General features: G+C 38.4%; 7 protein-coding genes and 2 long non-coding RNA genes across 12 annotated transcripts; 5 read left to right on the forward strand and 4 right to left on the reverse strand.

The window, feature by feature from the left end:
- Positions 1–2,719: 2,719 nt before the first annotated feature.
- LOC133714425 (probable aquaporin PIP-type 7a) lies at positions 2,720–4,267 on the reverse strand. Its single transcript, XM_062140540.1, has 4 exons — positions 3,848–4,267; positions 3,461–3,762; positions 3,225–3,365; positions 2,720–3,124 (listed from the first exon to the last, which is right to left on the reverse strand). The coding sequence occupies exons 1-4, from the start codon at positions 4,182–4,184 to the stop codon at positions 3,032–3,034; spliced, it is 873 nt and encodes a 290-aa protein (XP_061996524.1). The 5' UTR covers positions 4,185–4,267; the 3' UTR covers positions 2,720–3,031.
- An 8,244-nt stretch (positions 4,268–12,511) lies between these two features.
- LOC133715785 (glycosylinositol phosphorylceramide mannosyl transferase 1) lies at positions 12,512–15,905 on the forward strand. Its single transcript, XM_062142429.1, has 5 exons — positions 12,512–13,169; positions 13,750–14,146; positions 14,386–14,549; positions 14,668–14,738; positions 15,430–15,905. The coding sequence occupies exons 1-5, from the start codon at positions 12,973–12,975 to the stop codon at positions 15,588–15,590; spliced, it is 990 nt and encodes a 329-aa protein (XP_061998413.1). The 5' UTR covers positions 12,512–12,972; the 3' UTR covers positions 15,591–15,905.
- A 1,942-nt stretch (positions 15,906–17,847) lies between these two features.
- LOC133717101 (uncharacterized) lies at positions 17,848–21,046 on the reverse strand. Of its 3 annotated transcripts, none has more exons than XM_062143751.1 (3): positions 20,693–21,046; positions 18,888–20,518; positions 17,848–18,366 (listed from the first exon to the last, which is right to left on the reverse strand). In XM_062143751.1, exons 2-3 carry the CDS (start codon positions 20,231–20,233, stop codon positions 18,123–18,125), a joined length of 1,590 nt encoding a protein of 529 aa, XP_061999735.1. In that variant the 5' UTR covers positions 20,234–20,518; positions 20,693–21,046; the 3' UTR covers positions 17,848–18,122. The 3 variants fall into 3 exon arrangements, with proteins under 3 accessions (XP_061999735.1, XP_061999737.1, XP_061999736.1); XM_062143753.1 differs by having other exon boundaries at positions 20,689–21,046; XM_062143752.1 differs by having other exon boundaries at positions 20,685–21,046.
- Positions 21,047–22,932: 1,886 nt separating this feature from the next.
- On the forward strand, positions 22,933–24,258 carry LOC133716890 (putative disease resistance RPP13-like protein 1). The gene is made up of 3 exons (XM_062143535.1): positions 22,933–22,937; positions 23,132–23,346; positions 23,465–24,258. Exons 1-3 carry the CDS (start codon positions 22,933–22,935, stop codon positions 24,256–24,258), a joined length of 1,014 nt encoding a protein of 337 aa, XP_061999519.1.
- LOC133717791 (U-box domain-containing protein 62-like) lies at positions 24,131–36,071 on the forward strand. The gene is made up of 9 exons (XM_062144535.1): positions 24,131–24,269; positions 24,347–24,449; positions 24,707–24,764; positions 34,225–34,313; positions 34,411–34,506; positions 34,589–34,650; positions 35,281–35,482; positions 35,649–35,766; positions 35,994–36,071. Exons 2-8 carry the CDS (start codon positions 24,390–24,392, stop codon positions 35,721–35,723), a joined length of 642 nt encoding a protein of 213 aa, XP_062000519.1. The 5' UTR covers positions 24,131–24,269; positions 24,347–24,389; the 3' UTR covers positions 35,724–35,766; positions 35,994–36,071.
- A 258-nt stretch (positions 36,072–36,329) lies between these two features.
- On the reverse strand, positions 36,330–43,904 carry LOC133717794 (uncharacterized). Its single transcript, XR_009849950.1, has 2 exons — positions 43,664–43,904; positions 36,330–36,564 (listed from the first exon to the last, which is right to left on the reverse strand). It is a non-coding gene; the product is annotated as an uncharacterized LOC133717794 (long non-coding RNA).
- On the reverse strand, positions 36,656–43,673 carry LOC133717790 (uncharacterized). Of its 2 annotated transcripts, none has more exons than XM_062144534.1 (2): positions 43,207–43,673; positions 36,656–42,502 (listed from the first exon to the last, which is right to left on the reverse strand). In XM_062144534.1, exon 2 carries the CDS (start codon positions 40,154–40,156, stop codon positions 38,972–38,974), a length of 1,185 nt encoding a protein of 394 aa, XP_062000518.1. In that variant the 5' UTR covers positions 40,157–42,502; positions 43,207–43,673; the 3' UTR covers positions 36,656–38,971. The 2 variants fall into 2 exon arrangements, with proteins under 2 accessions (XP_062000518.1, XP_062000517.1); XM_062144533.1 differs by having other exon boundaries at positions 36,656–42,663.
- Positions 43,905–44,177: 273 nt separating the features above from the next.
- Positions 44,178–46,574, forward strand: LOC133717792 (uncharacterized). The gene is made up of 3 exons (XR_009849949.1): positions 44,178–44,457; positions 44,694–44,820; positions 46,517–46,574. It is a non-coding gene; the product is annotated as an uncharacterized LOC133717792 (long non-coding RNA).
- Positions 46,575–53,630: 7,056 nt separating this feature from the next.
- LOC133718646 (cucumisin-like) lies at positions 53,631–58,216 on the forward strand. The gene is given in 10 exon segments (XM_062145514.1): positions 53,631–53,798; positions 53,946–54,141; positions 55,393–55,636; positions 55,742–56,258; positions 56,357–56,460; positions 56,713–56,851; positions 56,853–56,941; positions 57,016–57,127; positions 57,247–57,439; positions 57,581–58,216. Coding segments are annotated over 10 exon segments (2,217 nt in total). The 5' UTR covers positions 53,631–53,705; the 3' UTR covers positions 58,111–58,216.
- Positions 58,217–60,727: the final 2,511 nt, after the last annotated feature.

Below are 60,727 nucleotides of genomic sequence, written 5' to 3' on the forward strand. Positions count from 1 at the left end.
CCACCTAGTCAAACACGATCTTAACTTAGAAATCATTCATAGACCACACATATACAGAAATCCAACGGTCGGATTCTAATCTAATGATGATCCAACGGTCAGATCAAATTTATATGATGATCCAACGGTCGGATCCTCACGGATCGCCCTTAGGATCATCCTCCAAAATTATCACGAAGATCCAACGGTCAGATCTTCCTGAATCGCCCTTACTAACATCTCCACAAAATTATATGAAAATCCGACGGTCGGATTCTCACGAATCGCCTTCCGAATCACTATTTCTCAAATATACGAAGATCCAACGGTCGGATCTTCGCCCGTGACCTCACAAAGTCACCGGGACAGTCATACGATCAACATATTAAAATTTGAAGTAAAACCGATGGTCTGATCTTCGTAGATCGTAATACCGAAGATAAAACGTAAAAACCGTAAATAGTAACGTAAAAACGTAAATCCACTATTTACCAACTTTTTCTAACATAACCTTGTAATATATCAAAACGCTCGTATGGATGCATAGATCATCGCCCAGATAATATAAACTCAAAATATGGTCCGACGCACCGCCACATGCGGAGGACAGACGGCGGTCAACGCGGCGGTCAACGCCGGCTAACCACTTCAGATGCTAAAGTTGTCAACTACAAACTTCTTCAAAATACAGAATTGAACCACTTTAATACCTGACTTTTTCTGAGACAAGGTCTAGATCGTCCTAGATCAAGCGTTGAAGTTGGATTAATCTCGGTCGCACGATCAGATCCTAGATTGAATCAGAGGCGTCCAAAAAGTCAAACCTTGATCTAGCGGTCTACACTCAAAATCGTGATGAAAGACTTACATAGGGATGATCAGGGGGAGGAGGAGATCACGAAACTGGGGACGATCGGCCCATGCAACGCCGGAAAAGTGGTTTTCCGGCCGGGTCAGAATCATGCGTCTGGGTGGCTTCGATCCATCTTTTGGAGCAGCGGCGGAGCAAGGCGAGGCTGGGGAGCTGCTCAGCGTGCGGCGGCGACCTCGAAAAGCTCCGGGTCCGAGGCCGGAGGAAGTCGGAGGGCCGTCGTTTGGCCGGGTCGGGTCGGTCGGGACCCGAGGGTTCTGAAGAGAGACAGAGAGAAAACGCGGGGACTGTTCCGCAAATTCAACATGTTTTCGTCCTTAATGAAAAAGTCAACATTTTTTTTTGATATTTATAGAAAATTCCCAATTTTCAAATATTCATAACTTATTCATACGAACTCCGAATATTGCGTTCCACATATGCACGAGATCGTATCGACAAGCTCTACAACTTCCATGAAGGAAGTTTTCCCAAATTTTGAACGTATAAAAAGACAACTTTCGCGAGCCCCTAAATAACGTTCGTTTTCGAAATAAAATCGTTCGAACTAATTCCACAATTTTTCCAAGCTTCGTACTCGCTCCTATTATCGTGAAATCATTTCTAAAAATCCACGGAATTTAATTTGGATTTTTCGGGGTATTACATCTGGTATCTCGATTAATCCCCTCATTGGTCACATCATCAGAAAATGATAGTCTTCTAAGGGTCCCAAGCTTGGAGGAAATTAAGCTTGCAATATTCTCAATGGACCCGATAGTGCTCCCGATCCTGATGGGTTTGGAGGTCATTTCTTTCGTGCTGGCTGGGATTTGGTGGGTTTTGATGTGACTCGTGCAATTTGTTCATTTTTTGAGTTTGGCTACATCCTACCCAATTTAAACTCAAGCTTTATTGCCTTAATACCTAAGGTTCAGGAAGCAGACTGTATCTCGAAGTTTAGACCAATTTCCATGGCAAAATTTTACTTTTAAGATTATAACAAAAATTTTGGCAGATCGTATTTCTCCTATTGCTGCACGCATCATCCTTCCTAATCAGTATGCCTTTATCATGGGGCGTCAAATATCAGATTGCATTTTCTTGACTTCTGAGTGCATCAATTTACTTGATACTCCTTGCAAAGATGGAAATGTAGCCATCAAGTTGGATGTCAATAAGGCTTTTGATACATTAAATTGGAATTTTCTCCGCCGAGTTCTTTTGGAATTTGGGTTCCATGATACATTATATCATTTTTAACCTTTTTTCATTTAAAAATAATATAAGAAGCTGCCTACTCTTTGTTTTTATGTGTAAAATGTTAATCCTTATCAATTTTAGAATCGAACTTCTTCACACAAAAAAAAATATATGAATATCACATAAATCATGTGATATCACATACAAAACAAGCGTGTAACGCAGTTATTACATAAAATTCTCATATACCGCATCAAATGAAAGTCAAATAAATAAAACCACTAGATAATGTAACATATTTTGAGGTAAAGAGCTGTGATTTTATTAATATCATGGAATGGGGTTACATTACCACTAGATAATGTAACATATTAAACAAAGTCCAATAAATAAAACCACTAGATAATGTAACATATTAAATAAATTAGCAGGTGGTTAGTTAAAATTTACATTTTCAATTCACAAGTGATGCAAGGCCTATGGTTAAGGCGTCCTTAATCGTAAAAGTTCAACTCCTAACCAAACCATCTAGTTAATTAAACCCAACTTGGCCATGCTTATCCTCAATTATGCACACACTTGCACAGTAGAGGACGACCAAAGAACCAAGCCCATGGCCCTCATTGGCTAGGTTGCCACCTAACTTCAACAACTCGCAGCTGTGATACTGCTTTGCACATGATGAGATATTGGAAAATGGTGGGTGTTAATTATTTCTGAATTGACATTACACAAATTCACAGCCAATACATACAATGATCACTCGCATAAAGCCAGGCCCCTTCGCCTAAAAAAGAAAGTGAAAAAGAGGGCCTTGATCTTGAAGAAGAACCAAATATTACAATTCTTGCTGAATAAACTTTAAGGAAAAAAAAAAATCCATACAGATAGAAAAACAAACAAGCACGATCGGCCTGAGCTTCATTTGAGCTTGACATGTTCAAAGGCCACAGGTACAAAGCTGTTGATTGTTGAAACCCTCATTCACTACTTTCGCATTTACTTGGATTTGAAAGGAATGGCTCTGATCACAACCACATGGTATAAAGCTGCAAGTGCTGCCCCAATGAATGGTCCAACCCAGAAAATCCACTGTAACAATAACAAAAAGTCGGTTCACATCAATATCAAATTATCCTCAAAATTAATTGATGAGAGAATTGGACCAATTAGTCATAAATTGAAGGCTTACTTGGTCATCCCAGGCTCTGTCCTTGTTGAAGATGATGGCTGCACCAAGACTCCTAGCTGGGTTAATACCGGTTCCGGTAATGGGGATGGTAGCCAAGTGCACCAAGAACACGGCGAACCCAATTGGCAACGGGGCCAAAATCTGTTGATCACCGAAAAATTAGTGTCAAATTAAAAATCTCAAAACTAGTAGATTTGACCAAAGACATGAACAACTTATATAAAGTGGTAACATACCGGAACATGAGAGTCTCTGGCGCTACGCTTGGCGTCAGTGGCAGAGAAGACGGTGTAGACAAGGACAAAGGTGCCAATAATTTCAGCACCAAGACCACTGCCCTTGGTGTAGCCATGGGCTACAAAGTTGGCGCCACCGTTGTTGATCTCGAAGAAATGACCCTTGTTCGTAAAAGCTTTCACCACAGCGGCTCCGGCTATAGCCCCAAGGCACTGCATGATGATGTAGAACACCGCCCTTGTCAAGGACAGCTTCCGGGCCAAGAAAAGCCCAAAAGTCACAGCCGGGTTTATGTGACCCCCTGCATACCATAATACCAAACTAATTTAGAAACCTGAATATTAGCATAACTGAAAAAATGATGATGTAGTTAGGGCAAATGTTACCTGAGATTCCGGCGGTGCAGTAAACCAAGGCGAAGATCATACCACCAAAAGCCCAAGCGATGCCTTGAATACCTACGGTTTTGCACTTGGTTTCACCTTTCAAGACGCCCATCACCGTCAAGATGGTGATGTAGAGAAACAGAAACGTGGCGACGAACTCGGCGATCCCGGCCCTGTAAAACGACCATGACGTCAGCTCGCCGGGCTCGAAGAGCGGCGCAGGCGGTGGCTCCTTGTAGTCCTTGCCCTCGTCATGGGTTTGAGCGGCGATACCGATCGGCTGCCTCTCCGGGAACTTGTTGGCTCCCACACTCACATCTTCCTCCTTGGCCTGCATGATTGTAGTAGAAGATAAAAGCTCTAAAACGACTGCGTTTGATGTGATTTGAGGACTGTGAGAGCAGTGGGTTTGAGTGGGGAGTGGTGGCTCTGGTGTTGGGTTATATATAGCAGGTGTGGGTTTGGAAAGGGAAGGGAGGAAAGTGGCGGGGCCCACCGGGGTAAATTGGGTAGTTTGGTTTTATTTATCTATTTTATTTTTTTTCTTATTATTATCATGTGGCCGACCAATCGTTTTCCGGGTTTTTCATCAAGTGTTTTTGGAAAGGGACGTAAATGTCTTTTTAACGGGAAGAAAATGAAGAATGGTGGACACGTGGCGGAATTGTATCCACGACTGGGTTTTACCGCAGGAGGAGATGAATAGTGCACCGGCCAATCCATGTTCAGCAGTTCGAGGACGATGAGGATGAGACACTTGAGAGTTGAGACAGAAGGATACTACAGTATTGGTTCCAGTGAGCTACGATCGTGTAAGGACCGTGATCGGTCACGATCTCTCCTGCATGCAATTATATTTAGCTCGTGCATGCTGTTCAATAATCAAAGTTTATGCTAATTAATAGGTGGCAACGGAAACTCTGTGCCTTTTCTTCCTTTAATTCTGTATTAGAAGGAATATACAAGGGAAAACTAGTTTTTAATTTATTTTTTTATGCCACGCCTTTGATTCTTAATCGAGCATTACCAATTGAAACATTGCCGTTCCATGATAGTCAGTTTCTCACTCTCTCTCCTCTCTTTTCCCCCTTTATTCTCATGCAGCTCTCAAGTCTCTATGGCCTTCATTTTTAGAGGAGTCGAAATTGCACGAACATTTTTGAGATTACGGTGCAATGTCCGCAATGTCACTGATACACTAGGTACATGGGATAATGCATGAAAGAGAGCATTATATTTAAATTTGTTGGCGCTTGTCGCATAAGGTTTATATCAGACAAAAACGAGCAAATGCATTTGAAATTGCTAGATCTCTTTTGTTGAAGTTTTTAGCAAAAACTTTCATATCACTTGAGCAATATATAAGTAGATATTTACCCAAAAAAAAAACACATGTTAGATGGAAACTTTTCCGATTTTAGCGAAAGTTCACCAAAGTAAAAAGTGATTTCAACAGAAATCAATCATTTCAAATAGACCTAAAAAGATTATCTTTGCTGAGCTGCTTTGCTTAGACAACAATTAACAATTGAGCGAACTAAAAACAATTAACAAGGTTGGGAATCATCATGGAATTATGTTTAATCTATTAATCAAACTTTATAATATAAATCATACAGACTAGCTAGCTAAGTAGCCTGTATAGTTTAATTCATGCAGTGACATTTGCAGATAAGGAAAAATAATGGTACCCGTCGTTGTTGCATTTGCAATCATCTCCCAATACTCTATGACTTCTTTGTGCGATTTAATATAGTTCACAATTTTGTTGTGGCGCAGAATTATAAGCCAATATTTTTAAGAAATTTGAAACATCACATGGGTGGAATTTGAATGTCCTATCTGTCCCCTGGTATATGTTATACGTTTCAAACTTAAACACTGCTGGATTTGAAGTGAGCCAGATATCATGGAATTTCATCATCGACCTACTATGGGGTCGGGCGGGGGTCTCATCCATCTGGACCACATGTGCACCATAGTGACAACCTTTTTCAAAGCTTTACTTTGCCCTAGCTTAGCTAGTGTTTCACTAGTTTGATGCTACAATTAGCTAAAATGATTCATGAATTTCTTTGGATATAAAGGATGAATAGTTTATGCAGGAAGATAGATCGAATTAGGGTTGGTCTTGAGGCATAGGGTTCAGTGTTTTGGTCAGAATAAACTATCAAATGAGTCTTGATTTTAACATTTCTTGGATACTAATGATTTCGATTTAGTGTCCAAGAAATGTTAAAATCAATACTCGTTTGATAGTTAGTTAATACTGAGGCACAAGTAGACTGAAATGGCACATTTCAAACATAATTGAGGTAGGATCCATCCACATTGGAACAACATTTGGCCTAAATCCAACCAAATTTAGCTAAACTTATCCATGTTTGATTGAATTCAGCGTTATTTAGCATACTTGAATGTTTTATTTTTTCATTAGTATTTTACGAAACTTAAACTCCAACTAATTCAAACATATACTAACAGTAAGATTTGAGTCGTTTTCAGTTTTTAATGTCACAACATTCGGTTATCATGCTGCAATGCTTAACCCTAAATCTAATGCCTTATCATAACCTATTTTTGCGCCCTCTCGTTTTTATTCACGATCTGGCCATGTATGTTTATATGATTAATGACACCGTGGATATTCACTCGCGGAATGGACAACTATTCCAAGCCAAAACCATAATGTTGTACTTTTTTTAATTGATCATTAAATGGTGACAAAAATCTCCTAGAAATATTTGATTCTAATAATTTGGTAGCTACCCGCCGCCCATTTGATTAGGGCCATTGCTTCTTTGCTGATTTGGCAGCACATGCAACGTTTCTGGAGGAGGCCTTGACCGGCTAGGGTTACCGTTTCACTGCTTAGAATTAAGTTAAATATGGAATATAAGAATAATCTAGATGGATTAAACCATGGAGACAAAGATAATTATAGAATTGCAACCAAAAAGTGAGATGTTCTGTCATATTCACAAAAAATTAAGACGAAGGAGCAGGTGATTAGGTAATTTGATTCCATCACCATACATTATAAAAAAACGATGATGATAAGGATTAAGGAGAGCAAAGGATAATTTAGTATATGACCCTACTCTAGTCGGAATTTTGCAAATAATTATTCCGATCATAAATGGCTTGGATCCTCTCTCTGATTCTTCATTTAGGACCACTAACATTTGTCATTTATTATTTTTCATTACCTCATAATTGGAGAATTTGAACTTGAAATTTCATCTACACAAATGATGATAGAAAATATAAAATTAACTTAGACTCGGTATTTATCTGTCAGCTGAAAGTTAATAATATATCTATAAGTTTGTATTTTAAAGAATGGCGCGCGCATTAGTTGTTTTCCACTTCAACAGCAGGTTGAGACATTGTAACGAATAATTTTCACCTCTAAAATTTCATCTTCATACGATCGAGAAATTGCTTAAATCCAGTATAGAATACTAAAGTCAATAACATAATTGAATGGAAGAAAGAATTTACTTGTTGGGATGGATCAAAAATAGATGACTGAATATTGTAGTTAGGGTTGTGGGGGAAAGACAAAAAGGAAAAATATTTCTTTAAAGGAATTTCTGACCATGTAATTCATCAAAGCGTAGATTGCAAGAAACAAACTGATTAAACTGTCCGTTCATTCCGTTGTGGCAGACATCATCATGAAAAATGCTCCAATAGCACTATAAGATCATGTAATGCAAACTGAGATAAACTCCCCGTTGCTCATAATGACTAGATCGAGTCAAAAACAAATCAAGCAAAAAAAAAAAATCTCCATAGATTTTTACCTGGCCTCAATATATTTTGATCGAGTGACGTGGAGCATAGGTGGCGAAATCCTAACCTAACACGTGTAAGCTCGGTTGTGGAGATCGTTCACGCGAGGTCAAAACAAGAACAGAGATTGTTCATGTACCTACTACCCAGTCCTACCATGTAACTTGGATTTTTCTCATAGATCCCTGTATATACAGAAAAGTCTATGAAATAGTTATCAGCCGACTGTTTTTAAAAGATTAATATTTTTGTAATTGGTTTACTTTTGGCTCTTTGTAGTTTGTGATGTCCGTATCAGCAACGTCCATAAGAAGAAGAGAAAAAACTGATTAATTTCCCAGAGGCAGCAATAATGCGAATAAAGTAACACCGACTTTCACCGCCCAGCTATGTCATCAACTCTTCTACTTCTTCTCCTTCTATTGCGATGTGCATGGTTTTCGTGTTTGAAAACTCAAATGAGTGAGTGGTGATACTGTTCCCAGTGGTCTGTGTATGATGAGAATTGCTCGGGCATGCTAGAGGAAAAGGACACTCAAATTTGTGTACTATGTATGTACTGCGTAAATCATTTTGCTTCTTATTAAATGATGGATACGGAGAACAATTCGAGTCGAGATTGTTGACTAAACTCGTGCTTTGTTGTTGTTGTTGTGAACTTGTGAGGCATTCCGAAATAGAAAGCAAGGTATTACCGAATATAGCATTGGAAATTTTTTTGTTTTAAATCTTGCAAATAGAGGGTTGTTCCATCCAAGTGTCCAACTATGTTGCACTGTTAATGGTGATATGATACTCCAGGATATGGCGATACGGCAAATATTAAAAAATTAGGACATAACATGTTAGTTAAATACAAATTAGATAGTGCTAACTAGTCACAGATTCTTTGTGATTTCACTAAGCTAATTGCTACGAGGCCCAATTAATAATTCAGACCATCTAGCCTCACATTTCTCTTCTCTGAGAGCGAAAACAATTGCTTGAGCATTAGATTCACAATGAGATTAATGTCTACAAGATTGTAAAGATCTATACAGATTAGGAAAGAGGTAGCTATAGGTGTTGGAACTATGATAACAATAGACACATAGTGATGGACTCGTTGGGAATTCTAGTGGGCTAGTTTATACAAGGCCCAATTAATGCTTTGGACCAAGGTCTATGGGCAATTACCTTAGTGATTTGGGGATTATCTATCAGTCTGACAATCACTATGTGGACTTTCATCCAATCACGATTAAACCGGAAGTTTAATGCCATAAGTCTGATGTAGTTACGCAGCTTGCGCCACGTGTGTCCCTATAAGCAACTAGTGGTGATTAGTGAACTAAACTAATAGAAGGCTTCTTTTTTTTATTTATTTTTTTTATTTTTTTTTATGACATAAACTAACAGAAGGTTGATCTCGTAATGGAATGTTGAAGATAATCAGGTACCCTCAAATTCGATTTAGCACCACTTTTAAATTATCTATGGTTTTATTGTTTATGGTTTTAAATTACAATCTCGTAAACTTTTAACTACTAATATAATTTTTTTTTTAACTAAAAATTGATAGCATTAGATCAACAGCTAGAAACTGACTATCTTATCAAAAAAATAAAAAAAAGCTAGAAATTGACTAAAGACTACAAACATAAAGAGATTGATGGGGAAACAATTAATTTTCTATTCAAGCTCCAAAAAGAGAAGCCGCAAACTCTCTCCTAGGGTTAGGGTCTGCGTTTGTGAGAGAAAAAAAATTTCAACAAAGAATGGCCTCTGTTGATGCAATGGCAGCAAACTTGCCTCCTCCCTCGCTATTGTACGTAGATGGGAAGCGGCCTGTTGATCTGCGTCCATCTAAGGGACTGCGACAACCGAAAGTTTTCATGCTTGGAAAACTATTAACTGCAAGGGACTATACACGCAGGTCATTCATGGGAATGTTCAGGTATGCGTGAAGGATTAATGGTACTCTCTGTGTCGAAGAGGCTGGGGAAGATGATCGCGTTCTGATTTCCTTTCGGATCCGATCGATAGGGCTAGGGTTTGGAAGGGCGGCCCCTAGCGATTCAATCGAGTCCCGATCGCTTTGGCGGAGTATGATGGGGTGAGCCCGGTGATGTCAGTGCCACTGCAGAAGTCATCGTACTAGATGACGTTGATGGGTGTTCCACCGACGTTTAGATCTGAAAGGATCATGCGCCCTTATAGACAGCACAATCGGGGAGTTTATGGAGTTTGACCAGACGACTTTTCAGACTAGAGTGTTGCGAATCTGGGTGGAAATCGCATATGTGACGCCATTGCTGCTCAGGCGTCGTTTCTAGGTTGAGGACGAGGTCCAATTTGTGGTACAATTCAAATATGACAAGTTGTTTGGCCGGTGTAATAGGTGTGGGCTCGTTACTCATGTGGGATTAACATGCTTCGAGCCGGAGTTGATGGAGGACGAACAGGGACTAGTAGGGATGGCGGAGCAGCCATCAGCCTTGGCGGTGCTGCGTGGTGGGCCGGAAACAAGTGCGGCTACAACTAGGGTTTTGGCAAATGCATGGCCAAACCCTAGTTTTCCAGGCCCAGGTTTCCCAAGCTATTCCAGAAGTCTTTCTACCGCATAATGTTGTTAACACGCGCCGAACTAGAAGGCAGGTGCAGATTAGGGAGCTTGAGGAGCCTTGGCAGGAGGTACCAACCATTACGGGTGCGCATCGTCATAGAGAAGGAGAGGAGGTAATCATCTCTCCTAAAAAGCTTCGTCTTAGTTTGGCTGTAGATAAGAAAAACCTAGATGCAATGACTATGGGTCTTGTTGAATCACCTACTAGTGCTATGGAGCAGCCAAAGAGAAAGCGTGGTCGTCCTATAGGTAGTCTCAATAAGATGCCATATGGTACTGCAGGAAAGAGCAAAATGGTCGAGAAGGATGAGGACCAAGGTAAGAAGACTAAGAGGAACAACAAGAAGACCAACCTGATGCCGAGGTTGTTAGTTGCTGAAGATTGAGCTAATTCCGACCCTAAGGGGAAGGAGTTGACCCTTGTCTAGCTAGGTTCTCTTATGATTAGACATTTTGAATGCAGGGGCGGAGGGAGGCAGGGGCCCAGTGGGTCCCGTGCCCCACTCAACTTTTCAGAAAAAAATTAATATGTATATATATAATATTAATATTATATTAATATGAGGTTTATATTATGTATTTTTATATTTTTTTCTCAATTTATCTCTATCCATCATCTTCAGTTCTTCACGTGCTCTTCTTTCTTTCTGTTTTTTTTTATGGGATTGTTTGAGGTCCCACGCTTGACTTTCTATTGATATATATAATGTATATATATATATATTTTTTTTTTTTTTATCCGAATCATGCTCTTCTTTCTTTTCTAAATCTGTTTGACATCAATATATAATAAAACTTTGTTACGGTTAATGATTTCTATTTCCTAGTTACTTACAGATTTCTAAGTCCAATAGAAAAACAATTAAAAAAAATATTTTATTACATTACTAACATGTATATATATATATATATATATATATATCTCATCAAGTAATGATTCTAAATCAATTCTTTTGTAAAGAGTATTATTGTAGTCGCTTCTTTTGGTTCTCACTACTTCTCTATTCTTCATTTAAATATGTTAAGATACTTTAAAAGAAAAGAAAATCCTGATGCAGAGGAGTCGTCGGGTATAAATACCTCATTGGAGTCATCCCCTACAAAAAAAAAATAAAGACTATCATTCCAGAGAAGTCTTGTCCCGAAGTTAATGATTGCTTAATTTCATATATTGAGAAAGACATTTTTACTAGTATAGATGATGAGACTATCATGCAACGATTTCAAAATATGAAATCTCGTCGAGGACAATTACCATTGTAATAGATAGAAATCATATTTGAAGATTTTATATGTTTTTTCATTTAAATATATATATATATATATATATATATATATATATATATATATTTTGGTGCCCCAGTAAGCCTAAATTCCTGGCTCCGCCACTGTTTGAATGCAAGTCTTGTTTATAGTAGGGTTAAATCTCTATAGGCTCTTCTAAGATGTTTCTAGTTTGTTTTTGTACCACAATTGCGTGTAGGCAAAGTAGACTAGATGATTGATTTTGCCTTAGAAAGCGAGGTTTGTCTTGCTTACTTAGGCTTGCTTTCAGCGAGCGTCCCTTAGCTCTTAATGAGTTTTGCTAGGCTTAGATAGGTTTTCTTGGTTATCGACCGATTTACTTGTGCAAGTTCTGTGAACTCTGGCCTGTTTCTATGGCTTGATAATTCCTATTCAAAAACATTAATTCTCTATTCAAACATTGCTTGTTAATTTAAATAATTATCTATGCCATATGCCTAATTGCTTTACATATATTTCCTTTTCGGACGGATTTTACAATTCCCATAAACTAAAGTCTCCACACGTAGTTGACTAACATACCCCTTGTCAACAAAGTAAAGCCGTTGTTAAAACAAACAACAAAATATACCTCAAAACTAATTACAAAATTAACAGCTTTCATATCCAGATTAATTCTGATCAATAGCAGAGATGATTAATACCATTTTTGAAATATAAAATCAAAAAATATTTTAATTTTAATATTTAGAAAAAAAAACTATATCATCCCCCATGGAATGATCAAACCACCTGAATTTTATGGTTTTACCAAAAGTTAATTCTTTAACCCACTAAAGGAAAAACATCACATAGTTTACCCTTTTTTTTTTTTTTGGCAAAATCAAATAATTACCCCAAATGGTAAATGAGATAACTATTACATCCGATAGATTCGGCACAGACTCGTATGGTAAACAAGAAACGACATCGTCAAGAGCATTTCAAGTAAAACAAAATTCTGCCCCCTCCTCCTTCTACTCCTTCCGGTCCAAACCCAGAAAGGTCAAAAATATCAACACCCCAGCCGAAAAGAATCATAATTTTTCCCGTCAGAAATGGTGGGCTTTCACTTTTCATACATCATCACATCATAAAACCGTTGCGCAATTAACATCAATCTTCGCGTCTTCCGTTCAAACACTCTAAAACTCTTACCCTCGTCGTTAACCCCGCTCTGATTCTCAGCCCCTCCTCCGATCTGAGAACCAAAGCCCGACGACGTTGGACGGCGAGATCAAAGGTCATTAGCTCCCCCCCCCCCCAATCTCATCTCAGCCGTCCATCTCTACTTCTCCACCACAGCACTACCTCTCTCCATCTCCGCCGGCGAGTCACAGAACTGGATGGAAAGTTCTAGAACGGCTCAATTCGCGTGAAGCAAACTCTGTTCCGATTCGAGTTCGTCAAGACGGAGTTCGCAAAGCCACGTGGCGCGATGAGGGGGGGCTGGATGAACCGGCGAGGGGTTCAGAGGTTCCGGCAGGCGCTGATCTCGACCGTCGGATCGGTGAAGATTAAGCTCGTGCTCGGATTCTGCATCGGCTTTACTCTCATCGCTCTCGCCGGCCGCGCTTCGGAGTTTATGGGATGGACGAGTCACACTGCTTCGCTGGAACGGTTCTCCGGTTCGAGGTGAGTGAAGTTAGTCGCGGAGTTGCTTAATTTGATTAGCAGCTATTGAATTGCGGATCACTGTTAATTGGATTCTGATTTTGGTAATAAGCTCGGTGTTTAGTGTTTAATAATTAATAGTTTGTGAATTTGATTACTGTTAGTTGGATTTCTATATTTAGCAAATGAGCTCTTAATTGATTTTCAAACTCTATCGAAAAGCTAAATTAAGAAAATTTAATCATCAAAATCTTGAATTTTCGCTAGATCTTATTGGTGAAATGGTGGGAAATAAATTTTTGAATCTTCTTATTTTGGAGTCTACTACTTTCCACTTTGATAAAATAGAAAAAGAAAAAGAATTTGGTTCAAATTTTCCATATGAGATAATTGCAGGAGTAAGTTGGATGGAACATTTTTAGAAATAAAAACAAAAATTCAACATATCAGAGTTAGACTTCACCGAAAAGGGAGTATGGACTCCCGCGATGTTTTTTCACGTATAAATTGCTGGACAACATGAGTTTTAAGTCAATTATATATAGTACTAGAGATATCAGTTCTTATGAAATTCATGCTGTAATCTGCAATTTGTACACAGGAAAGGATATGCTATTGTAATGAACACATGGAAGAGATATGATCTTTTGAAGCAGTCTATTTCTCACTATTCCAGATGTCCACGGCTTGATTCGATACATATTGTGTGGAGTGAGCCAAGTCCTCCATCAGATTCTCTGAAAAAATTTCTAAACCACATTATAGAGTTGAACACTAGAGATGGACGACAAGTTAAATTGAAATTCGATATCAATAAGGAAGACAGTTTGAACAACAGATTTAAAGAAATTCCAGATTTGGAAACGGATGCTGTCTTCTCTATTGATGATGATGTCATATTCCCTTGCTCTTCTGTAGAATTTGCTTTTGATGTTTGGCAAAGTGCATCAGATACTATGGTTGGCTTTGTGCCTCGTATGCACTGGGTTGATCCCACGGTATGCCTCAATCTGTCATATATTTCCTTTTGCTGCAATTTTAATTTCTGAGTTTTTCTACCCCCAGTAGAGACAGTGATGAACTCGTTATTTCTGTTAATTGTTTTCTACTTGTATAGGCTAGACAACCTTTATATTAATGACCATTAGCATTTACTCAAGAAAGCCATTTCTTTTCATGATGTTGAAAACTCTTGATGGAAAACTTGGTCAACCATCTGACCTATTTATGTGTGCAGAATGGTCATATGGATCATTACATATATGGTGGATGGTGGTCGGTTTGGTGGACTGGTACATACAGTATGGTACTCTCTAAGGCAGCCTTCTTCCACAAAAAGTACCTAAGACTCTACACAAATGAAATGCCAGCATCAATCAAAGACTTTATAACCAAGAACAGGTTTCTCATTTGTTGCTTAAGTTTTCTTATGGATCTTGTATTTTCAGTTGTCTCTGCAAATGTACGTGTGTTTGTTTTAATGTACACAATTACTGAATCTTGGATTGAATTTCATCAGGAACTGTGAAGACATTGCAATGTCTTTTCTTGTAGCAAATGTGACTGGTGCTCCCCCTATATGGGTTAAAGGTAATCCTATATCCTATAAATTACATAGTTTTAAGTTTGATTCCTTGCATCTTCTTGTTTGCCTTTGTATTGTATGCTGTGCAATGAATGACAATTTTGGTCATTTGGTCATGTGCCTTTGTCCGTGATTCATCCTTACAATTTGGAGTGTTCAGAACTGATCATACTTGTGTGATCTTTGTGGGGCTGTGCTGATCATGACTCATCAACTTGATCCTTAATTTTCAGTTTCCAGAATCTTATTTATAGCTTCTACTTGAGCCTACTGTCCTGCTGTGTGCAACCATGTTGCTTATTACGTGTTTTGAAGTCATTTTGGTCTATACTTCGTCTTTCAAATTTTAGGTTGTGGCAGGACCACACGAATGTTGACAATTGAGGGGGACATGTCCAGTATTAGTACACACTTTAGGCTTGAATGACATTTTCTTGTTTCGTTAGATTTGAACTGCTAACTCTTTTGAGGGAATACTTATGGTTCCTAGGGTTATCACTTTTCAGACATGTCCCAAGTCCTCCATGATTAGGTCTTTAGGAAGTGGGTTTTGTTTACACTTTTTTTTTTGCCTTTCTCTTTGAACGAAAATATGTCCCCCCATCATTTGTTTGCTGGAGAATATGAGTATCCATGATTTCATTTCTATTTTTTATTTATGTATTAATTATATCTGTATGTTCTATTTTCATTCAGGTAAGATATTTGAGATTGGATCAACCGGAATCAGTAGCATGGGAGGACATACTGAAAAAAGAACCCACTGCGTTGATAGATTCGCCGCTGAGTTTGGGCGAATGCCATTGGTACCGACTTCTGTGAAAGCTGTCGACAGTCGCAACATCTGGTTTTGGTGATTTCAGAGCTTACATTGTCTTTGATCAAATTGCTGGAAGATTTTCCAGTCTCTGAGTTCTGCCTAAGCTATTCCTATAGGCTATACTCCCGCTTGTTGGTTCATGAGTTGTATAATATTGCATTCCACAATATTAGTGACAGTAGCTAATTTTGCACGCCCATAGTAGATTGATTTCTTGTATTCTTACCATGTAACACGAGGCAGTTAGATACGATTTTTCCAAGTCTCTGATTGTAGAACATATCTTGCATAAATGCCCCTTGAGGAATTTGTGTCCAGATATTTTAGTTAGAGACTCCATTTTGAATCTCTATATACTTGCCACGTTTTTGTTTTCAAATTTTAGAGGAATCTTTTTGAAGAAGTTGGTAGCAAATTGTCTAGTCTAAAAACAGTATGGTTAATATAATTTCATTGTATTTGCGACAAAGAACTATTCTCTTCGGTTAATACATACATGCCTACAGTGGTTAAAAATTCATTCTATAATTATGACATGCAGCGGTTGTATGATGATATTGAATACAGAATATAGTTGAGGTTGAAGATGTATGCAGCGGTCATTACATTTTTATTGCCTTCAAGCTTTCCATTTTTTAGCTTTCCCAAGTGTAGTCATTACAGTTTTCTTGCCTTCAAGCACTTCATTTTTTGTCATAAGTGGCATGAAGCGAACTCAAGTTCCAAGAGGATCGTAAATGATGTGAAACCTTCAAATATGACACTAAATTCCAAAATCTTTAGTGCAATACTTGCACAGCTCCTCTTCAATATAACTATGTTAAGTCTTGACCCTCTGAAGGTCGAGGGATTAGCCTTCAAGCCCAGGTTGGTTTCCAACCGCTTAATTTTGACATAAATACAAGCACACTATATTTATTTAATTTCTCCCAATATCTTTCGTCGACTATGCAGTCTTCATCAAGAGCTGCCCAAACGAAATGAATAAACCAGTCAAACTAAGTAGTTGATTCTACATTAGAGCGACGAACTAATGAATGCTTGGAAGATATATACCTGATGATCAGAGCCACGTTGAATGCAGAGGTGGGAAGAAATTGCTCATGGCAGATTTTAAAGTTGCTATTAACAAGTTACCGTCATTTATAGGCCTGATATCATATGATTTTGTTAATTAGATTCCAATAAGCTTGCAGGCCCTATATACTACTAATGCATTTTCGCTCATGACTGCAAACCTTATTCACATGTACATCCTACGATAACAAAAGGGAAATAGTTTGTGTTTTCGATGTTGTGATTGCCGTTTCATCTGGATATTGTGATTGAGGTTGCTAAAGGCATCCAAGTGTTGTGACTGATCATGATCATACATTTTGATGCTGAGTAAGTTAGGTGGTTCGGTATATGCTCCTGGGAATCGATCACAACCTTTGCAATTGCACTCTGATATTCTGCGCCACCTACGTGATCCATTTTTCCATTCCCATTCTATTACAGAAAAAAGAGAGTCAAGGAAATTGTTATGGCCAAAATGTGAGTGGTCCTTCCTGGAAGTCTTTACTCGCACTATTCAACAAGCATCATATGCATCAGCTATTAGTCATCTAGTCATATTTTGTGTTTACTTGTTTGTTAAAACCTTTTAATAGGGTCTTCTCCTAGGACTCATTTTCCTACCCACCCCTATAATCAACCAAATCAATAGTGGAACAATTCAATTAATTGAGGTAGTTATAATTCACAACTACATTCTTTAACAGCTTTTAATTAGTGCCATATTATTAGGTTGCAATGGAATAAACCCAACTAAACCCTACTCCTAAGCTACTTGATCAGTGCTGCAATAACTTTTCTAGCAAGTTAGATCGACAAACTGGTATTTTTGATATAAACTCCCAACTCTTGTTCACACACGATTGAGGAAGGTTAACATTAAGGGATGCATAGTTTAGCAAGAAGTGTTGGAGCATTCATTCCGGTTTAAGGGACCTTGTCTTAGTTTACTTCTTCAATACAAGTCCAGCAGATGAACAAATGAACAATAGTAGACCTCTGAATAAGTCTCTGATAAGCACAAAAGACTTTTGTAGCATTACTGGCTTACAATCAACAATATTCCAACTTTATGGTTTGAATCCATGGATGCTAATCACATGTTCTTCATGAGCCAATTAATTAAGGTAGGTGAAAGGATTTATGATGACTTTGACAAATAAACCATTGAAGCCATATGTTGGTGAAAAAGCAGAGTTAACCTTTCGTTCTGAATGCACAAGGATGTGTTCAAACTCGAATCGAAAAGCTCAATGTCAAACTGATTTCTTATTATGATCAAACTGGAGTACAAAATTGGATAAGAAATTCTGCAATAACTGAGGTTACAAAACTGAGTTATCTAATTTTGCAATCAATCTGGTCTCAAATGAGGACAGAGATTGTTATTTCCTTGGTGGAATTACTTTGGTATAGATAACTAATCTAATTAGTGCAGTAACTCATTAGTAGATTATGTAAGAGAAATAAAGCATCCAGGAACACATACAGCCCTGTATCTTTATTTAGCTAATTACAAAACTTTATCATAGGATTCGAGAGGGTAGCAAGTGTCAGTGCCCCCGGTGTGCCAAAGGAAACGGGCATACCTGGAGGCGTAATAGGGGCTCGAGGGCTCAGCTGACACTGCTTGCAGGTATCTCTCTTCCGCACCCCAAATGTCGTTCCTTACATACCACAAGAAGTCTGCATATAGGCTCAAAGCCTCGGCATCAGGTTTCTCAGCTTGCACTGCTCGCCTAAAGCACTCCTCCGCCCTGCATACATCAACATAAATCATACAAATTACTTCAGTCATAACTCGGGCATAAATTGAGATATTAACACCTAGTCAGTCATAAATTGAAAAACCATCTTCATGATAGATAATACAAAGATGAAGTTTGTTGGGAACTTGAACTTCCTGGACCCATGTAAATTAGAGCAGCAAGATCCATAAGGATTTCATACCCAACCCCACCATATTATACATATCTTCAAAGAAGACAACATGCAGCAAAACACAAACATCCAATCCTACATTGCCCTTATGCCAGGGCAATGCAGGCCTCATAAAAACAGAACCAAATTTATATATCCATCAGTTCCTTCTTGGTCCAACCTAACAAATTAAGGATTTGTATGCACAGACATTAAGAGTCGAAGACACATAGTATGCATATTTCACTTTCACCTAAATGGTGTTTTCCTCAGAATCAAGCTAAGTTCAGACAAGCAAGCAAGCAACAATACAAGTAAAAGCAACTAGTAAGTTGAAACAGATAATTTGGTAATTCACCTGTCGTGATCATGAGCCACGAGGTAGAGGAATTTTGCATAGTTTGACAGTAGCAGTGTATTATCGGGCTCCTGAGCTAAGCCCATCTGGTACAAAATATCTGTCTTAAAGTAGCAGTCATAATCATCTGCTTCGAGATTCACAGTTACAGGTGACACAAATTGTTGCACGGTTTCATAATCAAGATCCTCGGTCCTCAATTCTGCCTGCATATTAGAAGCTTCTTCCAGCACTGATTTCCACAAATTCAACTCCTCATCATCCAACGACGAAACACCAAATATCTCTTCAGTTGGAAACTTGATCAACCTAAGGCCAGTCCCATCCTTGTTCTCACTTTCACTGGGGCTCACTTTGTCCGGCTCACATTCATCCTCCCCGTCCCAGTACACGCAGGGTCGTTCCAGCGGTTCATACAGAAACAGACCCAAAGTCTCAGCCACATCAGGCATAGGAGTGGTATCTGGAATAACAGCATTCTTACCATTCATTGAATAAACCGTGAAATTCGCCAACAAGATCATCACATACACCATGAGAGTCGGTGACCTTGAAAAGACCTGCTGAAACAACCACACAAATGAAAAGTTCATTTCTCTCTGCACCTTGGATATAATTTCCTTAAAGTCTTCACAGTACAGACATCCCCCTATACTTAAAGCATAGCTGTGAAGCTCATGGATGATAAACACCATGGACGAGAAGGCCTTGTTCAAAGAGCTAAAAGCAGTGTACTCCCCTACTTCTCTGGAACTCTCTTCCCATTGTTGATGCTTCTTCTTCAACAACCTAAGGGACAATGGAAACTCGAGGCTGTTTGCCTTTCGTGCAATGTCTGCTAGAACAATTTCACTCCTCTCTGGCCAGTCTGGTGGCTCAGGATTAATCCCAAGCAGAGATGGCTCTAAAGCATTAAGCTTGAACCTCGAAAATTGCATTGAAAAACCACTGTCTCTCCTCTTTTTCCCTCCGGGGTACCTAGACCTCGAAACTTTTGACATGACCCAAGATGTATCCTCCTCTTCATTTTCGTCGTTATCACTACAAATTTCCAACTTCTGAGCCAATTCCTCCATCTGTTCCGACATTTCATCATAGGAGAAATCCTCAAAACTAGCTCTACAAGTTTGCTTCAAGCTACAACCTTTTAACTTACTCGACCCTGGAAACACCAAACTATGAACTAACCCATGCCCCAAACCTCCATTGCTTCCACTAGGCTTTGCCAAGGAAGACAAAGAAATCGAAAACGATGGCTTCGAACTAGAAGAAGCACAATAAACTGAACGAGAAACTGGAATCTGTATGCTTTGCCAAGTCCCAGAAGCAACAATCCCCGATCCCATGATTGCTCAACACAGAGAAATCGATAATTACCACAAATAAATACTACCCAGATTCACAACAAGACCGAAAAATGAAGAAAAGTTTGCAATAGAGAAAAAGTGGGTTACACTTTGATGAATCCCGTGCCGAAAAAAGCCTAAAAGGGTGTCGTGTAATGAGGAAGACTTCTCAATTTGGAATCGAGATTTGGATCCACCACCAAAAAGTCTCTAACTTGGCTCTAGGGGTCGTTTTCTCTTCTTGATAAACAAGTTGGGGTCGCTTTTGCTGTCATTTAATCCATCCTGTATTGGAGAAAAGGCAAGGAAAACAACCATTTAGTCAACAATTCACAATCTCAATGATCATCTATGGAAATTTTTTCCACAAACCCACATCCTAAAACCATTGAAACAGAAGACCCTTTTTCCAAAATCGAAAAATAATTTGGTGAATTTGGAAAATACATACATACTTACATAGTAGATGATTGCATGCCAGCCCGGATGATCTTCAGCTTGGCTTGAATGGCTTCCAACCAACATTTTTGGTCACAAATTCCTCTAACATGGAGGATGAGACTTCAGTTGCAGATTGGAGCTGTAAATTTCTCTGTGAATTGAGAGATTCCAATGAGGAAAAATAAATAACAAATTTTTTAGAGCCTTCCTTTCTGCTAAGAAAGTCAAGAACTTAATGACCGTAGAAAGGTCGAGATTGTCGGAGTTCAGTGAATGAGAGCTAATGAGCTTTTTATTTCTTTGTTAAATTTGAACCAGCTTTTTTTGATGATTTGCTTTATATGCAAATTGAGGAGAAATTATAGATCTTTATTATGTATTTGTTTGCAATGTGGGTTAGTATACAGATGATGAGCTTAACCTGTTAAAATTTGGGACTATGTCCGAGTCACATGCCTGCAACTATAGAAGCGTCTTTGTCTCCTGATACTGGTAGCTGACAAATTTGTGATGTGGTTTTGAGTCACTCTCACACGTTGTCAATTAAAAAGATGACACTTAGTCACCATATGTTGATGACATGTGTGAGTATGCAAGTGCATGGGTTTGCGTTTTCTATTTTCAGTTCAAAGAAAAAGTAAATATTTTTTTTTAAATTTCTCCCAATATCTTTGCCGCCATTAGTGAATAGTGATCATGCACTCAATCAAATATCAATCGCCTAACGAGAACGAAAGCAGAAAGTGAGTTTTTCTTACCAAATTTCTTTGAAATAATATAGCAGAATGCCAGAATGAATGCGTAGAGTGCATATACGCGAACTTATCAACCAAAAATGAAAAAAGAAGGATCCAGAGAATATAGTCAATATACCTGAAATCCAAGCCATGATCGATGAATGTAGAGACAGTGGAGCATCAGCTACGTGTTGGGATCGTCCCTAGCCTAAAATAGCGCAGCAAGAAGGAAGAACCTCGCCATACAACTAGGAGAGGGAGAACACTACTTACAACCTGGTGAAAATGTCATTGGCATATATAGATGCATAGACGCATGTGCTGTCACTTCAGGAATTTTTTTCTTAATTTTTTTCTTTGGTATAAGGCTGAACCCAACTGATTGTTTTGTCGGGGAGAAGTTAACCGATACATACACACTGCCACAGTGGTTTCTGGGGTGCTGGGCTTCCCCGCAGTGCCGCGGAGCTGTAATTTCAAGAATTAGTGTTTCGTATATATATCATTTTTAATTTAGTTAATCCTAATATCCTATATAAGAAATCCTGCAACAGAAAATGCAACACTCATATTTAAAATATTAATTTTGATAATATTAGAAGGGGAGTGATATTGGTACACTTTTTTTTACAAACCACACAATTCTCCATGCATGCACATATCTATTGAAAAAATACATATTAAACGCGACACCAAAAAGATGGAGAAATGTGTTGAGACGCCAACAGCAGCGCTCTCTCAAACCCTAGCAGTTCAATATTACAAAAAATATAATTTTTACATTCCTATACTCGGTGATGAGTGAATTGCCCCGACCCCCGACAAATCAAAACTTGTGGGAGGTAAGGAATGCAAACTAATTTTTGATTGGAAGCCCGGCTCAGCTATTTCTAAACAGGTCCTCTATCTAACTTTAGAAGCCCAGTTCAACAGATGAAATGAGTATATTCTTGACAATGGGCCTCCGTGGTTCATTGAAGCTGATTTTTACTTTCATACAGTTGGGGTGTACAGTATTTTTTCTTCTAGTTCTTCCCCCACAGTTTTATCCCATCAAAAGTCCCATTTTCTTTCTTAAGACTTAAATTAAGGAAATTCATTTTAATAAAATAGCAAAGAACAAAAAAAAGAAAGAAAGTGAAACTTCAACAAAGAATCAATTCGTAACTTTGAATGTCTAAATTCTTGGCTTGGTATACTAGGGCATTTCCTATAACAAAGGAAAAATTCCAGACGTTAAGATCAGGTTGAAGCAACGTATCAACCAGCCCACTAGAAACTTCATTCAGTTGATGCAGCCAATGTCTAACGCCGGCATCCACCGCTTGTCTCGCCTCTGCATCCTTGAGCACAGCTTGAATTGCTGTGAGATTGCTGGTGAGAGTTTTGACTTCTTCCTCAACTCCAGTGACCAAATTTAACTCTCCTTGGACCTTGTCCATGGTGATAGTAGCCAAACGTTCAAGGAGAACGTTAACTAGTGCTTCAGCCATGTTCTTAAAGTATTTTGATAAATTAGTAATGCGGTACTTTTTTCAAGAAGTTGGGGTGAATAAATATGGGGAAATAAACTGCAAAATACATGATATCATACATGATTTTATGATGTATATGACGAAGAATGAATATTTGATTGTGAACTTTATGCAACCTCCCCTCCCGACTTTAGACGATGAGTTTCGTCATTTGACTCTAATGAATATTTGGATAAATTTCGCAGCTGTGAAAATTTGCGTACCCTGGTAGTTTTGGATTCTTATGCTCGCGATATTTCCATTGGCTGGAGAGAGATTTTGCAGTGGAAATATGTTAGGACATTAACCTGGTTGGAAAGTGGGATTTGGGCAATTCCAAATGAGATAAGTGGATTGATCCATTTGAGGTATCTTGATTTATCGGAGAACGGGAGGTTGGAGGAATTACCGGACACCATGGGTAGCTTATACAATCTGCAAACCTTGCGACTTGTTAAGTGCGATTGCCTCAAGAAAGTAGAATTGGGAAGGCTTAATTAACTTGAGGCATCTTAGTGTCCGCGGTTGTCGGTATCTAGAGCTAAGGGGAATAGAGAGACTAACAAATCTGCAAACGCTAGATGAGTTTTATGTCCAATATGGTGATGAAGGAAACAAGTTGGAGCATCTGAAAAACTTGAACCAGCTTCAAGGACGTCTTACTATTACATATCAGAGACAGAGAGGACCGGGAGTGGGAGATGCAGCGATCATGGTGAATAAGGTGCACCTCCTTCATTTGGTCTTAAATGTTGAAGGTGCTTTGCGATGGAATGATCTGATGGCCCTGCAACCACCTCCAGGTTTGGAATCTTTGGGAATTGATCGTTATAGGGGCATCCCATTGTCGACCGATTGGTGGTCGTCTTTACACAGCTTGAGACTGCTTACACTTTCCCGGTGTGGTTTTTTGCCTTCGTTAGGAAATCTGGCATCCCTTGAATCATTGAATATGAAGTATGTTAATGTGAGAAAGGTAGGAGTTGAGTTTTTGGGAATACATGATCAGGATCAATCAGAAGCTAGCCGGAGGAGGCACACGTCATTCCCGAAATTGAAGCAACTCACCTTCGACGACATGCCGATCTGGGAAGAGTGGGAAGGAGTGAAGGAGGATTCTGAGAAAATGGCAAAAATAATGCCATGCCTTTCCCAGTTGACAATTTCTGGGTGCTATTCACTCGAAGCACTTCCGGAATTCCTGTGGAAGACACCACTTCAGAAATTGCACATCAGAAAATCTCGAATTCTCCAGAAACTATACAGACAAGGAATAGGTGAGCAGCGGGACAAGATTTCTCACATCTCAACCATCAATGTTGAAGAACCCTGAAGATTGAAAAGGTATGTATGTTGCACCTTCAATAATATTTCATAGTTACAGTTACTTTATTTCATTAATTGGGTATATTGCTTGGCAGCGGAGAGCTCCTATAGGCAATATCACTTAAAGAGTAAACGAGAATGATATTGCCTTGTGGGCATTCATTTGGAGGCGGTGGAGTACAGCAAGTTATTAGAATGGTGAGCTCCTAGGAAGTACAATTCTCTCTATATGCATGTGATGATGTGAAGAGAGCTTATATAGGATTTTGTTGATCTTATATCTACCACGTCCTTTTTGTTGTTGGATTTTGTGTTCTAGCATTCGGCAAAGAGAGATACTAATTTTATATAGTTTTGCAAAGACAATATTTGCATGTATCAGATCAATAACCCTTTATGTTGTTTTCATTGTCAAATTGAATCTTTGTTCTGTTTTTTCTTAAATGTGTTTTCAGAAAGCTTGCTTCACCTGTTCTCAGTCAATTTCAGAAGACTCAATTTCTCCAAATCTCTGTAAGTCAAAACATGTCGTTGAAGATCTACTTGTACTTCTTTACAGTTTCTAAGTTAATATTTGGCCTTATCTTAGTACTAAACATAGATTAACTTGTATTGTTTCACATGCTCATATTATGAGGGTGTAATTACCTGATGGAACAAATATTTGAAGTACCGTTATGTATAGAAATTTATTTTAAAAGAAATGCGATACATAACACGGAGATTTGCTAACGCAGTGTAAACCTCTCCACTGAGGAAACTTCACTGCGTGGCTTTTAACGTAGCCAACACGAAAATGCAATCCAATATGAATCACTAGGGTTTACAGAATACAAGTCGTGTTGTTCTTAACAACACTATCACTTAGCAACACATGCTAACTTGTTTTACAACTGTTCTAATTCCTAGTACAATATTCAAGATACTCAATCTTCAACTTTTCTTGCTATCAATTTAAATCACGATCTTGAGAATAAATATGAATGATTTTGCAATGGAATACATGAAACACATAAAGAGGGTTTTTCAGAAAAACAATATGAACAACTCTAATAAACCAATGTAGAGCAATTTTATGCAATTAAAAACCCCAACACTAACTTTCGTTTAGAAACCTTTTATAGGGGAGAAACTCTCCACCTCAATCAAATCTTTTCTTAATAATTAATTAAGAAAAATATAGAAAGGTTTTAAAACAATTTTTGAATGTACAATCGAAACTTTCCTAACCAAGATCTCAAATTGATATGCATGTTTAAATCCCTCTTTAATGCATAACAGATTTGAATCAAATTGACTGATATGCATATCAATCAAAGAGCATCAAAAAGATATGGAATCAAAACATATTAAACTCAAGATCAATGACTTAATTGGTCCTAATGTCTTCAAGATCCGATCCTTTGATCTTTTCTCTTTGTTTCCTTAATGCTCCGGTTTCCTTGTGACAAGGGGAAATCATGTATTGAATGGTGAATAGCCCAAAATACTTACAATCTCCCCCTTTGGGCAATCCCATTCAACACATGACAATTTTTCTTCTTGATGTTCCTGCATGTTAGAATTTAAACAGACATACATATAATGTGAACAAAAAAATGCTACTTGGAAAAAGGAATCAGTTTCCATCCTTTTCCTGTCCAAGTTGCCAAGATAAAGTTACTTAATAATAAAAAGCATCCAAAATATCTGTGCTTATGCACTTACAACCCAACAAGCAAATATAAATATTGTTTGATAGAAATTAAACTGCAGAGATCATAAAAAGCAGAAAAATTAAAAAAAAAGTTACTTCTCCCCCTTTGAATGGGAAGGCACATCAAATTCCTCACAAAGCTTGGTGACGTTGTCCAGAAACTCCTCGTCATCCATGGAAGCGGAGCTCTCCTCCGGTGTAAGAGGTTCCGGCCTGACGTAGTAAGGCAGGCAATTCGCCAGTCAGCCACCAAGATCTGGTCACGGAGACTATCCAGAGAGACAGGAGGAGGAGGAATAGCAGAAGAGGCACCAGAAGAGGAGAGGCGAAGAGGGGGGCTCCGACTGCGTTCACGTTGCATGCCGGGATGGAGAATACCGGCTCGGGCAGCGGCCTGACGGCCTTCCTCTGGAGGAGGCAGGCGGCGATGTCCACCAAGTCGAGTTGTTTGCTTTGTGCGAACCATGGTTAGAGAAGAGGATGTGAAAGAACCTGCACACAGAGACAACCAAGAGTAAAATCCGAGGGAGACAAGAGAGGCTATATATATTGAACCAGTAGGGTTAGAAAACCAAAGGTTGCACCGGTTGGGATAGCGTCTCAAATGGGGAGAGGAATTATGACAATTAGTTTTCCGAGAAACACGCATGCAACTTACTTCTCCCCCTCAACTTAGGCTTAATCAATAAGGAATTTTAAGTGCAACCAGATGGTAAGCAAGGAAAGGAAGCGAAGAGACTAAAATATTCCCATAATCAGCAATGATATCACATGATTGTTTCCTTTTCCAAGTATCAAGGCAATGAATGTATTTGTCATATTGAAGAGAGAAAATATAGCATAGTTCAATCACAGAGAGCATAAATTACACAGTGAAAGTAACATAGTTCAGAGTACGAAGCATGATGTATTCTATCAACAAAGATAATTGGTACTCATAGTCAGACCTTAGGAAGTAACGTTGTGATAAAAGTGAGTATAACCAGTATGTGGGGCTTAGAAATAAGTTTAGTGACAGAGAGAAGGAGTGAAGTAGGTGAACTGACCATGTACCCCAAGCTCATGATATCCCCTGAAAAGAAGTAGGAAACATTGTTCCCAAGCACGGATTTAATTTGAGTCATTGACCTTTTTTTTTTTTTTTATGTTGTGACAATTCGAACTCATGTAACAAGAATCTTCTCAGCAACTCCCAGAACAGATGTTCTTAGGGTACTAAACATAACAAGGATGCTCCATGGAGAGAGTCTCGAGTTGTTGTCAGCAATATTTTATTTTACGTGCAAAGATCACTCACCAACTCGTTTCTTGCAAACCTTAGAAAGTTCACCACAACTAAGGCCTGATTACTCGGAGAGATGAGATATAGTTATCCATTATCGTTTCTTACAAACCCTAGAAAGTTCACAACAACTAGGACCTGATTACTTTGAGAAGAGGGAATGAATCATTTCAGCATTTTAAGTAGTTCTACTACTTCACCGAATCTCTTGTGATAGGAAACACACAGCATGCCACCACATAGGCTATAAGTGAAAGTGCATAGGAGGGTTACGGGATACAGGAGCTAAACATGAGTACACAATTTTATTTGTCCAGAATAAGGCATGGCAACAAAGGAGACATAGCTGGAAATATGTACATTTCACTAGTGACTGTGGTCAAAGGATACTAGGATCACAATTTTCTCAATCAATAGTGGACAGTCATTCTTGTGCCTTAATGCTTAGAACATATCCCTAGGGCATTTCTCAACATCTCAAACCTAGCAGTGTCAAGAGGCTTAGTGAATAAATCAGCAAGTTGATTTTCAGTGGGCACAAAGCTTAACTCAAGTATGTTTTGTTCAACCAAATCCCTAATAAAATGATATCGAAGATCAATGTGCTTTGTTCTAGAGTGTTGAACAGGATTCTTGGTGATGTTGATAGCACTAGTGTTGTCACAAAAGATAGATAACGTACCTTGAGGAATGCCATAATCATGAAGCATTTGTTTCATCCAAAGCATTTGCGTGCAACAACTCCCAGCTGCAACATACTCAGCTTCTGCAGTAGAGAGAGAGATGCAATTTTGTTTCTTGCTATGCCAGGCAACCAGATTGTTGCCAATGAAGAAACATCCCCCTGAAATACTTTTTCTATCCTTTAAGTTTCCACCCCAGTCAGCGTCAGAATATCCTGCAATTTCCACGTTAGTATCAAAGGTATAGAAAATCTCACAGTTAACTGTACCTGATATATAGCGAATGATTCTCTTGACAGCTTCTAAGTGTGGTTCTTTAGGATTAGCTTGAAAGCGTGCGCACACTCCTACACTGTAAGATATGTCAGGTCTGCTGGCAGTGAGATAGAGTAAACTACCTATCATACTGCGATATAGTGTGTGATCAACTGATTTCCCATCCTGGTCTTCGCTCAGCTTAATAGTGGTACTCATGGGATTGCTCACTGTCTTCTTAGATTCAAGACCAAATTTCTTGATTAGATTTTCAGCGTATTTTGTTTGAGAGAGAAATAAACCAGTGTCCATCTGCGTTACTTGCAGTCCAAGAAAGAAAGTTAGTTCACCACACATACTCATTTCAAACTCACTTTCCATGATAGATTGGAACTCTTTGACAAGATATCTAGAAGTGGAACCAAAAACAATGTCATCAACATACACTTGGGCAATGATAATATCATTTTTGGTTCGTTTTACAAACAATGTTTTATCAATAGACCCTCTAGCATACCCTTTTCCCACAAGATGAGTGGAGAACCTCTCATACCAGGCTCGGGGAGCCTGCTTTAGCCCATACAGAGCCTTCTTGAGACGGTAGACATGATCTAAGTTATGTGGATCTTGGAAACCTGGTGATTGTTCCACATAAACTTCTTCCTGAAGGTTCCCATTTAGAAAAGCAGTTTTGACATCCATTTGAAACAATTTGAACCTAAGATGACAAGCTATGGAAAGGAGTAATCTAACTGATTCTAATCTAGCCACAGGAGCAAATGTCTCGTCAAAGTCAAGACCTTCAATCTGAGAGTATCCTTGAGCTATTAGTCGAGCTTTGTTTCTAACCACATTCCCTCTTTCATCACTTTTGTTTCTGAAAATCCACTTAGTTCCTATAACATTGCATTTACTAGGTCGAGGTACCAAGTACCACACATCATTCCTAGTAAATTGATTTAGCTCATCCTGCATGGCACTAATCCAGTTATCATCCAATAAAGCTGCCTTAATATTTTTTGGTTCAACAATAGACACAAAACCAAAATGAGATATAATGTTCATGCTTAGCAGATTTTCAGTAATAAAGCATAGCAATACATTTCTTTCACTTACCTCAGAATTACTTACCTGAGCTGTAGCTTTTCTCCTTGTTGTCAATCCATCTTTCAGTTTTCCGATGATATCTTGAGAGGAGTGGTCCTTTTGAACTTGTTTGAATCCTTTCCTTTGGATGGGAGCTGGTTCAAAAATGTTGTCGGGGATCTCCTCTTCCTCTTCATCAGTTGAGGCTTCTACAATTTCTGGTGGTGTGATAGAGGAGGGTGATGGATCTGCATATGATTCTTCCTGTTTTACACATTGATCATCAATAGAAACATTAATGGATTCCATAACAACGCGGGTTCTTTTATTGTAAACCCTATAAGCTCTACTGTTTAGAGAATATCCCAAGAATACACCATCGTCACTTCTAGCATCAAATTTTCCAAGATGCTCTCTATCACGTAAAATGTAGCAAGGGCTGCCAAAAATATGAAAGTATCCAACATTTGGTTTTTTACCTTTCCACAGCTCATAAGCTGTTTGATCAGTACCTGGTCTGAAAAATACTCTGTTTATAGTATAACAAGCAGTACTGATAGCCTCAGCCCAAAAGTTTGTGCTTAAACCTGCAGCATGCAACATTACTCGAGCCATGTTCAGCAATACCCTATTTTTCCTTTCCACAATGCCATTTTGCTGTGGAGTGATTGGAGCTGAGAACTCATGAGACACACCAAGCTCATGAAAATAGTTAGAGAAAGAGGCATTTTTAAATTCAGTACCATTATCCGATCTTACCCTCACTATGCTAGTATTTGATGACTTCTTTTCAATGATCAATTTTTGACTCAAGTTTTTAAAAGATTCAAACGTTTCCGTCTTATCTTTTAAGAAATTTACCCAGGTGTATCTTGAGAAATCATCTACAACTACTAGCATGTAGCTCTTACCTCCAATGCTTTCAGATTGAGCTGGTCCCATGAGATCCATGTGTAAAAGTTCCAAGACTGTTGTGGTTGTTGCAGAATTCACCATCCTGTGAGGAGCCTTGGTTTGCTTTCCAATTTTGCAGTCTCCACATATCTTGTCAGTTTTGCCCTTTAAATTTGGTAAGCCTCGGACACATTGCTTGGAGGATAATTTTAGCAAGTCTTGATAGTTTACATGTCCCATCTTGTTGTGCCAGAGTTCAAAGGTTTCCTCTTTAGTTTTTACAGACAAACAGGGCTGCAAGCTGGAAGATTCATTAGCTTGAATATGATAACAGTTATCAACAGATCTCTTACCTCCCATGATACCTTCTCCTTTCTGATTTAAGACTAAACATCTCTGTTTGTTAAACCATACATCTTCATAGTCGTCAGCCAAATGGCTTACGCTAATCAGATTTGCAGTTAAGCCTTCAACAAATAGCACATTTTTGAGATTAGGTATACCTGGGGTGTTCACTGTACCTTGAGCTAGGATATTTGCTTTTCTTCCATCTCCAAATGTGACTGATCCTGTTGTGTTCTCATCTTCAAAAGAAGTAAACCAGGTTTTGTCTCCAGTCATGTGTCTAGAGCAGCCACTGTCAACATACCAGAAATCTCGTCTTTTGTCAGCTAATGCAGTCAGGGCTACTAAACAAGATGCCTCAATGTGAGATCTTTGTCGAGTTTTGTTTGCACAAGCAAAGAGACAAGTATGATCAGTTTTATCAATATAAGACTGAAGACATTTACTTTCATTTTTCTTGGTCCAGACAACTTTTCTTTTGTCAGTTGGAAGGTTTTTCTTCGAAACAATTTCTGTTAATTTGTTGATGAGCTCTTTTTGTTCTTTAAGTTCAAAACTTAGAGATTCAACAGTGTATTTTTCTTGAGAGTGCTGTGAGTTTGAAAATCTTCCAGTACACCTAGGTCTGATATGGCCTATCTTACCACAGTGATGACATGTAGGGATAAAAGGTCTAGGGTTTGCGTACCTGTTCTGACCAGTGTGAGACTCTTGGTCACGATTTACCTGGAGGTTTTGATTTGGTTGTCCTTCCTTCACATTTTTGACAGAATCATCAGTGGAGATTTCTTCCTTTTCTACAGTTGGTCTTGATGCTCTTACGAACTTGGTACATTTGGAATTTTCCCCAGTGTATCCTAACCCACAAGTATCATGAGGAGCCTTTCCAGATCCGAGTAATTTGGACATGGCAATGGAGCTGACATCAAATTTGGTGAATCTTTCTTGAGTCGATTTTAACTCTTCTTGCAATGCCTCGTTTTTAGCCAACAGTTCCAAGTTCAATGCTCGTTGTCCTTTAACGTCCAGTTCCAGCAGTTTTATCTTGTTGAGATGCTCATTTCTTTCAGTCTTCCAAGTCAATAATCCTTGGTCACCTTGTAAATCTGCTGCTTCACTTTGTAAATTTGCTGATTCCAATAATTGCTCCAATTTTTCTTTCTCAGTTCTTAGAAAATCAATTTCTTTTTCCAAGCTCAAGTTTTTTAGCAAGGTTGCCTTTGAAGCTTTGTAGAGTTGTCTGCAGCGGATATTTGTTTCATCATCAGCAGAGAAAGACTCGTCACTATCTGAATCAGGTAGAAACGATGATACAAGTGCTACGTTTTCAATTTCTTGAGACTCATCATCACTCCAAGTTGAAAGTAGAGACTTGTTGTTGCTATTTTCATGCTTCCTATTTCCACACTCGGTAGAGATGTGACCGTAGCCACCACATTCATAGCACTTAGGTTTTCCTGAGTGATTTCCTTTGAAGTTCCCTTTTCCACTCTTGTTGTTGTAGTCATTGTAACTACCACTGCTGGTATAATTATTTTTTCTAGGCACAGTCGAATTCCTAGAAGAGTTCTTGCTTTTGAGAAATCTTTTGAATTCCTTTGTCAGTAGGGCTAGATCTTGTGTTTCCTCTTCATCTTCTGTTCCTTTCACTGCCTTGAAGGCTACACCCTTGTTTTTCTTCTCAGGTTTTAACCTCATCTCATAGGTTTTAAGATTTCCAATGAGTTCATCGAGTGGGTACTCGTCAATGTCAAAAGAGTCCTCTATGCTAGTGACTTTTGAGTGAAATTTTTCTGGCAGGGCCCTGAGTATCTTTTTAACTATCTTATCTTCATCAAAAGGTGCTCCCAGACTACGACACTGACCAGAGATTTTAAGAATTCTACCATGAAAATCATCCACGGTTTCATCATCTCCCATATTCATGGTTTCGAATTCAAATATCAGTGCTTGCAGTTTCTGCGCACGTACCTTCTTATTTCCTTCATACGTAGTCTGTAGAAGATCCCATGCTTGGTTGGCAGTGTCACAATGACTGATTCTCAATTTTTCTCGTTCAGATAGGGCTGTGAAAATACTGTTCTTAGCCTTGAAATCTGCTTGCAAATCACGAACTTCTTCATCAGTCCAATCCTTCCTTGGTTTGGGAGTGGAAGTGGAGGAGCTTTCTCCTTTCGCCTTTACCATAGGTATAGTCCAACCATTTTCTACAATATTCCACACATGTTCATCTTGAGCATAGAGATATGATTTCATGTAGATTTTCCACTGAGTATATTTTTCACATCCACCCTCGAACCATGGAGGACTGTTTATAGATCCGCCAGCAGCCCTATCACGTGAATGTTCCATCTTTCTGGGATCACTAGAAATTTCTAGAACCCGCTCTGATGCCAATTGTAATTACCTGATGGAACAAATATTTGAAGTACCGTTATGTATAGAAATTTATTTTAAAAGAAATGTGATACATAATACGGAGATTTGCTAACGCAGTGTAAACCTCTCCACTGAGGAAACTTCACTGCGTGGCTTTTAACGTAGCCAACACGAAAATGCAATCCAATATGAATCACTAGGGTTTACAGAATACAAGTCGTGTTGTTCTTAACAACACTATCACTTAGCAACACATGCTAACTTGTTTTACAACTGTTCTAATTCCTAGTACAATATTCAAGATACTCAATCTTCAACTTTTCTTGCTATCAATTTAAATCACGATCTTGAGAATAAATATGAATGATTTTGCAATGGAATACATGAAACACATAAAGAGGGTTTTTCAGAAAAACAATATGAACAACTCTAATAAACCAATGTAGAGCAATTTTATGCAATTAAAAACCCCAACACTAACTTTCGTTTAGAAACCTTTTATAGGGGAGAAACTCTCCCCCTCAATCAAATCTTTTCTTAATAATTAATTAAGAAAAATATAGAAAGGTTTTAAAACAATTTTTGAATGTACAATCGAAACTTTCCTAACCAAGATCTCAAATTGATATGCATGTTTAAATCCCTCTTTAATGCATAACAGATTTGAATCAAATTGACTGATATGCATATCAATCAAAGAGCATCAAAAAGATATGGAATCAAAACATATTAAACTCAAGATCAATGACTTAATTGGTCCTAATGTCTTCAAGATCCGATCCTTTGATCTTTTCTCTTTGTTTCCTTAATGCTCCGGTTTCCTTGTGACAAGGGGAAATCATGTATTGAATGGTGAATAGCCCAAAATACTTACAGAGGGACAGCTATTACATTATTTTCCTGCATGTTAATTCTATTTGTTCCACGCTGAACTCCTCTATGCCAAAACTGGCATATCAGCATCCATATCTCAGCTAGAACACTTTGGTCTCGTATGGCATGTCTAAATGTTCAGCTAAAGGCTCCGCAAGAGGAAAAAAAGTTGATGTTTGTGAAAATATTTTCTCACATAAATCTTATTGTGTAAAACTGAATAAGACCTAAAAACTTGGGAAAATTAAAAACTCAAAGATAGGGGAAGAGAGGATCCTAATTTGCAGCATGGAATACCAAGGGACTAGCATAAACTATCCTTGTAACTAGGTCATGATTTCACTATAACATTGGCATCTTAGGGGAAAGAATTAGGGTTTCTTTCATATCTAAATAAAAAGAAAACATGAATTTACTTTCAGATGTAAAATGGAGAAGGTTCATATGTTAAAAACTCATTATGTTGTTTTAAATGTGCAGCTCTTCGAAGTGCTGTGCAGGCATTCCGTCATGAAGAAGAGTTACACTTCTATCGCTCATCCAAAAGGAAAAGAGAAAGGTTTGACCAGGTTTGTGTTTCAATGCTTCAAATCATGACACAAGTAATTTTCCTAGTTATAAGGTATCACAGTTTTTAAACTAACAATATTTTTTCTTCTCTTATAGGACAAGGGTGGTTATGGTGATTTAGCACTCACGGATCCTCCAAAGTGTAGAGGTGTTCAATTTCCATTTGCTGTGACAGATCAAGTTATTATAAAGGTTGGTAGAATCCTAAGCTTGGCTCTAAATTATTGTTCATTGTTTATTCTAACTAATATCTGAGTGAAATTTTCACAGGAAGAGGACATCACAACGCTTTGTTGGGCGTGAGGCAGTTGTTACAGCACAATGCTTGAATGGATGGTTAGTCATTTCTCTGACTTCTATTCCGATTTTATATTACAATTTCAGCCTTTTTCAAGAAGAGCTCTATCTTCATTTTGAACTTCTCCTTTTTCTTCAATGCAATCAAATGTGATGGAATGACTTCATTTTGTGAGTTTTGAGTTACTTATGCTGCATTTTTTCGGATTTAATGCTAAAAGTGGGGCTGAATAACAAGAAAGGATTCGTGTAATGATTAGTGACCCCTGGTATGTTTGGGGCTAGAACAGCTTAATGGGTAGAGAGTAAAGTTTAGTTATCCTTTGGGCTTTGCTTGTGAAACTGAACTCCTTGTCTGTACATGCGATTCATTCTTGCTTAGAATGCTGGAAGTATGTAGAATTTATGATTATTGTCGGCTAGTTAATAACAGTACTTATATATGAGGGACGTTGGTTATATCAATAGACTTTCTGTCTGAGAAATAGTGTATCCTGCATCATACCTGACTAAGTTAAACCAGAGATGCTGCACTAAATTAGCTTATAGTATATGTAGTGGAATCTAGTAACTCTCTTATTTGATTCGTATAATTCACCCCTTGGATTATTTTTGTCAAGCGAGATGCCAGCTTATAATTGTTGCCACTAAACCCATATGCATCAACAGGTATGTGGTAAAGACATTGGATAATGCACAGAGTGTAAAGTTGCAGTATTGCTCACTTGCCAAGGTATCAAATGATTCATCATCCAAGGCCCTGCCAAGCAAAATACATGATATTATGTCCTATATGACGAAGAAAGAATGTTTGATTGTGAATGTTGGGGCAGTTGGGCCATCTTTCCTCCCAAGAGTAGTAAACAAAAAGGTTTGTCATTTGACTCTAATAAATTTCTTTCCTTCCCATATTTTGGATAATTCTTGCAGCTATGAAAATTATCAAACATGGTGTGATAATTACAGTTACTTTATTTCATATATGGGCTGTTTATAAATCAGACTTCAACGTTCTGATCTTACCATTATATTTGTAGGGATCAATGGGTCTGAGGTTCTTTCTCAAAGAATCCATCTTCAAGCATAGAGTGTTCCAAGTGAAGAAAGATTAATGGATCTATGTAATTATTGGAGGGCACAAGAATCAAAGATCAGGTTGCTGCAGAGCATTATGATTACAACTATATAGAAAGAAAGATTAAAAGAGGTTAAAGTGTCAACATTTGAAACTCAGTCATCTATCCACATCACTTATTTGGAGATTAGAAAGAGAGCTACATACTGTGACAAACGATTATCTTTAATGTTTATCTCCAAAGCTATGATTTTTATTTTTGTTCTCGACCTAGCTATTAGTAAACTTTTAAGAGGCCTGTATGCAGGAAGTGATGATTCATGTTATATAGCTGAAAATATCACTAGACTTCTCAACACATGATGGTCCCCCCCCCTCCCCCCCCAGGTTTGTCTTTCTGTAGTTGATAAATTTTCAATCTATCTTTTTACAATTTGTAATTCATGCTTCTTTCAATTCAAGTTACACTTAAAGTCCTCTATCGTAGATGAGAACTGCACTAGGCTATTTCTACTGCTCACAGTGAGGCTTGATGCATACCTATATGCAGATCATGTAGTTGTCAAGCAGATGAAATAATGTAAGCTCCTTGCCTATATATAGATTGTATCATGACTTGAAGTTGTTGGTTTTTGAGTTGGAGTGTTTAGTTATGTCACGGAAAACCTTTTGGTTAATCAAATGTACCAAGGTTGGAGCTTAGTCAAGCAGCTGATTATCTCGTCAAGTATCTGGAGAATTACTGGGAAGCTATGCAAGGTTGTCCAAATGAGATTTATAGGGAGAAAGTTTGTACCTAGCTTGTGTCCCCTTATGCTGATTTGTATAGGTACGACATTCTATTTTGTTTCTCATGTTTGTTATGTGGGCAATATTGTCTTCTTTGTTGTAAAACGAACATAGAAAGTGTTTCATGCAGAAAATGGAGAGAGCTTTGCTTCAAAGAACTTGAGAGAGAGAGAGTTTAGATGCAGAGAAGGAGTGTAGTATTTTCTGTATTCATCTCATAACATGGATGAGAAATGGACTACATATAGTGGAAGATAGGGAACATGTAGCCTAAAGTCCTCCATAAAACAAGGACCCCTAAAGTCCTCCATAAAACAAGGATTCCTAAAGTCATCCATAAAACATGGAAAGGGTAAGCCTATAACAACATAATGATTTACCCTATATCTATTTACATGATATAGCCATAATGATTTACAACACTCCCCCTTGGATATTTCATGTCAATAGTGTTGCATGGGTTGTGCGCTTCTAAGTTGTCTCATCAAAAACCTTGCCAAGTAATAAAAACCCTGTGGGAAAAAAACAACCTTGGTCGAAGGAGAAAAAGAGCACAACGCGTATGAGTGTGGAGTAGTAATATCACAGCTTCGGAGATAAGTGGAGTCTTCTTATTAGCATCATAAGTAAGTAGTATGTCTACGAGAGGGATGCATTTAGATTTGCTACACCAAAACCTTGCCCGGTAAACCCAGTGGGAGAAACCCGTGGTCGAAGGGAAAAGATGAGCAAATGCATATATGTCAAATCAAAGCATCTTCAGGATGTAGTATAAGTGGGGTGACCATTCTAAAGATGTGCCTCGTTAAAACCTTGCCAGGTAACAAAACCCAGTGGGACAAAATAACCCTGGACGAAGGACGAAAAGAGTACACGATGGTCAAGTGTATATGCTTCGGGATACTCCCCCTGATTTCGACTCCCCCTGAAAATTACATGTTAGGTAATTCAGATAGTTTACGTAGACCAATACCTTGAACATGCTTCTGGAATGTAGACTTTGGTAGTGACTTGGTAAAGAGGTCTGCACGATTATCTTCAGATCGAATCTGCTTGACTTCAATCTTCTGATGCTCCTGTTGTTGCTGATTGAAGAAGAACTTCGGTGCAATATGTTTGGTGTTGTCTCCTTTGATGAAACCCGTCTTCATCTGCTCTATGTAAGCAGCATTATCCTCGTAGATAATGGTTGGTTCATCAGTGGTGGAATGCAGTCCACATGTGCTTCGAACATGCTTTGTAACGGCTCTTAGCCATGTACATTCACATACTGCTTCTTGAAGAGCTAGTATCTCAGCATGATTCGAAGAGGTAGCAACAAGTGTCTATTTCGTAGACCTCCAAGAAATTGCAGTATTCCCAATGGTAAAGACATAACCAGTTTGGGAACGTGCCTTGTGCGGGTCTGATAGATAGTCTATATCAGCATATCCAACAAGGCGAGCATCATTCTGAGGATCAAGGGGGTTTGATCCATTCCTTGATGCGTAGGGATAGAATAAGCCCATATCCGTTGTACCTCTAAGGTAGCGGAAAAATGTCTTTCATGCCATTCCAGTGGCGGCGTGTTGGCGCAGAGCTATATCTAGCTAACAAGTTCACATCGAATGAGATGTCCTATCTAGGGCATTGAGCCAAGTACAATAATGCGCCTATTGCACTTAGATATGAGACTTCTGGTACCAATATCTCTTCGTTATCATCTGCAGGACGATACGGTTCTCTCTAGACTTCAGACGACCATGGGTGTGCTTGCTTTTATCCTCATTAAAGCATCTTAACATCTTCTGGATGTAATTTGGTTGATGGACCAAAATTTCATCTGCACTGTGCTCGGGCTCCAGGTCGAGACAATAATTTGTTCTCCCAAGGCCTTTCATCTCAAATTCCAACTTCAGGTGCTTTGCGGTTTCCTTGATCTCTTCAGGAGTATCGATCAAATTCATGTCATTGACATAGACCGCCACAATTCTAAACTAGGAACTTGTTTCCTTAATAAACACGCATGGGCATAGTTTATTATTCACATATCCCATCCTGATTAAATATTCACTTAGACGGTTATACCACCTCCGTCTGGATTGTTTCAATCCATAAAGTGAACGCCTCAAAACTAATGGAGAGCGTGTTCCGTGGTCTAGAACTATTTGCATCGGGTATATTAAGTTCTTCAGGAACTTTCAGGTATATTTCTGTATTATGATCCCCCTAGAGATAAGTTATGACCACATTCATAAGCTGCATATTCAGTTTTTCGGAAACTACCAAATTGATAAGGTAGTGGAACGTTATGACGTTCATTACGGGAGAATACGCGTCCTCGTAATCAATCACAGGGCGTTGAGAAAATTCTTGCGCCACTAGACGAGCTTTGTGTATCACAATCTCATTTTTCTCATTACGCTTCCTTATAAATACCCATTTAAATTCTACAGGTTTAACATGGGGAGGTGTAGGAACAACAGGTCCAAAACACCTTTCTCTTTGTCAAGGAATCTAATTTGACCTGGATTGCTTCTTTCCATTTTGGCCAGTCGTCTCTACGTTGACATTATCAACGGAGCGAGGTTCGATGTCATCGTTATTTATAATTTCGGTAGCTACTGCGAATACAAATATATCATCGATGATAATCTCATTCCGATTCCAGATCTCACTTAAGCATGCATAATTTACCGAGATTTCTCTATTCTCGGGAGTGGGTTCAGACGTTGGAGCGTCCCCCAACGTTGTCTCTTCTAGGACGGACCCATAATCTGGAATTATCTCGTGAGATGGATCAGCTGAGATCGCGATGTCTAGTGGATTCGTTTGTGCCGGTTTTACCCTCTTCCGGGGATAAGAATCCTTCGAACCTAGTGGTCTACCTAGCTTCTGGGCAGGGATATGTGACTGGTTAGCCGCCATGGTCGTACCTCGTCCATCTGGGACGACGCGTCCTACAGGGACATCTATCCTTGCAGGCACATTTGCAGCAGGTATATGTGATCTCGTCACTTTAGCTAGATCAGAGAAAGCGTCTGGCATATTTTGGGCTACACTCTGTAGATCTAGAATTCTCCGCACTTCATTATCACATTGTGCGGTTCGGGGATCAAGATGAGACATAGTGGGGACTTTCCACGTCAATTCACGTCGTTCATCAGGAACGGTAACGTTCTTATCTCCCCCTAACGGCGGGAAGACTGTCTCATCAAAGTAACAATCCGCAAATCTAGCGGTAAAGAGATCGCCTGTCAAGGGCTCTAAAAAGCGTATAATGGATGGGGATTCATAACCGACATATATGCCCATCCTTCGTTGAGGACCCAATTTTGTACGTTGTGACGGCACAATTGGCACGCGGACTGCATACCCAAATGCGAGTAAGTGCGAAACATCAGGTTCGTACCCAGTTACCAACTGTAACGCGGAGTAAGGTTGGGTAGCAGTGGGCCTCAACGGGACCAACATAGCTGCATGCAAGATTGCATAGCCCCACGCAAAAACTAGAAGCTTGGTGCGCATTACCAAGATTCTATTTGCGAGACCATCTTGGGTGTGAACATAGGGAACTATATGTTCAGCATCAATCCCAAGGGATATGCAATAATCATCGAAAGACTTCAATGTAAACTCTCCGGTATTATCAAGTCTTATAGACTTTATGGGATAATCCGAGTGGTGAACCCTCAATTTCATGATCTGGGTGAGAGTTTAGCAAAAGCAGCGTTTTCTTGTGGACAATAGTGTAACATGTGATCACTTTGTCGATACATCAACCAAAACCATTAATATTTAACTGGTCCACATGGTGGTTGGATATATATGTCCACAAATTTCCCTTGCATTCTGTGCAGAAAAATGGTGATGTATGTACTAGTCTTTGCATATGATGGTCTAGTATGGCATAGCGTGTCATTATATACAAGACCCTTATTCAGAAGGGGATGCACCTGCAATGAATTGAGGATACGGTGCATCATACTTTGACCTGGGTGTCCCAAACGGTCATGCCATAGCAAGTAGTTGCTTAAATTAGTTAGCTTCTAGCTAACAGATTCCAATTTCTCCAATGTACGCTTCTGGCCACACACTTTGGAGGTTATGCAAAGATATTACACTCATTTTTCTCAGTGGTTTCAGCGTGATAACCGTTGGTTCGAATATCCTTAATACTCAATAACGTTCTTCTGGAACGTGGAGATTATAAGGCCTCATTAATGGTAGGTTCAGTACCATTGGACAACATATAGTGGGTTTTGCCATAACCCTCTATCAGGTTGGATTGGCCTGATACGGTTGTCACAGAGGTATGAATAGACAATAAGTTTGAAAAATATCTCCAATCTGGGAGTATGGTCTGCGTAATAGCACTTTTAACCAGACAACAAACTTCCCCACAGAATATGCCTATTCATTTATTTAATTCAATGGATCACATGTATGAATAAGTTTATTGAATTAAATATATTCGAACATAACCACATTTCTATAATCCAAAATAATTGAAAACATAAATCACCAAAATCCGAAGATGTTTCATTCATTAAGATGAAATAGATATGGCACAAGGGGCCAATTATACCCATGTCTTCGAGTTCTAATCCTCGGTATGTTCAGTAACTGCCTGAAAATCCGTGATCTCTAGTGTGGAATCGATAGAAAATGACCCTTTAATAAAGTTGGTATTTCGAGTTCCGCGACCGGCGTAATACTCATCTACTGCTTAGGCTATCGCACAACAGGTGCGGGACCAACAGTCAATTCCTCCACATTGATAACAAAGATCATGCTGATTCTGGTGGCAGCGGGCCGGACCAGTGTTCCTTTCAACTTGGGCTTGCTGAGTTATGGCATCATGGTTCCTACCACGTGGGCCTTGGCCACGTGGAGCCTGATTACATGGCCTATTGGGCTTTGGCCAAGTGGCAGACGGTCATATGGGCTAATTTCGTTCTGCCAATCATGTCTTGCTTCAAGCAAGAAAATGGTCATTTGATGGTGAAAGTGCTCTTCTAGAGCGACCCAAAGAGTCTGTGTATCCTCTTCATCGGATACTCAACTTGGAGTGTTTTCTCCATATGTTTCCTTTGAAAATTATGGCACTCATATTAAAAGCCTCAATGACGACATTGTTAGCATTGATTGTTGATCTCATCTTCTTTGCAATCAGATGAATTTTCACATCTTGAGTTCACTTTAGATAGTTTCTTCTGGAAACCTCCAAAGCAACAAAGTCAAGTTTGTTGAGATTTGGCATTTCTTACAGGAAAGGAACAAATAATCTTAGTGCTTTGGGTAGTATCGTCCATAAGCAACTAATAGGAATTTCAGGTTCTATAACATGGTATGGAAAATCGGATTAAACATGTAAAATCTACTGGTTTTATCATGTGTGGTGAATTTATGAAGGAAACTTCAAGTTTCTTAAATGGCATTATCGAAACTACAGGTTCGATATGTGAATGAACTACTGGTTCATTTAGAACTTCTAGTTCATTAGGTACCTGCATTTTCTACACATATATTCTAGTGCGAAAATTTAGACAAGTAACACAATAATATTGAATTGAGCAAATTGAAATAATCTCACAAATTGGATAAATGGAAATCACAAATCAATTGAGATATTAATTGCATGCTAGTAAAATAACATATTAATTATCACACAATTATGTGAATAAATGCTTCTGGCAATTAATTACACATATTAAATATGGTGAATCTATTTACAATATCAAATCATTTTTCCTTTTATTTGATTCTGCTGGACCAAAGGAGTGGGCTTGATAGTGAAGCCTATCGGGCTTAGTCTGCGAGCTTGTGACCCGGCCTTTCATGCGTAATTCAAATGGTGTGTGAGGCCTGCTAGGCTGCTAGGTCCCGCAGAGGGAGAGTGGGTCTGCTGGGCTCAAGCTGGTCTGCCAAGGAATGAAAAGTTATTACTCAACCCTTTTGGTAACTCCAATTAAATACGACCAGGTAAGAGTATGAGGTTTGGGTGGAGCGAGGCTCTCTTAAGTACACAGCCTCATTGTATCTTGCCTAGACATCGCATCGAATTGGGTGCGCCTACTTGGAAAGATTCATAACCTTTCAATGTTATCGAAACTACGGGTTCGATACGTGTGAACTTCTGGTTCAATATTTATGTATGAACTTCTGGTTCAATATTTATGTGTGTGAACTTCCGGTTCGTTAAGTACCTGCATTCTGCACATATATATTCTAATGCAAAGAATTTAAGCGGGTAAAATATTTAAATTTAATATGAGCAGGTAACACCACAAAACATTATCATAATAAATAATGAAGGAAAGATGTATCATTATCACAAAGTCCAAACAAGTATATATAAATATTTGCCACAATATACATGAACTGAAGAAGTTGATAGCTAAATTAAAAGCTACTGATTTTCCTTTTTTCTCATTCAATTATGCCAATTATAGTGCAAGAGAAATAAGTGTCTCTCATAGAGGATTAGGTTAAACTAGATGCTTCAACAAAAGTCATAAATCATGACTGCAGTTCTTACTGAACAACAGTCGAAAGACGAACTGAAACACTAAGCAAAACTACCCAGAAAAATATGAAAATTTACAGAGATGCAGTAAACACACAGGGGTTCCAGCATACAAAATTTGGTGAGTTTTGGAGTTGATTTACTATTTCAAATAAATACTGGAACACAGAGAACAGAAGGTAAAATGAAACAGCAAAATCGGTTTTTGTTTGGAAAAACCTACTTGGTTGTAGAGCTGGTAGAGTGAAGTTGATTGAATGATGAACTGCCTCTTCTCTGCAACCCAAGAGTTATTCACCTCTCCTCTTGTCAATCTACAATCCAAATCGTAGAGCTATTCGTGCTGATAACGTGTTGTAAAACGAACATAGAAAGTGTTTCATGCAGAAAATGGAGAGAGCTTTGCTTCAAAGAACTTGAGAGAGAGAGAGAGTTTAGATGCAGAGAAGGAGTGTAGTATTTTCTGTATTCATCTCATAACATGGATGAGAAATGGACTACATATAGTGGAAGATAGGGAACATGTAGCCTAAAGTCCTCCATAAAACAAGGACCCCTAAAGTCCTCCATAAAACAAGGATTCCTAAAGTCATCCATAAAACATGGAAAGGGTAAGCCTATAACAACATAATGATTTACCCTATATCTATTTACATGATATAGCCATAATGATTTACAACATTCTTTTCCATTCTTTCTTTTGTTTGTTATCTGGAGATCTTCTTATATGTCAGGACTATGATTTTTCCTTTTGTGCTGCATCCTGCCATATAAATTCTAAACTTGCATGTTTTAGTATTTCTAATAATAATCAGTAATCAACAAGGAAAACAAAAGTAAGATTAGTTCACAAAAACTGCTTGATTGTAAAACCATTAAACATTGAATCAGCTGGGAGATTAATCTTCCGACTGCCTTGCATGAGCGTAGGAGGTCACAAAAATGCCAAGTCTCTGGACCTATTAGAGAAGCTAAGTCAGCAAATGATGATTTATGGCCATGTGAATAGCTGAAAGGATCGCTGGACTTCACAACACAAGATGATCAATTCCAGATGGGAAATGTACCATAAATCTTTTGATGGTTTGTGATTTATTGATTCTCTTCTGTAATTCATTTTATAGATAAGTCCTCTAATTATGTTTCAGTATTATGTTCCAACTAGGAGATTATTCCTTTTTGCAGAGGCAAGTTACTCATGCATCCAGTATTTGGTTAGGAGCCCATCCCAGGGCTCACTTCCCTTTATCTTACTTTTGGAAAACATTTGTGATACATATACTGATACAAATTTACATATATGCTGATCCTCCACATGTGCAGAGACAGTAACCACTGCATCTTCCTTTAGTGACTAAATGTTCAATGCAAATACCGTAGGTCATAAAATGAGTGAACAACTGTTGCTTGTTAGTTGTCAGAGTTAAATACAACAAATGCAACAATATGAGGAACTATTCTTCTGGTAATGAAGGTATGAGTAACTGACTTAATTTTCGTATAATTCATTTATTAGTTACTTTTAAGGAAATTAAACCGATAGAAAATTATAGGTGAGAGAGTGTTTTAATGCTTTGTAGTACTCTTCATTATATGCTACCATCCAACTGAAAAACAGTGATTGGCAGCACAAAATTTCCTTTAGAAGTCTATGCAGTAATATGGCTGATCAAAAATTTTGTTAATCTTCTTTCTACTAATTATTTACAGTATCATCAGCTTGTTACAAGTATATGGTGGGAAAGGTCAAAACCTGATCCACCTCCTTTTGTGACTAGCTTGTTGCTAAAGTCAAATATCAATTGCCTCAGCATCAGGGATCGCGCCTACTACAGAGGTATGCGTATCTTTCATTTATCAAAGCATGTATAATTTTGCACATAAACAGGCTCTTTGTGATAAAGTATTATCTTGCATGCTTTCTGTTGTGAAATTTTAATTAAAACTCGCAAGCGCACGAATCGTCGTTAGTATAGTGTGCAAGTACGAGGTCGTTCCAACTGAGGATTGATAATCAATTTAAATTCTAACCTAATTAATCCAAACACAAAAACACATAAACAATCAAACTAAAGAAAATATGGTTTTAAGGTTTTCGACTTAAACAAATAATGTGAAAATTAAAGAAAGAAAGAAAGAAAGAAACAAATAATGATAAAACCTAGGGTTTCAGAATCAACTACTAACAATCCTATTTATGTTTCAATGCAATTAACAGATTCTTTTGTTTCTCTAGATGATAATTCCCGTATCTAAGTCCTTCTCAGGTACTCTAGACCATAGTTTTCCTTAAGTGTATGATGCTCTCCCTCTCGGGTAAAGATCTTATATCCTAACTATGCAGTTTATCCTTCTCAGGTATAAATTTAACATGCAGAATTCATTACGCTTTAGAAAACAAGGGAATCAAGCAAATCATTAGTCTTTCTCAAGTAATAATGTAATTTACCACACTTAATCACAAGAAGCTAATCAAATTATATTGCATCTCTGCTTCAAATTTGTCTTCCAATTACTATATGCAAAGCCCTAAGGTGATCAATCAAAGAACTTAAACATAAAGCATCAATTCAAATAGTGATTAAGCATTCATCATAAAGAAACTATAAATCCATCAATAAAACATCAAAGTACATAAACAATCATGATAGGGCATTATCCTAACCCTAGAAAAGGTTTTAACAAAAGATAACTAAGTAAAACATAGGAAAAACATAAAAAGAATGGAAGGGAAAAGATGGGGAAAGATGGATGAGTCGTCTCTGCTCCGTAGGCGTCTACATTGTGCTCCCGAGACTCTCCTCTCATGTAAATTCGTGCTCCCTTATATAGGGAAGATTTCTGCTCATCTTTGGCTTCATGTTTCCTTGTAAAACTTGGATTTAGATTCCTTTCTTCATTTGGAATGGGAAAACCTTGAAATATCTCTTGTAGAAGTAGAAATAAGTTCATCATTGAATCCTCATCTGAATTAACTTCCTTGAAACATTAGGATTGATGATCTTGTGCCACGGAACTTGAGTTCTCCACGAATGGTTGTAAATTCCCGAGCAGATTTCCTGTCCGACCTATCTTCACTCAAATAATCATAACTTTCTCCAGAAGTATCGAAATCGAGATCCGTAAAATTCTACAGAAAATAGACATCCGTAGCTTTCCATGCATATAAGAGTCATTGTCTGATTCGATGTGGGTAACTCCCAGTAATTCGGAGAAGTTGGATGTTCTGCAGAGACAGATTTTGGAACCTGGGCGTCTTTCAATCCTAGTTAGCTCATTTTAGCTTCTTTTCTTCTCTTTATGAGACAAACCTACAAAAACACTGTAACAACATAAATGACTCGAAATAAGGAGGACTAAGCATAAATACTAAGATTAAGAGGCAAAGAAATATAGGAAAATATGAGCACATCACTTTCACTTTTCTATCATTTCGTTCAAATTGAGAAAGAGTGATGCAACTCGTAAGGAGAAGCCATTACAGATGCTTATTAATTAATATAGTTTACTGAATGATATTAATTCTTTTACAGGGAGTACATCAAAATTCCAAGAGGCTCCTCAACAAGCTGCAAAGTAGCAATTTGAGTTAGATGAAACTCTTGATTCCATTCAGAAATAAGTACTCTTGAGTCCGTTCAGAAATCGGTACAGGAGAAGATATGAGGAACCTTGGTATAGTTCCTCATATATTTTCTGGGACCATTACACAGATGAAAACGTACAGTTCTGGAAAACCGATCAGCAGAGCTGATGAAAGAAGCTGTTAATTCTCTCCGGAAAGAAAATTAGCAGCTCCGGCATGCAATTTCTCTGAGCCGTGGTGAAGATTGCATTAGTGTTGGATAATTTTTTGGATAGTGCCTGTTGTTTATTTTTTACAATTGAAGACGGATGAATTTGGGTTTTCAAGGGTAGCTTGTAAAATAGAGGCTTATCATGTACATATTTTTTTTTTTTCCCTCAACTTTTGGGGTGTGTGGTACTCTTTTTCCCTTCGCTCAGGATTTTGTCCCACTGGGTTTTACCCGGGCAAGGTTTTAACGAGGCCACTCATTAGCACCCAGCTATGTTGTAATCCTTCTGGTCTTAATGAAATCCATTTAGGGGATAACTGCAGCTGCTGGCTTCTGGGTCTCTCCTCGGTGGTCAACTCGACGGATTCGATCTCGGATTTGGAGGCGATCAGGCGGCGAGATGTTTGGAGTGGCGTGGCCGGGGGCAACTCGGTGCGGCCCGATCTGGCCAGGATCTTTTGGTCCCGATCTGGGTCTTCTCCATGGGGCGATGAAGCTTGTTTCGCTGCAGGTTCTGGTTTCGATCTGGGATGACAGATCGCTGATGGCGGTCTGGCGAAGGCGGCGGTGCTGCCCTCTGCAGGGGCCGGCGGCTGTGACTGTAGGGGATTTGGGCCTGGCCCGGCCGGCAGTTTGTGGGAGTCTCTTTTCTTGGATTGTTGCTAGGGCTTGGGCCCTCTTTTTGGGCCTGGGCTTAGCAAGTTATTTTATTTCTGTTTTAATGTATTGTTGTTATGTTTCTAGGTCGCTTCTTTGGCGTGAAATAAGAGTCTACACTTGTTGTGTAGAACTAGTAGGGCCTTGTGCCAGTCTATGCACTCAATGTGCCTTATATGCTCTAGGTTGGCAGCGAGTTTTTGGCTTTGTCAAATGGTCGTTACCGCCTAATGGCAGGATGAAGCTCAGTGTCGTCGGATCTATCATCTGGCGGCAACAATGTAGGAAAGCTGTGCTAAAGCAGGTACTTATGCTAGGTTGTACACGGGGTACATATAGTGTTATCTTTCCGCTATGTCACTGCTATGTTAAAGCAAATGGAGTAGCTATTGCACTCTTTGCTAGTTGGTGCTTGTTAGAATACAAGTCTCCTGTAGAGATTTCTGATATTATTTTGAAAATTTTTCTAGATGCTTATGGTAATCAGGGGTTTAGGCTCAATGTCCCCCCTTGTATTCGATAGTTTCATTAATCAAGGCTTGAGGGCAGCTCCACCAGCCATTCTATAAAAAAAAAAAATGAAATCCATTTTGATAAAAAAAACGAAAAGACTGCCTTTGTGTCCCAGCTTGCATTCTTTCTCTTTCCAGATATTTGGTTAAGATCGAAGTTTGAACAGCAAGTAATAGTTAACATCAAGTTACAATAGAGGCATACAGCAAAAATGATTTAAACCGACAATGTTAGGCCCAAATATTTTACCAACAAAATACTTGAAAAGAAACTCAAAAGCCCTAGTTGAAATAGGAAGACTGAAAAGTTTGCTTTTTTTTTCTTCCAAATAATTTGTAGTGTTGCTTAGCTGGCATCGAAGAATCTAAGACGATTCCATAGTATCACCTCGATAGAGTTTCTTTCTTCTTATGGTAAAAGTAAAACCTCTGGATTAGAAAAAATCAAATATTTTATAAGAATTGTAATATTTTACAAGCTTCCATCATACATCAACAAAAGCCCAAGAGCTAAAAACCCAAAAAAGGAGCAAGAATAATTAAGTTTTCCTTTAATGATGATATAATCCTACACTGACCCGATTCCACAACCCGGGTCCACATCCAAATCCAGTCAACCCCTACCTAGTCCTCCGCTCCCGTCTCTCCGGAACGTTCTCGTGACTCAAGTAACAGTCGGTGGCGGCTTTCTCGAAGTCGCTGGACTCGACGCGGCGGTTCACGCGCTTGGGACTCGAGGACCTACCCGGTGCTATTGCTCTCTTTGTTCCCTCATCGGTTTTTCATTTACTTATGCTTCAATTCTTGATTAAGCTCAATACCATATATAACGAATCAGTTTCAAAGACCATATAAATAAACCAGAAGGATTTTGAAACTGGGGAACGAGTAGCTATGAGTAACTATTGTCTCTAACGGACTATGGAAATTGATCAGGTCACAACCAAGGAACTTCAATAATGACAAATTAGTTTCATTGCTAAACTGTATCATCATTCCGCCCAAAATATATTTAATTAATTAATTATGCATCTCCATAGACATTATACATAGTTCATGAGATTATCGGATTAATTAATTTCATATTTTGCATACATATCAATCATACTCTCAATTATGTATGATGACATGACCAAAGTGCCAAAAACAATTCAGGAAATCTTTTCCCTTTATCCCCACAAAGATCGCTGTTTCCAGATTGTCTTCACTTTTGTTTTCCAATTTATGGTTCATATCACTCGGAAAAAAGTATTGAAAGAGTAGAAACCTCTTTTTTATCTCTTCAATAATTCATTTTGGTCCCTGACGCTCCAAAGCAGATCAGCATCAAATATCTAAGGCAACTTTAATGCATCACAGAAATGTTGATGCTAGAAAGAGCCAACTACTAGAGTCTGCACTCAGAAGAGACCAAAACACAGCGTGTCACCACTCAAGGAAGCGCGAGTGGCCGGTGAAAATATGTTTTTACTAGGTGCCAAAAGTATCGTTATAGTATTTTAAAGGAAGCCCTGATGATCATGGTATACAGAAGATTAGTAAAAACATCACGGTAACTAGAGAGGGAAAAGAGAGGTGTGTGTCTTCAGGATGTAGCGAACCAGTTACAAGGACTTGTATCAATCATACTCCCAATTATATATGCTATATTAAAAGAGCATAGACACTTTTTTATCTCCTCAACAATTCATTTTTGGTCCATGACACTCCAAAGCAAAATTAACATCAAATCTCATCCAGCACAAAAACTTTGATGCCACAAAGGGCCAGCTACAGTCTGCAGAGAACAAGTTTCGGTGAAAACATTTAAAAGATACAAAGTGATCAAAAGCGAAAGTTATGTAAGAAACATGATTCACACTTTGACAAAAGACATGATTCAGTGATTCACATTTTGACAAAAGAAATTAAGTGTCGTGATAAAGTAATCTGAAGTTTACATCCAAAATCAATTGGCAATGGATGAAGTGACCCAAACCCTTATAAAATCATAAGCAAAGTTGTATTTTTTCAATGTGGGAGTTATATTTTTTTTACATTCTCAACACGTCCCCGCACGTGTGGCGATTTCTCAAGCCATACATGTGGACAAGTTGTATTGGGTGCCGTAGGTAACCCGCTCTGATACCATGATAAAGTAATATGTGTTTCACATCCAAAACCAATTGGAAATGGATGGAGACATAGAGTGGTCCAAACACTTATAAACTCATAAGCAAAGTTATATTTTTCCAATGTGGGAGTTATATTTTTTTCACATTCTCAACAGAGCCAACTAATGTGACACCGTGTTCACTTGGCGATATATGTGCCCGAATGAAGAACCGGAAGGAAAGAAAGATGATGGATTATGTCATCATACATATGCCCAAAATCATATGTATGAAACTATGAATATGATGACCCTCTGCTTGAATGGAGAAAATTGCCCCATGTCCCTCTGGTGTGGGGGTGCCACCCTTCAGTATCTTGAAGCGAGCAAATATCGTACAAAATTCTTGAATCTCCGGAGGTGAGGTTAACCGTCGTATCTATTCTAAGCTTTAAAATGGGATTTTCGTTCCGATAATCATGTCTGTTGATTTCTTTGCTAATTATGCTTCCACTTGGGACATTGTATGGCAAAAGATACATAGGAAAGTACATATATTCTCCAACTCAAATGCTTCTGCTTTGATACTACATATGTGTTTGTGAACCTAGTGATGCCGAGGTCCACATTGGGACATTGTGGACATTGTATGGCAAAAGATACATAGGAAAGTACATATATTCTCCAACTCAAATGCTTCTGCTTTGATTACATTTGTGTTTGTGAACCTAGTGAGGCCGAGGTCCACACGAAGGAAAGAAACAAAAACATAACCACCCGTGAATGCATACAAAAATTCATTTTCTTTCATTTCATCCATACAATTCACGAGGATATATGGAAATAATTAGCCAAAATTATGCAACTATGACGTAAATGTACAAAGTCAATATTGCTTTGCGTTTAATCGATCACCAGGTTTCTATAGTAATGTGATGTAGGCTAGTGCCGTAGAAGAGACTCGACGGGAGGGGACTCATAATCGCGTGGAAACTCCCCTTGGGGGATCAGTTGGGTCTTTTAAATGGACTCGCGTAGTATTTTTGAAGTAGAAGGTTCATTTCATAGATGGCCAGCTAAAAAGCCAGAGTCTACATACCCTTACAAGACAGAAAAATGGCGGGGTAACAACCAAACTCCTATCTAAGTACTGCAAACTCATTACAAGTCAAATGGAGCCCACTTTTAAAGCGGACTCATAAACAAAGAACAACTCCGTGTCTTCTGAGGCAAAATCATCTTCTAGCCAACCATCCCGCCAATCACGCAATTGTGGTACGAAATAGAAAACTACTTTCCAGCAAACAAATAGGAGCCAATTTCCTCATCTATAAGCCACTTTCTCCAGTCCAACTCAAGATAATTACCAATTCAGGAGAACCATGATCTAAGTTATGACTGGCACTTTAGAGACCATAAAGGCCCAACATCGCCCAAGGAGGTCCATCTCTCGGGCTAGGCTAGCCCAAGCACTAGGTAATGAATGAGGGTGTCAAGGCACCCTCCAACCTGGCCCAACTCTGAAGAGAATTAAACCAACTCAACTGGGCCCAAAAGAGATGAAGCCCACATCGTCCAGGCCCAGACCCAGAGGCCCAACCCCAGACGAAAACACTGGCCAGAGCACCACTCCCCGGCTGCCAGCCTGCCGCCGCCGCCGCCGCCCAGTCTGGGGGACGGCCGACCCAGGCAGCCATCCCTGCATCCATTCCCCTTCCAATCAAAACTCGATCAGAAGCGGCACCGGTACGAAACGCCGATCGATTCACACTCTTCAATATTTCTCCTCGTCGGTCAACCGGAACCACCAGCTGCCTGTCAAACTTGCAGTCACTCGTTGCAGTCCGACACAAATCAACCCAGAATCCCAGAACAAAGCAAACAGATCCGGATTCACCAACTCAATCAAACGATCGCCCCACCGTCGTAGACACTATCAACCTGAAAACAACCAGCCTTGCCGGACTACCGCTACCGCACAAAGCTTTCCTTCACAAGCCGAAAACCTGGACTGACTCACCAAGCCGTGGCCGGTGCTGGACGCGATCGGATCTGACGGCCGCCGCTTCACACGTCTCCCTCAGCCTAGGGTTTCTTTCTTCTGCTTTTTTGTTTTTTTCTTGGACTCGCGTAGTATGGCTACTGTGATAAAGCTATATTCTCTAATTATGTTCATTTACATATATGATAACAAATTGTTGTCGTTTTGGTTACATGAGTTCTTTTGTGCAATTTTAGTTCTATTTGAGGCAGTAAATCACATATGATTTTTTTTTTGTTACAAGTTTATGAACATGTTTTTTCTATAATTTGTAATTTTAGTTTTATTATACATAAATCGTTTTACGCTAATGTGTAACTTTTTTAGCAGTGTAGTAATTTTTTTTTCTAGTGTAGTAAGTTTGATTCAACTAGATATCTATACTATTATTAAGAGAAGATGTTTTGTTAGCCAAAATTAAAAATTTTGACAGAAATGATCCTAAAGATTAAAATACTTTGAGAATTAATTAAATCATAAAGGTCATTATGACAATTACAAATTATATTTTTATTAACAAAAATAAACAAAATAAGTCCCACAACCCAATTTTCTCTCCCATTAACTTCTCTCTGCAATAACCGTTTTCTTCCATTATCTTTTCTTTTTTATTTTCTGAAAAAAAAAAAACTTTCATGGAAGGCTAGTAAAATCAGTATATAAATACGACAAACATGACAATAACCACACCTATATGAGTTTTTTTTTTTTTGTTTGAAATATATGAGTTTTTTCTTCTTTCTTTGAGTAATTCATACTAGCATTTCTCCACACATGCTCTGCATGTGCAAGTTATTATTTTCTTTTCTTAGAAAATAAAAAAGAAAAGAGTTAGTTATTGCAGAGAAAAGAAAATGAGAGAGAGAAAAGTGGGTTGTGGGTACTTTTTAAAAAATATATATATATATATATATTTTGCAAATGTCTTAATTATCCTTGTGATTTAATTAATTTTTAAAGTTGATTAATCTTCAAGGGTCAATTCTGTCAAAATTTTAGATTTTGGCTAACAAAGTCTCTTCTCTTAATAATAGTATAGATATATAATTATTGGTTCCAAAAGTTATTATTAAATTTCCATAAATGCAAATTTATCTTATCTTGTTTGGGCTTTTATCCTCTGATACTCAATCGTCTTTGCTAAATGTGAATGGAAAATGGTCAATTATCCCAAAATTATGTTGCAGCACTTCCACTTTAAGAAAAGCAATATCCTATGCTTGATCCACGATATTTACTATTGTTTTTAGGGCAATGATATAGGGCCTCAATGAGGCCTAAGATTTGTGGCATCAATCCTAGGTGTCAAGCCATGTCACCTATACACCTCACTAATTTGTCAAATCATGTCATGTCATTCTTGAATAAAAAGACTATCTTATCATTTCAAAATCTAATGGCTCTAAATTATTTTGGTTTTCACATGCATCCAGAACTGTACGTAAAAGCCTTAAAACTTTTGGCTAGCTTACAGGAAAAAGTTTGAGCTTTGAAGCTTTACTTTTTCATCTTATATTTGCTAGAACAATTCTTGCTATAAATACATGTTGAAGTTCTTGGATGAGACTATGAGAGCAATGCACTTTATAGGCTCTATCTAGTAGCACCATACATAGTAATAGTATGGCTCTTCGATGGTTTCTCCTTCTCAACCTCATTTGCAATATTCTACTGCTTGTCGATGTTACTCACTCAGCTGCTCAGGATGCCCGAAAGGTATATCTCTCAAGTTCTATTAGTCCTAATAATCCAAATTAACTTACATTAGCTTATGCATTTGATATTAAAAATTTTGATCATATCACTTTGCGTCGATTTTGAAAGTTTCGTTTCACTTAACGTTGATCTTGCAATTGGATGCAGGCTTATGTTGTGTATATGGGCGACAAGCCAAAGAACGGGCCCATATTACCTGATCATCATGTGGATATGCTACAGGACGTAGTTGACAGTAGCAACATTGATATTGCACATGAAGATCTGCTTCTTCACAGCTACAAGAGAAGTTTCAATGGATTTGCTGCAATGCTCACAGAGCAAGAAGCACAAAAAATGATTGGTACTGCTGCAACCCTACCTTTGCATTAAATAAATCTTACTATTTGTACTGGAATAGATGGCGTAGTGTACGTATAAATATTATAATAGCTAAATTCTGGTATTGATGATGAAAATGAAGAACTGGCTAAACCAAAACGGAAGAAGCTAGAAGAAAGATGAAGACCATGAAGAAGGGGTATTGGTAATTTTTCTGGGTATAATTGCCAACTCTCGCTCAGTAAAACTGATGAATCTCCCTTTTATGCGGACTTGATTATTAAGCCCATGACAACTGATCTTGCTAACTGCTCCAATCAGCTATAGCTGATCAACACGTGTTGCTGTAGAGATTACCCCTTTTTTACTGAGGCTTTGATCATTTTGATCATACTTTTATCTTGACCATCTCTGTTGACTTCGACATACACTTTTAAGTTTTAACATCCCCCTCAAACTAGTACTTGGGGTACCAACAGGGATAAGTAAATGTGGAACTGCAGATATAAGAATTGCTTCATGGTGATGTGTCTTCAAAATTTTCTGAAGTGGTGAGTGATTGCTGTTGGAGGTCATATGGTTTGTTGCTCCATAATCAATGTGCCACACTTCATGAGTCGGTGGTGTATTTTGACAATAGGTCATTTTTCTTGTTTTTATTTTTTAATCTGGGGGGCTTCTTTTCTTCGTCTTCTCTACCGGTGGGGGAGGAAGGGGACTGGTTTAAGCCGATTTTCGTTTTCCGAAACCTGAAGAGCTCTCGTTCTCTCTCTCACGTTGCTTCGTAATTTCTCTCTCATCCTTCTCTCCCTCACCTGAAAAAGCCTCTGGCCATCGCTCTGATAGCATGCTAAAGTTCTGGTATTGATGATGAAAATGAAAGAACTAGCTAAACAAAGAAGGAAGAAGAAGAAAGATGAAGACGATGAAGAACCGGTATTGGTAATTTTTCTGGTAATTGCACAATTGCTAACTCTCACTCAGTAAAATGATGAATCGCCCTTTTTATACTGACTCGATTACTTGGCCATGCTAATTGATATTGCTAACTGCTCCTATAGCTGATCAACACGTGTTGCTGTAGAGATGACCCTTTTTTATTGAGGCTTTGATCATTTAAAAGTATGATCAATCTTGACCATCTGTGTTGACTTCCACGTATACTCTTAACAATAATTAATGTATACATGTGTAAAAATAATAATATATATATATATGTGTGTGTGTGTGTGTGTGTGTGTGTGTGTGTGTGTGATCGAATGTACGTATACAGGAATGGATGGTGTAGTATCTGTCTTCCCAAGCAAACAAAGGAGCGCCAAAACAACAAAGTCATGGAACTTTCTTGGATTTCCAGAAACAGTAAAGAGAAGCGCCCTTGAAAGGGATATCATTGTAGGTGTGATGGATAGTGGAATTTGGCCAGAGTCGGACAGCTTTTGTGATGCTGGTTTTGGTCCTCCACCCAAGAAATGGAAAGGCAAATGTCAAGGCCATGGAAATCTTACTTGTAACAAGTATGCTAACTAATTGATCCGTTTCTAACAGGCATGTAATTAAATAAATTAATGACTTTTTGTACTAATTAACTAATATGGATTTATTTATTGATATCTCAACAGTAAAATCATCGGAGCACAGTATTACCGTGCTTCTCGATCCTTCGAAGAAGATGTTGAGTCTCCAAGAGACTCAAGCGGTCATGGAACTCACACTGCATCAACAGCAGCTGGGAACACAGTGAGCAAGGCAAGCCTAAATGGTTTAGGGTTGGGAACAGCAAGAGGAGGGGTACCATCAGCACGTATTGCTATGTACAAAGTATGTTGGGGCAGCAGCATCAGCTGTGAAGATGCTGACATTCTAGCGGCATTCGATGATGCCATTGCTGACAGTGTCGACATTCTCTCTATTTCCGTTGGAGGCCTTATTCCATCTGATTATTTGAATGATCCATTTGCAATTGGGTCATTTCACGCTACCAGAAATGGGATATTAGTTTCCATGGCCGCTGGTAACGAAGGTCCGAGGGCAAAAACTGTGACAAATTTTGCACCATGGCAACTTTCTGTGGCTGCTACCACAATAAACCGCCAGTTCATCACCAAGGTTCAATTGGGTAACGGTAAACTCTATGAGGTAATTAATTAAATCTAGCTTTGCAACTGCTACTCACAATTAATTAGTACTTCTCTACATTTCTAACTAGCAACTTTTGTTTGTATATTAACTGTCAGGGACTCTTACCAAACATATATGACCTCCGGGGTAAATTCTATCCATTAATTTATGGTGGAGACGGACCCAATAAAAAAGCAGGTGTTGATGGGACTATCTCCAGGTATTGATCGTCCAATTAGGACTTCATTCATTAATCACTTAGTAAGCTCAGGTAAATATTCTTTACTCGAAAAAAAATTTGGGTAAATATTGTTTCTAACTTAATTGGTTATTGTTGTTCAATCTGTTGAAGCTGACCCTAATTATCATCCACACATCATGTTTTAGATTTTATGTCATCAAAATGTGACCATTCCCAAAACTGGATATGATGTATCATGTTTGATATTTGATGTTGCTAAATTAATTACAGGTTTTGTATAAGAGATGCCTTAGAAGAAGATTTGATCAAAGGTAAAATTGTGCTTTGTGATGGCCCTATCGATGGGGCTGGGGTTGGGGCCATATTGGGTGGTGCAGCCGGAATTGTTCTGACAGGAAAAAAAAGTCGTTGATGACGAGCTTGGCCCTTATCCCGTGCCTGCATCTTACGTCGGATTGGAAGAAAACAGCGACATTTACAAATACATAAACTCAACAAGGTAACTATTAAGGAACTAAGAAGCTTAACCGTGGGTATTAGGATATGCATGTTAATTAATCTTGATTTTTATAGGAACGCAACTGCAACTATTTGGAAAAGTGAAGAGATTAGTGATGTATTGGCTCCATATGTGCCCTCCTACTCATCGAGGGGCCCAAATCCGGTCAATCCCAACATTCTCAAGGTGACTTGATTCATAATGAAATATATTTAGGCTCAAGATAGAGGAATGATATTGCGAGGGATCGATGAAGTAGAACATGCATGTTTAACAGTTACATATCAATATGTATGGCCTTGCAGCCAGATTTAGCAGCTCCAGGAACTTACATTCTGGCAGCATATCCCCCAAGTGGTGGTGGCAGTAGAGCTAGATACTATATAGAAACCGGGACATCAATGGCATGCCCCCATGCTACGGCCGTAGCTGCATACGTCAAATCATTTCACCCTAAATGGTCACCGGCTGCTATCCAATCGGCTCTTATCACTACTGGTTTGTTTTTATAATTTGCAAAGAAGAGTTTTCGATCTCTTGTGAGAAAGTAGTGTTATGTTGCAGAATAGTGGACTAGTTATCAGACTAGTACGTAATAAAAAGATATAGAAATCCTTATGTATTTCCATTCTTTTGCAGCTATACCTATGAGTGCCAAAACTAGCCCTGACGCTGAATTTGCATACGGAGCTGGCCTAATAAACCCTTCTACGGCGCCATATCCTGGTTTGGTGTACAATCTTGATGAACAAGACTACATAGATTTTTTGTGTTCACAAGGATACAGTGGTAAACTATTGCAAACCATAACTAGGGACAAGACTAGTTGCTCATCAAAATCTATTAATGGAACAGCTAATGACATGAACTATCCTTCTTTTGCACTTTCCATCAAGGATCTGAAATTTGTCAATGGGGTCTTCCATAGGACTGTCACTAATGTTGGATCGTCAAAATCCACATATAGAGCTAAAGTGGTGGCTCCATTGGGACTCAAAATCGATGTGAGTCCAAGTGTGCTATCGTTCACATCTCTCGGGCAAAAGAAATCTTTTGTTGTCACTATAAAAGGGTCGATTGAGAAATCAAATCTAGTCTCTGCATCTTTGGTGTGGGATGATGGTGCTTTCCAAGTCAGGAGCCCCATGGTTGTCTATGTTGCTGTTTAATTAAGAGGTGTGTCATGTATTAAAATGTAAGCGAAAGCAAAAATATTGGAAATGTCCAAGTCTATGGGCACAATTATAATAATATATGTCTCCAGTATTTCATCTATGATCTATTTCTTATTTGCTTACTTGTTTCAGCTTGCCATGAAAAACTAACTTATTTACATAATTTTATATTTGATTTTTTTATTATAAGTAAATAGAGGATTAGGCGATATTAGTTCCTCTGTGAAAGCAAATTTGGGGCGTCAAGCGCCCACCCACAATCCCGAAGGAAAGGGGGCTATCACATCCGGAAACCCACCGCCCGTCCCTCCATTTAAATTTATTAATAAGATAAAAAATACAATACAAATAGGTGAAGGGGGACCAAACCAAAACCTTCCCCAAAACAAATAAAGGAGCTATCACATTCTGTGAAGGTGAAGGGGCTATCACATTCTGTGATATTCTATGATCTGTAATATTTGTAGTATTATTAGATCTACTACTTGCCTTAAGAATGGTACTTGTCTTATTAGGCACGATTGTAATTTGTATATAATTCCTCCTTGTGAGGTGAATGAATATATTGAGTTATTCAGCCAAAATTGTATTTTGTTTTTCGTTATATTTGACTCCTTTCTGCTGATCTGTATAGGTACAACATTATTTTGTTTCTCATATATGTTTGTTATGTGGGTAATATTGTCTTCTTTTCCATTCTTTCTTTTGTTTGTTAACCGGACATGACTTTGGGATGAAGACCTTCTTATATGTCACGACTATGATTTTTGGTTCCTTTTGTTGTTGCATCCTGCTATAGAAATTCAAAACTTGCACCTCTTAGTATATCCAGAACAAATTAATTCATTGAATTATAACCACCCTTACAAACCATTAATTAGCATGATGCATCTGAATGTTTTCTTTAGAGTAATATATCTGGTATATGTGATCATGACCGTCAGCATTGTTCTGTATCTTCTGTTAGACTATGACTAGCAGTAAGTAGAGCATCACATTGTTCTGTATCTTCTGTTAGGCGATGAGTAGCACTAAGTAGAGCATCACGTACAGATTGCTTTTAACTTTGTTGGTTGTTCGGATGTACGTACCTAGGTGACGGCTGATCGAGTGAAGTAGCTGAGGCACCATGCACTCACAAATACACCGACATAGATGTGGAATGATCATGATGTGCAGATCAGAAGGATAAGGAAGCTGCATTACTTCTGTTTCCCTCGTCCACTAGAAGATTTGGACGGGGAAAATGAGCATCCAATAATGATTGGAGTCCCAGCTCAATGAACTTCCAACAAGTCTCTGATTTTTATTACTCTGAAGTCTGAACTTTATGCCAAGTCTTTGGACATATTAGCAAAGCTAAATCGCTTATATACAGTAAATGATGATTCATGGCCATGTGATGATTCATGGCCATGTGGAGGATTACTGGACTTCCCAACACAGCCCCTCAGGTTTGTCTTTCTTTTGCGCTGACATTCCAGAGAGGAAATTTCCAATAAATCCTTTAATACTTGCAACTTAGTGATTCTCTTCTGCAATTCAAGTTACAATAAGTCCTCTAATCATGTATCTATTGTAGATGAGAATCGCACCAGGCTAGCTACTTGTATTGCTCGTATTAGATGAGCTTGATGCATTCAGCAAGGAATTAGAATTTGGTAGGCGGCATGCATACCAATTTGTAGGTTACATTATAACTTCATGTTCTTGGTTTTCAAGTTGGAATGAATAGCTATGTCATATGAAACCTTTTGGTTAATTACAATATTACATGGATGAGGATGGAGCTTAGTCAAGAGCATCTCTTCAAGTGTCAGTATACAATGATGGACAGCAGAGAAATTTCTTTAGAAGTCGATCTGTACAGTAACCTGGCTATATATAGAAATTTTTGGTAACTTTTATGCATGCATGTACTAATTATTTACAGTAACATCATCCTGTTACAATTGATAATTTATTTGTACTAATTATCTACAGTATATCAGGGTGTTACAGGTCTTTGCTGGCAAAGGTCAAAACCTGATCCACTTCCTTTTGTGACTTTCTCAGACCTTTCTCTATCAATTGCAGACGATATTCTGCATCAAGGCCAATTGCAGCTTCTAACTTCAAGGATAATATGGGGTTGTTATATATCCACTATTGCGGAGGTTCATCCAATCACATATGTACACCTACAGTCGACAAGCCCAGCTGAACTTCTAAACGGGTCTCAGTTCCAAAAACAACGGAAGAAAGAGCTGAAACGAGACAACCGTTGACTAGCTAGCTTGTTGTCAAAGTCAGTTACGTACATCAATTGCGACCCGCATCAGGGATTCTGCCGGCTATGAAAGTATGCATATATTTCATATATTAGAGCATCGTATCATTTTGCATACAAATGGGCTCCTTTTACTACTGTACTATGTTGCATGTTTTCATTTTTTTGTTCTGTCAAAATGAGAAAGAGTGATGGAAATCATCAGGAGAAGCCATTACGATGTTTACTAGATCTATTAATTTTTATTTATTTATTTATTTTTCAATTGAGGTTAATTTGCCACCCACCCTTATTGAGTGGGGGTCACTGAAAGATATTAATACTTTTACAGGGAGGAACCAC

This window comes from Rosa rugosa, chromosome 6 (assembly GCF_958449725.1).
Source record: "Rosa rugosa chromosome 6, drRosRugo1.1, whole genome shotgun sequence".
NCBI lineage: Eukaryota > Viridiplantae > Streptophyta > Magnoliopsida > Rosales > Rosaceae > Rosa > Rosa rugosa.

Excerpts from the sequence above, each read along its gene's own strand:
- LOC133714425 (XM_062140540.1), bottom strand. The coding sequence starts at position 4,184 with ATGCAGGCCAAGGAGGAAGATGTGAGTGTGGGAGCCAACAAGTTCCCG. Across the intron at positions 3,763-3,847 it reads CTGCACCGCCGGAATCTCAG|GGGGTCACATAAACCCGGCT; the intron begins GTAACATTTGCC and ends TATGGTATGCAG. Across the intron at positions 3,366-3,460 it reads CCAGAGACTCTCATGTTCCG|ATTTTGGCCCCGTTGCCAAT; the intron begins GTATGTTACCAC and ends GGTGATCAACAG.
- LOC133715785 (XM_062142429.1), top strand. The coding sequence starts at position 12,973 with ATGAGGGGGGGCTGGATGAACCGGCGAGGGGTTCAGAGGTTCCGGCAG. Across the intron at positions 14,147-14,385 it reads TGCACTGGGTTGATCCCACG|AATGGTCATATGGATCATTA; the intron begins GTATGCCTCAAT and ends TTATGTGTGCAG. Across the intron at positions 14,550-14,667 it reads GACTTTATAACCAAGAACAG|GAACTGTGAAGACATTGCAA; the intron begins GTTTCTCATTTG and ends GAATTTCATCAG.
- LOC133717101 (XM_062143751.1), bottom strand. The coding sequence starts at position 20,233 with ATGGGATCGGGGATTGTTGCTTCTGGGACTTGGCAAAGCATACAGATT. Across the intron at positions 18,367-18,887 it reads GTGGCTCATGATCACGACAG|GGCGGAGGAGTGCTTTAGGC; the intron begins GTGAATTACCAA and ends TGATGTATGCAG.
- LOC133716890 (XM_062143535.1), top strand. Across the intron at positions 23,347-23,464 it reads GGAATTACCGGACACCATGG|AGCTAAGGGGAATAGAGAGA; the intron begins GTAGCTTATACA and ends GTCGGTATCTAG.
- LOC133717791 (XM_062144535.1), top strand. The coding sequence starts at position 24,390 with ATGATATTGCCTTGTGGGCATTCATTTGGAGGCGGTGGAGTACAGCAA. Across the intron at positions 24,765-34,224 it reads CTCAATTTCTCCAAATCTCT|CTCTTCGAAGTGCTGTGCAG; the intron begins GTAAGTCAAAAC and ends TTAAATGTGCAG. Across the intron at positions 34,507-34,588 it reads CAGATCAAGTTATTATAAAG|AGGACATCACAACGCTTTGT; the intron begins GTTGGTAGAATC and ends TTTCACAGGAAG.
- LOC133717790 (XM_062144534.1), bottom strand. The coding sequence starts at position 40,156 with ATGAAATTGAGGGTTCACCACTCGGATTATCCCATAAAGTCTATAAGA.